Below are 60,948 nucleotides of genomic sequence, written 5' to 3'. Positions count from 1 at the left end.
ACTGCTGTGGCTCACTGCTGGCGCAGAGGTACACAGACGTCTGGTTGGTGCTGGCAGACTCCAGGGTCAGGGGGAAGGCCTTTTTCCTCCGCCTAGAGACACTGTACCCGAAAGGGATGTCTCCTTGCTCAATATTGTCAACATAACTTGACCAGTGGAGCAGCTGCAGCCCCAGACCCGGGTCTTGTCGATACCAGAACATTCTTTCGTGGTCCATATTTTGTGAACATTCTATCACAACTTTCGCTCCCACTTGTTTGATGAGATGTCTCGGGGTTTGGGTTACTTGTGCGTCCACAAGGCCTATGAGAGAAAGACAGATGAGGTGAAGCCAGAGGCCAGGAAGCCTGAGGGGGGAAAATTCTCGTAGCAGGGCCTGGAAATAACAGCACTGGGGTGTGTTGCTAAGTCCCCGGACTCACCTACTCCCAGGAAGCAAAAGGCCACACCGCAGAGGAGCCTGATCCCCATGGCGGGCTGGAGGCAGGAGTGGCTCTTTGCTCAGGCTCAGGCTAGAGGCTGGTTGTCTGTGATGTCACTGTCCCTGCCCACACTCCCCATCCCTTAGTCACCCTCTGGAGTCTAGAGAGTTTAGAGTTGCCAGAGTGAAAGCCAACGCTGTTCCACATGGCAGTGTGTGTGTGCCCACTCATGTGCGTGCATGTGTAGAAAACAGCTAACACAGTAGGCCTGAGGTGGCTATCTTCAGAAGGACCGGCTCCTGCAAGGTAGGCCCTAGGCTGGCATCTGGGAAATTGGATTTTGGGAGTGTTCCCACCACTGAGTAACTGGTAAGTGTAGTTCATTTTGCCTAGACTCCTGGCACAATGCAGTGTCTGCGAAACACCTGCCTTGTTTCTTCGAGTCTGGAATTTGGATACGTGTTAGGCAGAGAGTGCCTGTGTGGTCAGTTATGTTGCTTTCCCGGGGCTGTCATAATGTACTACAGACCGGGTGACTAACCCAACAGAAATTGGTTTTCTCACTATTCTGGAGGCTAGAAGTCCAAAGTGAAGGTGTTGGCAGGGTTGGCTTCCTCAGCGGCCTTGCTCCGTGGCCTGTGGCTGGTCTTCTTCTCCCTCTGTCTCCACACAGCCTTGCCTGTGTGAGCATCTGTGTCCTAATTCCCTCTTCTTATCAGGGACACAGGTCGTATTGGGAAAGGGCCACCCCCATGACATGAATTACCTCTTTAAAGAGCTTGTCTGCAAATAGTCACATCCTGAGGTACTGAGAACTAGGACTTCAACACATGAATTTTGAGGGGGCACAATTCAGCCCATAACACCAGCTGCCAGAAAATGTCTGGGATGCCGAGTCTGTCATGGGCTCCCTGGGCAGAGCTGTGGCATGCAGGCTCTGCATTTTCCTCGCTGGGGAAGGTGTGCATCCTCCAGAGAGGGAGAGAGCATGAGGACGTCTCCATGGATTCATCCAAACTCTGCCTTGTCTCTTTCCCTTATGATCTGCCTGTGTACCCTAACGAGGTCTGTGTAGTAAATCTTAAGCCACGTGGCCTGATAGGCCGGGTCCCCTGGGTCCTCCTAGTGAGTCTCAGGAAGGGAATCTCCACAAGTGGGGATTTTTTTTTTTCCCTGACAAACTCTGATTGAGAAACCATTACTGTTTTCTCGCTCTCCCTTTCTCCCGCCCTCCCTCTCGATATATATTTCCTTCACAGCAATTTTAGTTTTTTGAACAATCTTATTTAATGTTTATTTAATAACCATAATTAGTAGTGTATTGGTTACAAGGGCAGGCTTTGGAGCTACACTGTCTGGGTTTGAAACCTGGCTCCGTCATTAACTGGCTGTGACCATGGGCAAATTCTGGGCCTCAGTGCTCTTATATATAAAATGGGACTAATAAAAGTACTAACTATTAAGAAAAGTACCAACCAATGTAAGAATGTGACAGGTTGGTACATATGAACTGGTTGTAACATTGCAGGGCTCAATGAATGCAGCCATTAAATGCATTGAGTCTTATCACTACTACCATCACTTACTAAATACTAATTTTGTGTCAGGTAGTATGTTCAAATTCTTCATTGATATGATTTCTTGTACTCATCCTTATGTTACCCTTTTGGGGAAAATCTTTATCTTTTTATTTTTATTTCTTCAAAAATTTTAAAAAGATTTATTTATTTGAGAGAGAGAGAGAGAGAGAGAGAGAGAGAAAAGAGAGCATGCACGCGAGTGAGGGGAGGGGCAGAGGGAGAGGGCGAGAGAATCCCCAAGCAGACTCCATGCTGAGCGCAGAGCCTGATGTGGTGCTCGATCTCATGACCCTGAGATCATGACCTGAGCTGAAACCAAGAGTCAGACACTCAACCAACTGAGCCACCCAGACACCCCCAAATCATTGTCTTTTTAGATTTGCCTTCCAAAATATTTCTGCAGGAATTGTTTTTCAGTGAATTCAAATCAACAAAACTGAAAGCACACTGAAAGCTATGCCCTCTTCAGCCACCATGGATAGTAACCTATGGTTCATTACTAAGTGTCTTCCACCTTCCCTACAGTCCCTCCTTTAAGCTTCATGATACTTCTGTAATAGGGACCTCACTCAGACAGTGTCAGATCCTACTCACCCACTAGGAAGGAAAAGCTTCAAAGTCCAGTGTAATTCTGATTCTGACTTAGCCATCAATTTCTTTCCCCTGAATTCCTGGTGAAGCTCATAACCAGAAGTGGTCAGAAGAAATATGCCTGACTTTGTGTTCTGGCACAGATTCTATCTTCCTGTTGTGCTGTTCTCTGCTTTTGATATGATTAGCTTTAGTGGTTAGGGGATTTTATCAGATTCCTGGCAGCCTCTGCCAGCCCAAGCACATCCGTGTATCCAGGTGGCATCTCATATTGGTATTGGTAATACTTTGCAAATGCAAAGTATTGGTAATACTTTGCAATACCAATCCTTCAGTTCTCATGTCTTACCTGCCTGTCCTTAAGTACACATTTAGTGTGCTGGAAGTATTTGGTTGTAGATTGTTACTGATTTGCTTCCAAAGATGTAGGTGCACAGAGAGATATGAGTCTTCCCATGAGCAATAGGTTAATTCTGTTTATAAAACACTTGCCTTTTCTGTCTGCTGTGTTGGTGATGGAGACATAATGGAGACACAGTGGTGCCCACATGTGCATGTCCACCTGGCAATGTAGTGGAAACAGTGGGGGACCAATGGTGGGGTGCAATCACTAGGGATGCAATGTCTGCAGAGACTGAGAAGAAGGAGAAGAAGAAGGCGGAGGAGGAAAAGAGGAAGAAGAATTTAAGAAACGTGACAATCAAATGCAAAAACAAATATTTAAAAGGACATTTTCAAGGTAATAGGAGAAATTTAAATATAATTCTGGCAGTGTATAATATTAAGGAATTACAAATAATTTTGTTCGGTGGGTAATATGATTGTATAACAAAATATTATTTTTTAGAACCTACTAAAATCTGAAATAAAATATTATGATGTCTTGGAAATTGCTTCAAAATATATCCACCAAAAATGCTGGGCGAATGGAAGACGGAAGGATGGCAAGTGTTCATTATGGAGTCTGGGCGATAGGGCTCATTGTATTATTCTCTCTGCTTTCGTGATTGACATTTTTCTTTAAAAAAAAAAAACTTGAAAATGTTATACCGAGAGAAACATGGAAAGTACAACTTATTTTCATCTAAAGCTTCACCTTCAACATGCTTTACCACAATATTAAATTAAGTACCATCTTCTATAAAGTAACTGTTTTATACTCTTCAAAGTATGGAATTACAAAGGACAGACTGAGGAGCTTTCCAGAGTAAATAGAAATAACAAGTAAATGCAAAATGTAATTCTGGATTGGATTATAGACCAGAAACTGTTTCGCTCTTTGTTATGAAGGACATTATTTGGACAATTGCCAAATATGAATAAAGTAACAGAAGCCGATGTAAAAAACAACAACAAAAAACCCCCACAATAATAAAATCCAACTGAAAGTTGTTCTACTTGTGTTATCACCATGTGCCAGAAATTCTAAACAATTTTGGTGATGAAAGGCTCCTGCTGTGTAATATCTGTCCTTTGGTGACTGCCTTAATTCACTTAGAACGGGGTTAAATACCCAGAAGCAGAGAGAAGAATGGCAGTTGCCAGGGGCTGGGGGAGGGGGAATGGGAGTCTCTGTTGAATAGATAGAAAGTTCCAGTCTTGCAAGATGATTACATCTGTCCTACAATATTGTGCCTGGAGTTAAGGAGACTGGATTGTACGTTTAAACACTTGGTAAAAGGGACCTCATTATAAGTGTTCTTACCACACACACACAATTTTAAAAAACAGCTACAACAAAACAAAACAAATCCTCAATGGGTGATTTTGGTGCACACTGTGATTCATAATTACGTACGTGACTGTTAATAAAAATAATATTATTGTATAAAGGAGGGGATGCTAAAATATCATTTGCTCTGGCAGCCAGATTGATGATACGCCATGGGCAGTAGGCAGAGGATTATGGCCCTTTCTGTTATTTGCTCTGAAGAAGAGAAATTCCAAACGGAGAGATACTCAGATGAAGTTTCCTTCTACATCATCCCTTTGTCACAATCTTCTTCCTGTCTTCACAAGAGCAGTTTGGGGGCAGAGGGTCCACATGCTGCCTGCTCTGAGTTCCATGACCCCGGCAGTTCACATAAGGGTCCTCTCCCCAGGAGAACGTGCCTCCCCCACCCGGGGTCACCACAGCTCCTCTCTGGGGCTAGAGCTGCTTGTGGAGTCTGTGACTAGGAAAGTCTGTCCCTGCACCCGTGATGGTGAGGGTGTCGCAGAAATGGGGCATGTCTGGAGCAGAAATTGGCAGCATCTATAATAATACAATAGAATAGGATCATCCAAGCGAAAAGCTTGTCTCTTAGAGAATTTATTCATAAGCTTTGTTATCTAAGCTGCTTATTAAAAGGGCTCTTAGCTGGGAAAGAGAGATAAGGAAGACAAATCCTGGTTAAAATTCTTCAAGTCCTCTTAGAATTCTTGCATTGATATTTCTTGAACACTTGCTATGTGCCAGGCACCGGGAACACAGTCTCGGACCACAGAGGCATGCCCCATGCCTCAAAGAGCTTCCATTTCGTTAGCCATCCTCTGTATCGGGCACAGTGGTGGTTTGGTGATACAAACATGGGAAGATACGTGACCTTAAATCGGAGAACAGACGGCCCCAAAGGGAGACTTATAGCAAACACCACCACTACAGTAAGACTACTGCAGAACTGAGACGTGTAGAAGGTGCGTGTGTTCGGGAAACAGCCAGAGACATTCTGGGGAACGTGCGGAGCAATTGTGAGATCAGAAGAGTAAGAATGAATTTGCCGGGCGGGCCTGGCAGTGCAATGGACAGGTGCAGTTGGAAGTTATCGTGGTACCTAGGTGGCAGTGACAGCTGACATGCAGTGATAAAATTACACCGAATAGGATGTTGAGCTCTGGGGCAATGAAATCTAGAGGCCAAGACCTGAAATTAGAAAGGCAGTTTGTCTAGAGGTGGAGTGGAAGAGTTACACTGAATGTGGGCGATGGGGAGTAGAGCAGTGCACAGGGCTGGATGGCCCGCGGCCCTGGACCCAGTCCCAAAGACCCGCGCATCTGGGCAGAATGACGTTCCCTCCAGTAGGTGGCATGGGAAGGGAAGCCGAATTGGTACCAGGTGAGTTCTCTTAGGTGGTCTGGGCTGCACAAGCCCTGTGCCAACCCCAAAGGGAAGTGCGGGGGAGAGGACTGTGGCAGCTCATTCACAGGTGCTGTCCCCCACCACTGGCTCCTGTGGGCACCGCCTCTCCCCTTGTGACAACCCTTTCTGTGCAGAGAGGAAGTGGCTGTGCAGCGCTGTGGGTTAACTGCTGGCAGAAATGTCTAGAAGGGCTGGACGTCTGAAGGCTGGGAGAAATGCTCAGTCTTATTTAAAAACACACGGTATCTCTTAGGGACTTCCTGTTTGTTGGTATTCTTGGCACCAAGTAAAAGATTAATTGTAGCCTCATCCCTGGCTCTTGTCTGAATCAGCACAGATCGGTCATGGTACATATTTTGGTCACATCACAGAGTCACCTTTTTTTCTGACAGTGAGATTTCAGTGACGCTAGCATCCATGGACACTGTGGGTAAAAAGAGATGGTACCTCAAGGGAGAGAGCTTAGGAGGGACACCAATGTATAACCACGAGAGAAAGGCCCTAATGTAGTGGTCTGGCAAAGCAGGCTCAAGAACATTCTACCTGTGCCCATGGACCACCTATCCCAAGGAGGATGTCACGGCAGGTGAGTTCGTGGTGGGGTGTCTGTGTTAGCTCTGGTGTTAGTGAAATAATACCCAGTGAGCTCACCTTTAAGGGAAGAGCGTAGAAAGAGTAGTCTACCAATGACATTGACAATGAGTGAACCAAAATTTAATATAGTTTTTTAAAAACTGCGACTAGTGTTCCAGATCTGAAAACTCATTAAATCTTGTAGATCTATATATTTTTAAGATTTTATTTATTTGAGAGAGAGCGAGAGAGCGCAAGCAGGGGGAGTGGCAGAGGGAGAGGGAGAAACAGGCTCCCCGCTGAGCAGGGGGCCCAATGCGGGGCTCGATCCCAGGACCGTGGGATCATGACCTGAGCCGAAGGCAGACACTTGACCGACCTAGCCACCAGGTGCCCCTAAATCTTGTAGATATTTCATTAGCATGAGTGAGATTGGTTGAGGTGTGAGGCATCAGAAGCAGATTCCGTGGAGCAGACTGAGGCTGCATGCCTCTAAGGAATGGTGCAGAACCAGAGCTTGTTGGTCCTAGGAAACAAGGGTAACAAGCGGGGTAACCTGGTGCCTGAGGCAGGTCCAAGTGAAGAATCAGGGCATCCTAGCTCCGATCTCCAGGTCCTATGACAGAGGGCTAGATGTGTGGGATTCCACAGAAGTAGGAAGGTGTCTGTCTACATCATTGTCCCATGGGCTCCCATTCAATAGGGGGTCACTTGAGATGACTTCCAGGAAATAAAAATAAGTCATTAGAGGGTAGATCCATTTCACAGGGAACAGTCTTTGGTCTTATAATCTCTACTTCCATCTCCGATTTAATTAGTATAGTTCTATTTATACTGAGGATGTGAGAAAAGGTGTGATGGAAACTCAGCTTAGACCTGAGAAGCACCAATTTTTGTAGTTCAGAAATGTCTGGGCAAGTCTTTCAAAAAGGAGACATTGGTCCACTGGGAGCCCCTGTGTGTAACAGCGTAAAGTGCCTCCTGGAGGGAGCTCATCCTGAAGTAAGGACGAGGGGCTGGCAGGGTGGACTGACCAAGTAATACGGCCATAGCTCTCGGAGGGATGAGTGGATTCTGAGCTTAGCTGGGTTTTTGCTGGATTTTACATCCTGGATGAGGTTCTCTCCATTCCCTCATTCTAGGATATAAGTACTATTTTAGTGGTTGGTGAGGAATGTATGTAATTGGATGAGCCTTTGTGCTAAAGTCTGTGTAAGATATTGGGGCTCAAGATACAGAACTGTAGTTTTGCCCTTCCAACACAAAGAAGGAAAAGGAAAACCTTGAGCATAAGTTTTCCTCTTGTGCTTCATTAATAGAGGTGCCACTCAGCAGCAAACGCTACCTGGGAGGGACGTTGGAGCCCACTGCCAGGAACAATAGGGTCTGCAGTATTATATTGCTTGGTGAATGACATGGTGCAGAGCAGAAGCGTAAGCAGTCGCTGGTGGGTAGTTTAAGGCCCATCAGAAAAAGAAAAGGATCCTGTGGAAACAGTGCTACCCAGAGAGGCAACATCCTCATTAGGCTGACCTAGAGCACAGAGTAGGCAAGAGGCTGGAGTAGAAGAATAAATCTCTATTCGAGCACATGATCTGTCTTGCTTCTATACACATATGGAAAACCCTGGAATCTCCCCAAACTATGTGTAGGAGAGGACTTTGCAGGGGGCCCTTTTACTGGACTAGTCAGAGGGGTGTTGGAAAGAGGGTTTGAGAGAAGACCTATTCATGCATTCATTTAACACTACTGCTTGCAGGCACCCTGGTAAGTATGGAGATAAAGAAGTAAACAATAGAGGCATGATCCTTATTCTCTTTAACTTTAATATTTATTAGCCTAAATGTTAAACAGTGAACAGTTGAGTGTGTTGATGGCCATAAGGATAGGCGTTCAGGCTGTCATAAGATCACATGACAGGAGAACTAACCCAGCCAGGGATTCAAGGAAATATTTCTGGAGGAAATGACTTCTGAGTTAGTATCCAGAGGAATGATCCGTCAGGTGACCGACCAGGTAGGTAGGGAGAGGAAGGGTGCTCTAGGGCGAGTGAACAGTTACCGGTGAGCACTCGGCGGTGAGTCAGCAGGGGACATATGTGGGGACCTGTGAGAGGTGGAATATGTCTGGCAGTTGTGGGAACTGAAGGAATGGGGACGTTCACGTTAAGAAGGTAGATAGGTGCGCAAAGACCACATCATGGAGAGGCTTATAAAGCCTCAAGTTTATACTTGAGACTTTAACAAGGTTCAGGAAAGACACTGATGCTTTTGAGCCTGAAAGAGTGGTTTGTGGATGGAGGCAGGCAGCAAAGTGGGAAAAGGGGGGTGACTGCTTGGAAGGTGGAGAAGGGATCCAGGTGAGAGATGTTTGCTGGGCCACGGCATTGTCGGTGACGTTAGAAACATTAGTAAAATTTGCAAGGGATGTAACATCTAGAAATATGCAGAGTGGGGGGTGATGGATTAGGTGTGGAAGGATAGTGGCTGAGAGATGGTGGGGACGACCCCCCCATTCCTGGCTTGGGCATTTCGCCAGATGGCAGGACTATTTGCTGAGGTGAGGAGAATGAGGGATGTCGGATTTTGTAAAGAGCTCAGAGCGTGCTCCTCCCCTGGGTGCAAACCTCCAGGAACAGGACATGGCATATGGGACAAAATTTTGTTGAGTGATTGGATTGAAAGTGGGGTGTTCCGTTTGGGCAACAATGAAGCCTGGTAAGGAGAAATGATTGCAGGGTGCGTAAAACTCCTTTTCCGGGAAAAGCTTCTCTTACCCCTGGCACTAGACCTAACACAGTCAGCTTGTCCTGCCTCAACTTTGACAAGCACCTTGGTCATGAGAGGTCTTGCGAGAGTAGCACCCTGCAGGGGAGCTGCCTTGCTCAGAGTCCCCGGAGCTGGGGAGTCAGGGAAGGACTTCTATGGGCACTGATGGTGGAGGGAGTTTTCCTGCTGCTTGGGGTGGGCCCTCCAGGAAGGAGCCTCCTCGCTCTTGTGGTGCCCTTTTGGTGCAGAGAGCAAGATGGCTGAGCAGCGCTGTGGATATACTGCTGGCACAGAGGTACAGAGAGGTCTGGTTGGTGCCTGCCGACGTCAGGGTCAGGGGGAAATTCTTCTTCTCTTTCCGCAAGGCAGTGTACCCATGAGGGACATCTCCATCCTCAACAAACTCAACGTTCTGTGAATAGTAGATCAGCTTGAGACCCAGCCCTGGATCTTGTCGATACCAGTACATAGCGTCGTGGTTCATATCCTGAGAACAATGCAGTGTCAACTGCCTTCCGGTCCCTGTGATGAAGTATCTCGGGGCCTGGGTCACCCCAGCTTCCATGGGGCCTGTGAGGGAAGGAAACAGAGCTAGAGACAGCCAAGAAGGGCACAGCCTCTGGAAACGAGCTGAGATCTGTGAGCTACGGCCAAGTTGCCCACGTGTCCTGAAACTCACCAGCTCCCAGGAGACAGAGCGCCACGAAGCCCAGGAGCCCGAAAGCCATGGCAGCGGACATGGGGGTCTGCCGGCCCCGGGGGCTGGGCTCTAGGCGGTTCCGTAATGTCTCCCTCACTGCAGCAACCCGGCTGTCATTTTCAGGGGGGAAGCCACTCCCCTTTCCTCGCGGGGCTGAGGAGAAACAGGGGCAGTCGGTAGTGGCCGCTGTGGGCTGGCAAGCCTGGTGGTCCCGAACATTACCCAGCTCTCCATTGAGGCTGCTCCTTTCTGTGCCCTGGACAAAGTCTCACCAGTACACTCTTGTCAAACTTGGCAGATATTTGTGTATTTTGAATCCTTATGATGAAAACGGGTACAAATAATTTATCACTTAGAAATGTGGGAACATGAAACTTACACTCCATCACAATTGCACTTTTATACTTTAGAAGTCGTCCCGTCTACTCTGCAGAAGAAATTCCAAGTATGTTCCTCTCCTTGTTTATCCACTGACATGTTTTTTAGCCGCTAGCCTTCGCAAGAGGCTCATGTGTACAAATTCAGTCAGCAGGTCCCCAGCATGGATTATTTTATTGGTCTGTAACCAGTTCAAAATACCAGGTGCAGGCTCTTTCCTAGTTAGCCGATTACACGTACGTAGTTGTGGGGCTAGTAGCTGCTTTCCTCCAGGTTGGTGTTTGGCATATCTTTCTTCCTTCTCCTCTTCTCTCTCCTTCTAGAGGAGGGACGACATCTGCTTACTTCAATCACCTCACTTTTTTTTTTTTTTTCTAACCAGCCAACATGGTTTCTTTGTCTGCTGTAGGCATACAGCCTCTTTCTTGCAGTCTCCACATGCTGCACCACACGGCAGCGTGGCTATGTCCCTGGAGGCTGAGTGGCAGCTGGGCTGTGGATCCCAGCCCCGGGGAATTCTGTATGGGGCTCGGGGCATTAGGGTGTCTCTTCTGAGCTCTAGCTGCTCCTGTTGTTCCCTTTTCTGGGTCACTGTGTCCTTCCTGCGTTGAGGTGACTTTCCTGGGGTTGCCCAGATTATTCCCCGTCTTGGATACCTTTGAGTTTGTTTTGTGCTTTGTTGGAGCCAGAGTCTTCTTGGGGGGATGGGAGAGGAGGAGAGAGAAGAGACTGCCCCATCCCCCTTCGTTGCTTCCAACCACAGCTAGGGCTTCACCGAGTCCTTCTTTATTTTGCCAAATCATTGTCATCTCCAGGCAAGAAGTGGGACCTCATCCCAGCCTTGGGGCAGCACTCAAACCTCAGAGATGGCTTTCTTGCTTGCAGTCCCCTTCATGCTGGAGGTGCAGCTCCAACTGTCCCCATTTCAGGCCAGTGAGAGAGGCATGCTTGCTCTCAGGACAGTAACTCTGCTCTGAGGAGGCGTGTTCTCTCTTCATGTGTCGCTATGCGTGTGGTTCCTTTCAGGAAAAGCATGGAGGGTGGGCAGGCTTGGCTCCACTTCAGCCCTTGGTGTTTTTCTGTTGTCCTGGGAGTCCTCCATATTCTAGCTGTGGGACAGGTGTTCTCTGGGGAAAGAGAGCAGTTTTCATTCTCAAGAACCCTCCTCAAGTCAACAATTTCCTTATTACTTGGTAAAGCTTGTCGTCCCGAAATTCGTCTTTAGACATCTTGCACAGTTCACCCACATCCACAAAGCTAAACGCACTATTTACTTATGGTCCTATCCAGTAGATTTTCCCAGGTTCCATGGTGCTTCCAACACACCATAGAGGTGGATAATTACAAGTCAAAGCTTTGTAGTTTATCTCAAACATTCTCCATATTAGATTAACCCAAGATTCAGCAGGCATCTGTTTCTGTATTCCTGTCTCCCAGCAGCTAGTTCACTCTCCTCAGACACAGGCTGCTCCCCTCCTCTGCACCCCATTAACAGGCTGCTCTGGTCTCTCCTTTCTTTCTCTACATCAACCAAGACACTAAAGCAATGTCCCTGACATCCTTAGATCACAAGCCACTGAACCTTCCCACCCTTCCCTTCTAGAACCTTCCTTCTGATCTCTCCTTCCCAAGGCCACCACATTCAAGAGTTTGGGAACGTTTCCCCAGTGTGGGGCAGGCTTCTGTGTCCCTACCAATGGGACTGGAAGGAAAGAGAATCCTGTAGGTGGCCAGGAGCCCCGAAACATCTCCCTCTGTCTTTTGTCCTTTAACGTAATGTGCTTCGTTCTGTGCTGCCCATCTGTCCCTGACTCTCCCAGGCCTTCTTCGGTGTCTGCTCTCAGCCCCCTCCTCAGAGGCGCCACTTAGTAAATCTGCTGTGTCTCCATCCATCCTTCTTGGATAATAGTCTCTGGACAACAATATTCATGCCGGCCTCTACCCCACTGAGGAGCCCTTTCTTAGAAACCCCTGTAGAAGAACATGCTTATCCCTTTGAGTGCACAGCAATATTTTTCCTACGGAGGAATCCTGAGCCCATTTATGGACTATAGAATGTTCACCAAACTTCAAATCCTATTTTACTTATGTGCAGGCCATTTCCGTCCTGAGGAAATAGCTCTACCCTCTATATTTTCCTGCTATATGCTTAACATTTGAAAGACCTCATGAGAGATATTTTATACCGAGTTCTCTTTTAATTGGTGAAACAGTGTTCAATTTTATCAAATTTTCTCGTTTATCATCTGAAATGTAACGTTCATAATAAAGAATGCATTAGTGCCCTCTAGTGGCACTTCGCTGCAATAGGCAGAAAAAGGTCTCAAAGATGTTCTCATTTTAACCCCCACCACCTGTGAATGTTTAGATTTGATTTAAAAGAGAATTAAGGTGGTGGATACAAATTAAGGTTACTAATCAGCTGACCTTGAGCTAGGGAAGCCCAGTCTAATCACATGAATCTTTACTTCTTTAAGATTTTATTTGTCTATATGACAGACAGAGTGCACAAGCAGGGGGAGAGGGAGAGGGAGAAGCAGGCTTCCCACTGAGCAAGGAGCCGATGCAGGACTCGATCCCAGGACCCTGGGATCATGACCTGAGCCGAAGGCAGACGCCTGACTGACTGAGCCACCCAGAGCGCCCTAATCCCATGGGTCTTTAAAAGCAGGGAAACTTTCCCAGCTGTGTTTGGAGGGAGACATGAGTATGGAACAAGGGCCGGGGAGATGCAACATTGCTGGTTGTGAAGATAGAGGAAGGAGGTCATGAGGCAAGGACATTTGATTCTCTCCTAGAGCCTTCAGAAAGAAACGTAGTGCTGCCAATACGCTGGTTTTAGCTGAATGAGATTGGTACTGGACTTCTCACCTGCAGAAGTGTAAGATAATAAATTTGTGTTGTTTTAAGCCACTCGAGGGTGTGGTAACTTGTTATAGCAGCGACAGAAAACATGCAATCACCAAGACTAAAAATCCATGGCAAGATGTGGTAAGAAAGTAATTAAGATGGGAGAAAGCAAAGGAAAGGCTACTAATTGGGTGGGGCAGGGTGTCTGCACCCTCTTGTGGGTGGGGCTCGGGCTCACGGGGGCAGAGGCACTGCCTGCCTTGGGTTTGCTATCTTTATGCAGAAGATGCAGCTGCATTGATAAACTGCTGGTGCAGAGGGGCTCGGGTGTCTGGTTACTGCTGGAACGTTCAAGGGTCAAGGGGAGATCATTCTTCTCCTTCCTCTCTCTCTTCTGTCTCCCTCTCCCACCCTCTCTTTGCCTCTGCGTGCTTGAGTGTGTGTGTGTGGTCACCTTGCAGGGGGATGGAAGCTGCAAAGGGAGTGGGCTTCTGTTGATATTCACAATGACAACAAACTCTAATTCCCTGCTATTTGGGAAGTGACTTCCTGTGTCCTGGGTCACAAGCTCCCTGCCTGCCTCAGCAGCAGCACCCCACTGGCTCTGTGCTACGTAGCAGAGTCCATGCCCACGGTGCTGGCCACTGATGGTCAGACCAAAGGCAGGATTCTTCCCAAGAGAATAGGTCCTCTGAGGCTGGCAGTGACACCCGGCCGTAGCATTCTGAACCTAAGCCTGTGCAGAGGAGGTATTTGCAGAAATGGAGCATGCCAAGAGCAGAAGCTGGCAGCATCTGCCTCTAACAACAGCATCATCTGATTCAAACTCTTCTCCTTCTTACCCCTCTGCCTCTTCTTCGGCTTCTCCCAGAGTGGCTTTCAGCAGCAGCAGCCTTCTTTCGGGGGCTCTGTGTTAGTTTTCTACTGCTGCTATAACACAGTACCACAAACTCAGTGGCTTAAGACAACACAAGTTTATTATCTTACTGTAGGTTAGGGGTTTGACGTGAGTCTCAGTGGTTGAAATCAAGGTGGGGTGGGGCTCTGTGCTCTTCTGGAGGCTCTGGGGACAATCCGTTTCTTTGCCTTTTCCAGCTCCTAGAGGCCGCCTACAGTCCATGCCCCCTTCCTCCATCTTCGAAGAGAGCCACAGCAAGTGGAATCCCTCCCACGTCACTCTGTAAGGACCCATGTGTTTAATTGGGCCCACCTGGATAATCCAGAATAATCTCACCGTCTATCTCAAGGTCAACTGATTCGCAAATTTAACTGCATCTACAAATGTAATTCTCTTTTGCCCTGTTGTAAGGCAATATATTCACAGATTCTGGGGATTAGCAAATGAATACTTTGGGGGTGTTTTACTTGGCCTATCAGGAACCCTTTGCCAGAAAAGAAGGTAAGTCTGGGAACTGATTAAACTTAAGACATAGGATTTTTAGGGGTAGAAGAGCAGGCAAGCCCAGGGCCCAGTCATTTTAGACATTGCTGAGCCATTCTATCCTTTCCTTTAATGGACAGATAATGAATATCAATTATGTGGCAGGTGCTGCTTTAGACTATGGGAACACAGACATGAACAAAAAAGACAAAATCCCCGTCTCCATGCTGATAATATTTAATATCGATTGTTCATTGAACTTGTGTGCCATGCACGGCGGACAATTCTGGGGAAGGAATGATGGAAACACATACCTTCTTAAAGTAGTCCAGTGGGAAGTTAGCCATCCCAGTAATCATTTCAATTTGGCATCTGCAGAAAGGAAGAATTGTGTAAGGTATGGTGGGAGTACTGAGGAAGGAGCCCATGGTCTTGGGAAAACAGAGCACATTTCAGATATTGCTATTTTAAGTAATATTTTGAAGAGCAAAATGAGTTTGTCAGATGGGCCATTCGAGGAAAATATGTGCTGTGTGTTTGGAAATGGCTTGAGTTCAATGTTGCTGGAGTAGAGCATGTGAGAACGTGAGTGCTAGAAGGTGCGGCTGGATTTTCTCGTAGGGTTATCATTGTACCTTATATATGCAGGAAGTTTTGTCCACTGCCACATGCCTCCATCCTGGGTGGTTTACTTATGTCTCTTCCCAAATCCTCCACCATACGCAGGGCTCTGCTGGTCTGTATCAAGCTTGGGAACTAGAAAACGATTTGGTAGACTGAAGGAAAGAGAGAACTTGTCAGCATGGTACACACATGCTTTAAGAGCTGGTAAACATGGAGACAGAGGGGTAATTATCTCGTGTGTCAATCAGGCTGGATCTGGTCAGGTCATTTGCTTTTCTCCTCCCATGGGAAGGCCTGAAGATTCTGAAGCACTGACCCATTCCAACTACTCAGAGCACATGGCTATGTCTTCCCTAGTGCCCAGCTGTGATGGACTTAATGGAGAAAGAGATCCATAACTCAAGAAGGAAAAATTAAGAGCTCTTTATCATTATCCTAGGCTCTAATGAGAACCTGACATTCTAATACAAAGGTATCTTTTTGGTTAAGGGATTTAATTCCTTCCTTTCAAAACATTAAAGGAATCATCATAAGTCTCTTTCCATGACAGTAAGTTTAGATTTTTATGTCTGTTAGACCACAGAGAGCCAACGAAAGATGCAGGGGAAGGGAGTGACATGGCCAGAGTTTTGCAATCAGGGAGATTGCACTTGGTACTGGGATGCTGACGCTGCATTAGATGGGGGAGGCTGGAGCACGAGATGCGGATAAAGAGGCTACTAAATTTACCTGCAGAGCTGATAAGAGCATAAACAGGACAGTGCTTGCATGGAGATAATGGATGAAGAGAAAAGTTATGTAGGCGTTAGCAATCAAAGCTCTTGAATACGGGTTGGCTGTGCAGGGTAAAGGAGGAAAAGAAATGTAGCACAACTTCAGTCTCGTGCAAGTAAATGGCTCATACTGGAATTCGTCAGATCAGGAAACCAGAGGGTAGCTTGCAGGGCAAAGATGACGTGTTGTGTTTCAACTCCAGGGGCAGGTGTCCTGAATGGACTTAAGTTCAAATTAGGAATCAGGGTGGAGAGGACAGATCTAGGACTCATCAATTACGCAGTTGGATTCTTGTGCTCCCAGCCCCCATCTTGGGATAGTGGACAGCAGCCAGCTTGTAGAGAAAGTCAAGACTGATGCCATCTCAGAGAGTACCTTTTGCCTCTAAGAAAGTACCTTTTCTCTCTTCTTCTAGTTATCACTCTCTCCAAGTATGGTAGCAGGTGGCACTTCAGTCCTGTTTTACTCATTAACTTAGCTCATTAACTTGGGCTACCCGGACAAGAGCTCTGTGGTCTAATCTTGGAAGGATATAGGTCAATTCACGAGATAGACAGTTTGCCACCTGAGACACTGATCCATATACAGATGATCCCCAATTTCTCCAGGAAACTTTCCCAAATTGGCTAATAACAAAACTAAAATCATACTAGATATTGTCCTGTTAACTGGATCCTGATATTTGTTGTTTTCCTGAGGCCCTGCCTTGAGGTTGTTAGTTTCCCAATGCATTGGAATTTCGAAGGATTATGCTACCTCCCCAAATAATCAATCAACTGATAAGATATTTCTACAGTAGGTTACCTCAAAATTCATAGGAATGACATTCATTATAGATTGTGTTCCTCTGACAACCAATTTTATTCTCTTCAAAAAAGTTCTCTCAACCTTCACTCCATCCCTTTCCCTGGTCTCATCTCTCACCTTTTTTCTCAACCCAGGGAGTCAAACAATATGGTTCCTTATACTGAGGCTTTGGTGTCCTTTCAGTAAGAGCTAGATCTTTCCTCCTTACCTTTCCTTTGTATAACTTCCCTTTGCTCCCCTTACCAAAGGCCACACCCCTCTACTTTTATACTGTGTCCTTGATAAAACAGTAGGAAGAAAACTTGATCTACCGTGTGGCCAGGACTCAGAAACATCTCTCAAGTACTTTTAAATTCTAATTCAATGTATTTGATTGCATGCCCTCTGAATTCCTTGTCCCGATATTCTTGGCATTTGTTCTCCTTTGGTGTGGTAGACAGAATTCTAAGAACAACCCGCAGTGACCCTTGCCCGTGTATGGTCCCCTCCCCTTTGAGTGTAGGAGGTACCTGTAAATATAATGAAATCTGGCTCCTGTGATTGTGTTACATTATTTGGCAAAAGGGATATTATCCAGATGAGCCTGTCCTAATCCAATCACAAGAGCCCTTCAAGACAGTTTTCTCCAGCTGGTAGCAGAAGGGGAGGTCACAGAGCTTTCTGAAGCGTCAGAAGGATTTGATGTGCATTTTTGTCCTTGAAGATGGAGAGGACCAGAGCGAGACTGCAAGGAACTTCAGGCAGCCCCCCAGTGACCACCAACAAGGAAACAGGGCCCTCACTCCTACCACCACGAGTAACTGAGTTCTGCCGATAATAAGACTGAGTGGGGAGGGGAGCGGGCTCCAGAAGAAACTGCAGCCAGATGACACTGTGATCTCAGCCGACCTTGAGCAGGGAACCCAGGCTAACCATCCTGGTCTTCTGAAACAAAGAACTGTGGGATGATCAATTGGTGTCCTTGTAACCTGCCTCATTTGCACTATTTGTTACACAGCAACGGAAAACAAATACAGTTGGTTATCACCCAACATTTTCCTTTGGGAAACTACACAGTGACCCTGTTGTATCTCTGATCTGTCTACTCGGCACCACAGGTTTTAATTTTAAAAATTACACCTGTATCTACCCAGGTGAGGTTCTGCTCACTACCAATCCCTGTGCACAAACACATTTCATGTCTCTTATTACCAACCCCCCTCCCCTTCACTAACTTTTTCCACCTTCTTGGTAATCCTGAGTCCATGAGTTGTCTGAAAACTGGTCTTGACCCTCTGCATCCTCTGTTACTCATGCTCAGGATTTCACATCTGAGGAAGCCCCGCTTCCTGCTGATTTTCCCGTATGATTCTCTTAGTCATCAAGAGACGCCACTGTAGAATCTTTGAAGGATCTTTGTAAATCTGAGGGGTTTTTTCCTTTACCTGATCGGAATTCAGTTTTATCAAAAATTTCCCCACATCTGTATCTGAGAATTGAAGTTTGCCTTAGGAAATAGTCACTTTGGGTTAATCCCTTCTAGTCTAGTGCAATATCAGCCAGGGGTGAAGACTTGGATTACAACAGGAAAGATGTCTTGGAGGGACAAGAATGGGGAAAAAGCAAGGAATATTACAGTCAAAGCAGGGCTTCAGTGCAATCTTGTGAGAAAACTGCTAATTTGGGTCAGGAATCTTGAGGGCAGGGTCCCCTCACTCCCTGGTTTGTCCCTTTCTTGTGCAGAGAGGATATGGCTGTGTACCACTGTGGCTCACTGCTGGTGCAGAAGTACACAGATGTCTGGTTGGTGCTGGCAGACTCCAGGGTCAGGGAAAAAGATGGCAACTCATTTCAAGAGACACGATACCCCTGAGGGACATCTCCTTTTTCAAAGGTGTTGGTACCAGTTGAGTAGTAAATCAGCCACAGTCCAAACCCTGGGTCTTGGCGATACCAGAACATTGAAACATAGTTCACATCCTGAGAACACTGTAGGGCTAATTCCTTTCCTGTCCCCAAGATCCTGTGTCTTGGGAACTGTGTGACCACAGCATCCTTGAGGCCTATGGCAGAAAAAAAAATGTGGTCAAATAAAGACAGAGCCCGGGGAGGGGAGACTGATGCTACCATCCTGAAGAAATATCCTGTAGTTGGAGCCCAGGAAGTCCGTGACAGGTGCCTGGAACTCACCTACTCTGATGAGACAAATGACAACACAGCAGAGGAACCTGTTGCTCATTGCAGCGTTGGATGAAGAATGCTGGCCAGTGCTGTGATGCATTTGGTCTCTGAGGCCAATGCTTTTCATCTACTCCTGGCCAGAGACCACAACCTCCTCCTTTGCTTCTTCAAAAAAGAATCAAAAGCCTCTGAGATGTAACAGAATGTGACCGGTTTCATTTTTCCAGGTCACATAATTGTTTAGGATGTTCTCTTAAAGAATTCACATGGAAGTTTTTTCCTCTATGAATTCTAATGTCCCTTATACGATATATCCTTTGTGATATGGTGGGTTTGTGTCTTTTGAATTCTTACTAGACTCTTATGGTAAGTTGAGTACTATTGCATGGACCCTTGAAGGTTTTCTCCAAACACTTCTCCGGAAACTCTTTCCCATTTTATCCCTCTACCCAACTTGAAATTTTACTCTAAAAGCACTCTAATCTTTAGCCAGCCGAATCTTATTCATTTCCATGAATTTCCGCTATATATTCTCGGCATGCTTTCTATATAATGCCTGTGCCCCTTCTCTTTCTGTGGGCTGCCTCACAAGGGAGTGAACAGGTGTGGTAGAGGGAATGGAGCAACTAAATATACACAAACCCAGGAAAATCTGGTGGGTACCTAGAACATGCTCTCAGGTGATTTGGATCTGGTGTAGGAACTCATCTTACTGGAGGTTCTACCAGAGAGCACTGGGTGTGGACAAACACTATGCAGGCACTTGTAGCTACTGATCCCTTTGAGTGATCTAGTAACTGCTTTCAGAACCACTTGCTTGGGGGAGAAAAGCATTTTGGGGAATTGTGAGATTCGAATCGCCACAGATGAACTGAAGTTCAAATGTCATAGATGTGGCTTTTTGCTATTTAACGTTATTTCTAGGAAGATTTTTTTTTTTCTCAAATGCTAGGCCACCTGAGGATGTGGCTGCAGATTGCTGTAGATAAGCTGCTAGTACAGAAGTGTGAAGGTGTCTCCAGGGCCTGAAGAAAGCCTCCTCCTTCATCCAGGAGACACCGTGTGCATCAGGGGATTTTTTTTTTTCAGTCCTGCTGGCAGCAAGTGAACAGTGGATCAGCTGTCGCCCCAGTGCTGGGACTTGGTCACACCAGAGCATTCTGTTATGAACAAAGTCCTAAAGACATCCAAACAAAAGCTTTCCCCTACCCCTGTAATATCCAAGTGACCTGTGGGAGAAGGATGCAGAAGTTATAAGCAGTGCCCACCATTTTGGCCCTGAAAAAAAAAAAATAATAAAAGCCTTGTGCTAGAGCCTAGAAGTCCCAGTATATGATTGTTCCTTGTGCTCCATGATCTCACCTGCTGCAAGGAGACAAAAAGTTTAGTCTTCAGAAGGGCCTGATACCTAGGGCAGAATAGGAGGAGCAGGTCTTCTTCCAGCTCTTGTCAGCCTGTAGATAGTTTGCCTGTGACATCACATATAGCAACCACTCATTAAGATTTAGCTCTCAAAATGGTTAACTAGTACTAGTTAGTTAACTAGTTAACTAGTACACAGCTACTAATATTACTGCTACTGACATTATTATTGAGTCTAATTTCTATGCTGGGGATTTTGTTAGGCAATCTGCATACATTTTCTCGACCAAATAAGCCTCTGGGAGCCATATATTACTGATTCCATTTTATAGAATAGGAAATTATCTTTAGAGAGGTTCAGCAACTTGGCAAACTAGAAAGTGACCAGATAAGTCTAATTCCAAAACCCATATTTTCAACAACTAATAATGAATTTCTTGAAGATTCTTTCTCTCTCTCTCCCTCAAGAGTTTGATGGGAGCCTTATTCCTGCAGGAATTATTTTTCGATTTACTCGAACTTCTAAATCTAAAACCACACTTGGCATGCCATCCCCCATCTGCCTGAAATGCAAAATATCCTTTACTCTCAGGTGTCTTAGGCTAGATCTCTCTATTCTTGTTGAAAACCTCGAGCATACTTTTAGCAGGTAGCTGACTCAAGCCCATTTTTTTTTTTCTGAATTCTAAATTCTAAATTCTTGGTGGCTTTCTTTTCTACAGGTCTGTCGCTGTCCATTTCTAGGTTCTGTCCTTTAGTTGTCCTATTTCTTATTTCTGAACAAATTTCCTTTAGCATTTAGCAAGTCTTAAGTGATTCAAAGTACTTTCTTATCACTCGGAATCATCCTTGTAACCAGGTTGGTCTCTTATTTGGAGAATTAGGAGAGAATTCTGAAGAATTTTGTCTTCATGTAAACATTTCTATTTATAGTGAATATTTCATCCAACTGAACATATCTTTGTTTTAGCTCTTTCTATTCCTTTGGCTGCCAGTTTGCTTCTAGTAAAGGAGATAATTTCAGGGAATGTGATTCTGGGAATGTACATACTGTCAAATGCACCATAAACTCTCCTCCCACCTTTCATTTTCATTGCTGCTGGGATGATTGTTGGGATGGTGACAGTGCACGTATTTCTCTTATAGCCATTAGCCATTGTTCTGCTTAGACTTTCTATCTGCATTAGAGTTAGTTTTGTGAAACTGTATTTTCTGAAAATGCGATCCATTTAGACTTGGAAGTTACTTGTAGAAAATTGTACAAAATATTGCTTTAAAAATGTACTATATTTCCCCTTGTCATTCCTTATTTAGTATATTTGTTGTCTCTGTCTTTTAGTTGGCACTCAATTTTCTATTTTTCAAAATTTGCTACCTCATTAACTTCTGTTTTTATGTTTATCTATCATCTATCTATCTATCATCTATATCTATCATTCCTTTTATATTTACTCTTTTCAGATGCTTTTTATTTCTTCCTGTGGATTCAAGGAACTGTCAGTATCATTTTCTTTAGGGCTGATGACTTTAATATTTTTCTGTAAGGCAAGTCTGCTATGAAATCTCTTATTTTTTACTTATCTGGGAATGTCTTTATTTCACCTTTATTTTCAAAGGATAGCTTTGTTGGGCATAGAATTCTTGGTGACTTTTGTTTGTTTCTTGATGCACTTCACACTATCTTCTGAACTCCATCATTTCCGGTGAAAAGTCAGGAGTCAGCCATATTGCCAGTCTCCTGCACATGATAAGTCATTTACTCCCATTTTGCATATATTGGTAAACTTGGTGGCATCCCACAAATCTCTAAATTTAGTTCATTTTTGTGTAGAGAGCATTTGCCTGGGCCGCACCGTGGGGGAATCTCCTGACACAAACCAACAGAGTTCCAAAATACATGAAGTAGAAGCTGACAGAAATGACAAAAGAAATGAACATATCAAAACTAGAGTTGGTGGTTTCAGTACTTCACCTTCAAAAACTAATCATACCAACTAGACAGAGAACAAGTCAGGGTAAAGGGATTTGAAAAACACTATTAACCAAGTTGACCTTAAACTGATGTTTTAGAACACTCTACTCAACAACCACAGAATATGCGTTGTTTTCAAAAACATGTAGAATGTTTTCTAGTATAGATCACATATTATGCCAAAAATAATCTCAGCATATATAAAAGGATTGAGAAAAAGCAAAGTATCTTCTCTGATCAAAGTATTTAGAGATAAACAACAGAAAGAAATTTGAGAAATGCCCCAATACTTGCAAATTTGACAACATACTCTTAAATGAATCATGGATTACAGAAGAAATCTCAAGGAAAATTATATTTTTAAGTGAATGAAGTCAGAAATATATCCAACCACATGGAATGCAGTAGGGACTAAGGGGATATTTATAGCCTTAAATGACTCCATGAGAGAAAAAAAAACAAAGGTCTGCATTATAATCTAAATTTCTACCTTCAGAAACTATAAAGAGAAGCAAAAGTAAACAAAAAAAAAGAATAAGGAAGGAATAATAAAGATCAAATTTGGAATCAATCAAATAGAAATCCATGGTGCTAAAAGTTGGTTACTTGAAACCATCCACAGAATTGATGAACCAAGATGCAGGGGAGAAATCAGTCCCTGACTGTGGACTGGGCCATTCCCCAGCTTGGTAGAGACTGACCCAGGATTAGTTTTCTACCCAGACTGTTGCTCAGACCACACTGCCTCCTCAGGGCTGCGGAGTCTGGGAAGATTTGCAGTGGCTTTTGTAATTTCCGATGAGGTTAGGTGGGGCTTCCTCACTTTGGTGACTACCCTTTTTATGCAGGCTATAGGTACCTATGTAGCACTGTGTATTTACTGGTGGCACAGAGGTAGAGAGATGTCTGTGAGGGGCTGGCAGACTCCAGGGTTAGGGGAAAATGCTCCTTCCTTATTCTAGAGACAGTTGATCCAGAGGAGAACTCTGCTTTCTCTGTGGTATTAACACCATATGAATAATGGATCAGCTGTAGTGCCTTTCCTGGGTCTTGTTGATACCAGTACATGTTCTCATAGCCCATAGTTTGAGAACATTCCAGAACAATCTTCTTTCCTGTCCCTGAAACATAGTGTCTCGGGATCTGGGAGACACTAGCATCCAGGAGGCCTGAGAAAAAGGAGACAAAAATTAGCAACAGGGGCCTTGATGCTGGAACCAGGTACAGAACAAGAACAAGGGAAAATGTTCCTTTCTAATTTTAGAGAAATCTGTGGCTATGACTTACCCGCCTCCAGAAGGTAAATGGCCACATAGCAGAGAAGCCTGACAGCCATGGCACAGTTAGGGCCAGAAGGATGTCTCCCAGTTCTGGGGAAGTGGGATGGGCTCTTGATGAAGTCATCGTGTGACAACACAGTCCCTGCAAACTATCTGGGCCCCACGGCCATCCTGTTGATATAGCAGTGTCTTCTGTATCGCTTTACCCATCAAAGGACTAATATTTTTGTTTACTTCTCTCATCCAAAGTAGGCTAGATGCTTTGCTCATTTGTCTTAACTCAAGTCTTTACTCTTTTTTTTTGCAAAGCATTAAATTGCAACCATTTTACAAGCTATGAAAGTGAGGACTGCAGAGCTTTGAAAGGCTGTAATAGGAAGATTTGACGGAATTGGGAGGGTTGGGAAAGGAAGTGGTGTTTGAGGTGAGTTCTGAAGGATGAATTGGAATGAATTCCTCTGCAAACCTGCAAGAGAAGAGCTCAAGAGAAGGGCTCAGTGGACAGGGCATCTCCATCAGACAGACACTAGATACCACGTTGGGAGGATTACATGAGGGAACCCATTTCGGTAACATGTGTGAAGGGCTTAGGGCAGGGACTGACATTTGCTGAGTTCTCAGAAAACTTGTTGTTCTTATTGTATGATAATTATACCACTTTCTCAGTCTTATTTCTCATCAACTCAGGGTTCAGATTTCACCAACTTTATCAACTTAGGCTCCTTTATATTCAGTTCGTCTTTCTCTTAACTGCACCATCAATCATGACAGAATAGAAAATTCAGACCTGCAGTTCTTTCCAATACATGCTTTGGTAACAGTGACTAAAATATTTTGGGTGCTGCTACAGTAAACAACCTCCAAGCCAAGTACCATCTTCTCTCCTCTCTTTTCCTCATTTCTTTTCAACAGAAAAGTCTTTAGCTGTAGTTGTGAGTCACAAAGATGAATCCCGGGATCCCTTCCCCCTTCGTCCGCTCCCTTTGCCCTAGTTCACTGAGATCCACAGTTGACATTCAGTCAAATTCTTGCTGAGCTGCTGCTGACCTGGGGGGTTTGGATTTGACTATTGTGGCTCTACTATTTGAGGATCACCTTTATGTGTTTTATATATGTCAACTGCAGGCTCCCGCTCACTCTTGCTCTCTCCTATGTCTCAAAAGAATATAACAATTTTGACTTACCAAACCCTGAAATATTCTTGTCTCATTAAAGACTTCTTTAAGACAAGGCTAATCATGAAAATTGAATGACATTTGTTCTTTGCTCTTACTTTGAAAGCTGGTCTTACCTTAATAGGTAGCATCCAGGAAGAAAAAAAAAATAATGAAATTTTACTGCCCCCTGCTGAAAAAAAAAAGTGAAAAGGATGAATAGACTAAACTTAGAGATTTGAGAAGGGTCTTTCTGATAAATTTTAAGGAAATAGGAAGGGGAAAGGCCCCAAATTGGTCTAGGTGTGAGAAGATTTAAGGATGAGTGATAAGCTGATGAAAGTCCCCAGCAATAACTGGGTATAAAATCTGATTCTCACGGTAGAAGGGATTAAAGAAAGAGGGAAGAACCCAAGGGGTGGGTGTTGGCTTGGGAGGAGATATGAGAGGCTCGGGTCCCACTGGGATGAAGGGGTATTTGAGGGCAGGGATAACTCTCCAGCCCTTGTTGCCAGGGCAGGAATGACTCACGCATGGCCCATCTTCCTGATATAGCTGGGGAAGTGTCTGGAGCAGCTGCTGAGACTTTCTCAATGTCAACGATTAGGACACAACAATTATCAAAAATAATCATTACATATGTCTCCACACATTTGGTCCAGTAAAACACCCTTTCTCATTTTCCAATGTTCTTAGTCTTCTTATAGAATTATGCTTAACCAAACATATTTTCTTTCTTTTAAAAGGACTTGTAGGTGGGGGTTGTGGAGGACTTAAATAAACATGTGCCAGAACTCAGAAAACATGTTTCTTGGAAGAAAATCCTGAGGAACTACTTGAAAGACATATTTTTCCTTTCCTCCCTCACTTCCTTTCTTTCTTCCATCTTTCCTTTGCTAAGTCAGACATTTTACTCAGTTCTAGGCATATAAAATTGGAGGGACATTACTCTTAAACTAAAGAATATATAGTCTCGGGAAGAGTTACTAAAGAACACGATAACTATAGTATTTGGAATGGATAAGAACCGAGTCTTTTGTCTGTGGGAGTCACAAAAGCCTTTATTTTTTTTACGTTTTTTAGACTATTTATTTGAAAGAGAGAGAGAGAACATGAGTGAGGGGGAAGGGGCAGAGGCAGAGGGAGAAGGAGGCTCCCCACTGAGCAGGGAGCCTGACATGGGACTTGATCCCAGGACCCCGAGATCATGACCTGAGCCGAAGGCAGATGCTAAACCAGCTGAGCCACCCAGGTGCCCTACAAAAACCTTTATGGTTAAGCTAATCTCTGAGCTTAAGAATTAAAGTATGTGCAAGAGTAAGCCAGGTAGTGAAGAAGTAGTACCCCATTTCTAATGAGAAAGAACATTTGCAAAGTTATAGTTGCGCAACTTGGTTGGCTTGGTCTATTCAGGGAAACACAAAACATTCAGCTGAACTAGAGTCTAAAGGGCTGAAGGGAGCGTGGAAGATTTGGCTATATTTTTAGACACAGATCTGTTCATGAAGGACTTTGCATGCCATGTGAAGAATGCCAAATGCATTCCGGCTGATGGCAACATCTAAGATCGGGTAAAACAGAAGAGGTCAGAGGCTAGTGGACCAATGAAAAAGGCAGTGCATTTTTTTCTAGGGAATGAATGTTAAGGGTCTGCCCTGAAGTGGAAGCAACAAGGAAGGGAAGGAGCAGCTGAATCAGATAAACATGTGTATTGAAAACTGTGACGTGTCCTTCGTATCTCCCTTCAGGCAAGAAGGACAGTTTCCCTATCTGCTAGGAATGTTGTTGACAAACAGCCCCCTTTGTGAATTGCCTTGGCTAAAGAGACACCTCCCTGCCCCCCCACCCTCTAGGGCATGCCCTTGCAACCATGCACACTGGCATGGTTGCAAGGAAAGTGGGTATAAGACCTAGTCTCCTCACCTCAACTTCAGGTGGTTCTAAGGGCCATTGTGGCTTCAGGGCTCCCTGTGGCTCAGCTAGGGCTTTTGTTAAGGCTGTAGGACATCCCAACTTCTTCCTCAACCTATCCTTCTTTCTTTCCCTTCTACCCACATTTGCCGAAAATGATACTTTCTAATAACCCACTGAACGCTAATCTCCCCTGCAAAGTCGGCTACCTAGAAAACCAAACCTATGACAATATGGAATATGGAAGTCATAAATTTGTTTTTTTCTTTTACTTAAATTCAATTAGCCAACATATAGTATATCATTAGTTTCAGATGGAGAGTTCAATAATTCATCGGTTGCATACAACACCAAGTGCTCATCACATCACGTGCCCTCTTTAATGCCCATCACCCTGTTACCCCATCCCCCCACCCACCACCCCTCCAGCAACCCTCAGTTTGTTTCCTAGAGTTAAGAGTCTCTCATGGTTTGTCTCCCTCTCTGATTATTTCCCATTCAGTTTTCCCTCCTTTCCCCTAGGACCCTCTGTGCTGTTTCTTATATTCCATATATGAATGAAACCATATGATAATTGTCTTTCTCTGATTGACTTATTCTGCTCAGCATAATACCCTCTAGTTCCATCCACGTCAACGTAAATGGTAAGTATTCATCTTTTCTGATGGTTGAGTAATATTCCATTGTATATATACACCACATCTCCTTTATCCATTCATATGTCGATGGACAGCTTAGCTCTTTCCATAGTTTGGCCATTGTGGACATTGCTGTTATGAACATTGGGGTTCAAGTGCCCCTTCAGATCACTACCTTTTATCTTAGAAGTAATAGATTTGCAAACAGACTTAACATGAGGGCTTATGGAAAGAAGAATCTAAAATGATGGTTTCAATCACTAAGAAGAAATACAGTGTATGGGCCAGAATGGGTGCATGCAGGGTTAGGGGGATGATAAATTCAGCAATAAATCACTTGAGTTTTAAGTGTGGAGCATCCAGCTGGAAGTGTCCAGAAGACAGGTGAGTCTACTAGTTTGGAACTTGTGAAAGAAATTGTCGTGATCATGGATGGGAAGGTTAAGGAAGAATATTTATACTAAGAAAAAAAGAAGGCAGAAGGAAAGTCCTAGAAAAATCTACCAGAAATGTCCAGCAAATAATTAAAGAGAACAGTTAATAGCTTATGAGAGAAGAATGATCATTACAGATAAGACTTTGGTGAAGTGTGCATAAAAAGTAGGGGGGAAATGTCTAGAAAACTGACTTTTTAAAGGGAAAGATGATACAGAACTCATACAGGAGATTAAAAAAAAGTGACATTCTTTTCAGATCAGAACAGGTAGAAAATGAAACAAGTTACATTCTTTGGGTGAACTGTCACTGCGTCGCGGATTCTTTTGTTGAAATAATTGAGGTTCATGGGGTACAAAGACAAAGCATATAAGAAAAGTCTTCAGTTTGATTCTTAGGCAGGTTTTACATCAGGCTATGGCAGCCCTTGATTGAGTATTTTTGTGCCTGGAGTTCACTGGCTCCCAGGAGGGTCCTCTCTGCAGGGGAACGGGGGGCTTATTCCAATGCCTTGAGAGAAAGACGAATCTCCAAGCTCTGAGCTTTGGCTCCATGCTGGGGAGCAGGCAATGTTTTTTTGGAATGCAGTACATCCAGATAATGACACAGTCTCTCTGCTCCTGCAGGTTAAGATAATTCTCAGAAGAGATCTGAGTGTGGGGCAGTAGATGAAAGATAACTTTTATAGATCACAGTCTCTAGTACTGGACAAACTTCACCTTCTGAGTCAGACTTAAATACTAATTAAATTTACTTAGGATGAAGTTTTAGAAAACAAGGTAGTCAGTTTGTTCCTGGTAGAAAGGCCCCCAAATACAGAGCTGAACCGTGCCTGGTGCTTAGAGGAACCCGGACTGAGACGAGGATAACCGGATAAAGGGACTGTCAGCAGGAACAGAGTGGAGTGGAGCACGTTACAAAGTGGGCGGGGACGGAGGCAAAAGAACTGTGAAAAACCACATTGTGTCAGAGCTACTAAGAAATGCTCTTACTGAAAACCGGGTGGTATTGCCAAATGTCAGGTTCATTCTCCTAGAAGGACACTACTGAGCTAGCCCCACTAGAACAGAGAAAGAGGGTCAGTCGGCAGGAGAGATGGGTTCAGTCCAGCCTGTGGCTTCAGTCACCACATGGCCTGGGGCACATTGACCCTATGTGGCCCTAAGCTCAGACTGAGACTCACACAGTGTAGAACTACTCAGACTACTAAGGATCCCCATGTCCCACATGGAGGAAGCCTTCTGTGCCCGTCTGAGCAAATGTGTCTGTCTTTCCGTATGGAGAGCAGGTGGCCAGCAAGCACTGTGCAAATCACTGCTGGCACAGAAGTAGAGAGCTGTCTGGTTGGGGATGGCTCTCCCTATGGACAGGGAGAATTTTGCCAGCTCCTCTCGAGAGGCCCTGTACCCATTGGAGACCTCTCCTTCATTAATATCACTGATGTAGGAATAGTAGATCAGCCGTAGCCCCAGTCCTGGGTCTTGTCGATACCAGTACATAGAGTTATGACCCTTAGTCTGAGAACACTCCAGTAAAATGCTCTTTCCTGTCTTTATAATCCCGTTCCTTGGGGTCTGGGTAATGTCAGCATCCATGGAGCCTGTGGGGAAACAAGACAGATGCTGGAGACAGAACCTGGGAAGTGTTCTCTTGCCACAGGCTCAAGGGAGAAGCTTCAACCAGGACCTGGAAAATTTAAGGCAGGGCTTCCCCGTATTTCCCAAACTCACCTGTTCTCAAGAGGCAAAAGGCCACACAGCAGAGGAGCAAGAAGCCCATGGTAGGGAGAGGCAGGATAGAGGTGTTTCCAACGCTGAGTTTTGGGGAAACAGGGCATGCAAATAGGAAATGGGAAATATTCGGTCAGTGATGTTGTCCTCCCAGCTTACCAAGCCTCCGAGAAAGATACACCCACCCCCCTCTCCCCCCAGGACCCAACCTTCACTCCCTCTTTACTCAGGCAGGCAGAGCCTTGGTTTACTTACTATGCGTCCTACCAAAGGTGCAGAGACTCTCCAACTCCCTCATCTCCTCTTCCTGGTTCTTCTCTGCCACCCACCGGACAATAGTCTTGTCTTCCTCTTCTCTTGCCTTATCTATTACAGTTGCTCAAGGCCACACCCTTGTCCCAGCTGAATAAGCTGTGGAGTAAATTCAGAATCCTTTCAAATAAAGGGAAACCAGCCCCCATGGAAGGTTGTGACTCTGTAACATTTCTCTTTTTTCTGCATTTATTCATTTTTTTTTCTAACTCAGGTCTAGGTAAGCTATGCAATTTCAATCTATTTACCATCAAGTTTGAGAGTTTTGTTTTGTTTTGTCTTTTCCTAGGGGACCAGCACTACTGACTTTGTTCCAAATTTCCACTGTTCTTTAATGGACACTGCTTTTCTGGGCAATGATTCCTGGGCACAGATCTTTACTGAAAATACCGGCTAAGTGTAGGAAGGTATTCTCTTAATGTGGGTATGTATTTCAATGAAATACTTAATATCTTCCCTCCTATTTTGAAGGAACTGGAACTTGTTCGATAAAGACGTAATTTTAGCATAACACAAATTGTTGCTGATTTTAGGAGGAAAAGTCTTCAACATTTCAATGCAACAAAGGACAAATACAGCACAACTGCAAAGATAGTGTGAAACACTGATGTCATAAGTCTGTCGTCTTTGCCCTCCAGGTCTGTGGTCCTGACTCTTCCTCATCCATGAATATCCCATAGCTTCCTGCACTAATCAATCCAGCCATATATCTCATTGGGAAAGTCTTCTTTTTAATAATTTTTCTCTTGATTAGGAAAATTTCCAGCATATATAAAGTAGATGTAATAATGTAATAATCCTCAGTGTCCCCACATTACCTGGTTTCAATAATTACCAACTCATGGCCTCTCTTGTTCATTCCCCACTATTTCTCTCTCGCTCTCTCTGTCGTGTTATTTTGCTTTATTTTGGCACATTTTACAACGAGTGTACACCTTCTATAAGACTTTCCAGTGTAACTCTCCCTTCTCTCTCTTGCTGGACAGAATTGTTCATTAATCCTACAAGTAGAAACTTGGATTTTTTTTCTCCAGTAAATTGCTTGTCTGGGGCTCGATTAATACAAACAGGATAATTATAAGGAAGATTGTCGTCTGAGTTTGTCCTTAATTTGCAGTTCTTAAGGTAAACATGCTGTTTTGCTGCCCCCTGCTGTAGGCAGTGACTGGAGTGGAAGAGCGATTTGGGAGGTGAAGATAAACTATTATCAGGGGTCGCATCTGTCGAGGTCCTGTGGAGTCCTACAGTAGAAGTCTCTAGATGCAAGGCAAGGACAGGAGAAGCATACATCATCCTGGGAGCAGAATCTATGCCAGAGGAGGAGTCAGCCACCATGATTCGAGGAAGGAACAGAGGAGACACACAACTGGATGGGCATAGAATTGAGTAAGACACTCCAATCTCTGGACAACCCAGAGGGTCCTTGATGGCATGAACCAATATTCTCCCTCCTCTGGGATGGCTCGTGCAACTCTCAGATCTTTTTTTTTCTTTCTTAATTTAATTTTATTTAAATTCAATTGATTAACATATAGTGCATTATTAGTTTCAGAGGGAGAGTTTAGTGATGCATCAGTTGCATATAACTCACTGCTCATTACACCACGTGCCATCCTTAATGCCCATCACCCAGTTACCCCATTCCCCCCACCTGCCTCCCCTCTAGCAACCCTCAGTTTGTTTCCTAGAGTGAAGAGTCTCTTATGGTTTGTCTCCCTCTCTGATTTCGTCTTATTTTATTTTCCCCAAATCTTATTTACAACCTACTTCTCTGACCCATCCCCCACCACAGGCAGAACACAGACTGCCCAGTCTCCCCCCAAACCCTGCTTTTCTTTTTTCTTTTATTAAAATATAATGTATTATTTGTTTCAGGGGTACAGGTCTGTGATTCATCAGTCTTACACAATTCACAGCACTCACCATAGCACATACCGTCCCCAATGTCCATCACCCAGCCACCCCATCCCTCCCACCCCCCTCCCCTCCAGCAACCCTCAGTTTGTTTTCTGAGATTAAGAGTCTCTTATTGTTTGTCTTCCTCTATGGTTTCATTTTGTTTCATTTTTCCTTCCCTTCCTCTATGATCCTCTGTCTTGTTTCTCAAATTCCTCATATCAGTGAGATCATATGATACTTGTCTTTCTCTGATTGACTTATTTCGCTTAGCATAATACCCTCTAGTTCCATCCATGTTGTTGCAAACGGCAAGATTTCATTTTCATTTTTTGATGGCTGCATAATATTCCATTGTGTATATATACCACATCTTTTTTTTTCAAAGATTTTATTTATTTATTTGAGAGAGAGAGAATGAGAGATAGAGAGCACGAGAGGGAAGAGGGTCAGAGGGAGAAGCAGACTCCCTGCTGAGCAGGGAGCCTGATGTGGGACTCTATCCCGGGACTCCAGGATCATGACCTGAGCCAAAGGCAGTCGCTTAACCAACTGAGCCACCCAGGCGCCCCTATACCACATCTTCTTTATCCATTCATCTGTTGATGGACATCTAGGCTCTTTCCATAGTTTGGCTATTGTAGACATTGCTGCTATAAATATTGGGGTGCAGGTGCCCCTTCAGATTGCTACATTTGTATCTTTGGGGTAAATACCCAGTAGTGCAATTGCTGGGTCATATGGTAGCTCTATTTTCAACTGTTTGAGGAACCTCCATACTGTTTTCCAGAGTGGCTGCACCAGCTTGCATTCCCACCAACAGTGTAGGAGGGCTCCCCTTTCTCCACATCCTCGCCAACATCTGTTGTTTCCTGACTTGTTAATTTTAGCCATTCTGACTGGTGTGAGGTGGTATCTCATTGAAGTTTTGATTTGGATTTCCCTGATGTGATGCCGAGCGATGCTGAGCACTTTTTCATGTGTCTGTTGGCCATTTGGATGTCTTCTTTGGAACAATGTCTGTTCATGTCGTCTGCCCATTTCTTGATTGGATTATTTGTTCTTTGGGTGTTGAGTTTGATAAGTTCTTTATAGATTTTGGATACTAGCCCTTTATCTGATATGTCATTTGCAAATATCTTCTCCCATTCTGTCGGTTGTCTTTTGGTTTTGTGGACTGTTTCTTTTGCTGTGCAAAAGCTTTTTATCTTTTTTTTTTAAGATTTTATTTATTTATTTGACAGAGAGAGATAGCGAGAGCAGGAACACAAGCAGGGGGAGTGGGAGAGGGAGAAGCAGGCTTCCCGCGGAGCAGGGAGCCCGATGCGGGGCTCGATCCCAGGACCCTGGGATCATGACCTGAGCTGAAGGCAGACGCTTAACAACTGAGCCACCCAGGTGCCCCCAAAAACTTTTTATCTTGATGAAGTCCCAATAGTTCATTTTTGCCCTTGCTTCCTTCACCTTTGGTGATGTTTCTAGGAAGAAGTTGCTGCGCCTGAGGTCAGAGAGGTTGCTGCCTGCGTTCTCTTCAAGGATTTTGATGGATTCCTATCTCACATTGAGGTCTTTCATCCATTTTGAGTCTATTTTTGTGTGTAGTGTAAGGAAATCCAAACCCTGCTTTTCACTGTGTGCTCTGTGTTCATGGGTGTGATCCTGGTGACACTGAAGGCTCTCCTCTCATTTGTGAATGAATCATTGATCTGTATAATACCTATCCTCAGGCACAAAAGATTTTTTACTACCGGTTAGTGATTTCTGTGTTGTAAGAAAAACTCACAAAGATGTCCTCCTGTTTTCTTCTATAAGATTTGTAATTATAGCTTTTATACTTAGGTCTTGACCCATCTCAAATTGACTTTTTTTTATGGTATGAGATATCAGTAAATTATGTTTCTTTTCACATGATCATCCAGCTGTTCCAACATTATTTGTTGAGAAAACTGCTATCTTAATACATTGAAATTTCCAATCCATAAACATGCTAAATCTTTCCACTTTTAATATTTTCTTTAATTTCCCTTTGTGATGTTTTGTAGTTTTTCATTGAACATCTTTTGCTGAATTTATTCCTGCTATTGCTACTATTGTATATGGTATCGTCTCCTGAAGTTTATTTTTCAGTTGTTTGCAACTAGTATAAAAACACTTGATTTTTTTGTACTGACCATGCATCTTGTCTTTCTAACTTCACTAATTATTTCTAGCTGTTGTTCATTGATTCCATAGTGTTTTTAATAGAAACAACCATGTAATCTGAAAAGTCATAATTTTATGTCTTCCTTTACAATATTTAGGATTTTTCCTTTTTTCTTTTTCTTTTATTTTTTTGGTTAAGACCTCCAATCTCATGTTGAAGAAAAGTGGTGACAGAAAACATTGTGCCTTATTCCCAACCATAGGAGGAAAGGGTTCAATATTAACCATTAAATAGGATTTTTGTTATGCATTTTCTTTGTTGATAGCCTCCAGCAGGTTGAGAAACCTCTCCTTTTACCAGTTTGATAAGAATGCTCATTTTGAACAAGTACTGGATTTTGTCACAAGTTTTCTCAGCATCTATTAATATGGTCAATGATTATTCTTTATTATTCTGCTAGTAATTCTGCAATAAACCCACTTGGTCACGATGTATTACCACTATATATGGATATACACATATGCACACACATGCCTATGTATACACATTAGGATTTGCTTTGTTAAAATGTCAAAAAGGATTTTTTTCATATATGGTCATAAAAATATTGTTCTGTCATATCTTTGTCAGAGTTTGGTGTCAGGTTTTTGCTAGCTTCACATAATGAGTTGTGAGTAGTGCCTCTTATTTTAAAAAAGTGATGTGATGAACACTGGGTATTATATGCAACTGTTAAATTATTGAACACGATATCAGAAACTAATGATGTACTATATGTTGGCTAATTGAATTTAAAGAAAAAAAGTTTCTGTAAAGTTGGCATTATTTTTTTCCTTAAATAGAGTTCACCAGGAAAGGAATCTGGGTCTGGAGTTTTCTTGGAGAGAATGTTTTTGATAAGTAATTTAATTTCTTCACAGTTCTAATTTCACCTTGAAACAGTTTGGTAAACTTGTTTTTCAAATAATTTCATCTACTTGTAAAATTTATTGGCATATACTTATTTATGATATTCTATTATTTTACTGTCTGTTGTATTTATATTCTTTTTCATAATTGAGATGGTAATTTGTGTCTTTCCCCATTTTGTCTTGACTGCAATGGGTTAATCACTTTTGTCAACTGATCAAATTATGAACACATTTTCCTCTAAATCCATGAACATATTTTTAATAATCACTTAAAATTCCTTGTCTGAAATTTCCAGCATCTATGTTATTTCAGAGTTGGTTTCCATTTCCCATTTCCCTGCTACATATGGGTGATATTTATTTGCCCACTCTCTCCATGTACTTCAATACTTTTTCATTGCGTGATTGAAATTGTGGATGTTACATTGTTGAGAGTCTAGGTTTCCTTCCCTCCCTCCCTCCCTCCCTCTCTCTCTCTTCTCTTTCTCTCTCTCTCTCTTTCTCTCTTTCTTTCTTCCTTCCTTCCTCTTTCTTTCTTTCTCTCTCTCTCTCTTTCTTTCTTTCTTTCTCTCTCTCTCTCTCTTTCTTTCTTTCTTTCTTTCTTTCTTCCTTCTTTCCTTCCTTCCTTACTTCCTTCCTTCCTTCCTTCCTTCCTTCCTTTTCTTTCTTTCTGCCTTTATTTATAGAGTGCTGTGAAAATTAACTTATAGATCCCCTGGAGGCTTGTTGAACTTTGTTGGGGCAGTTGTAGAGTGGCTCTTATTCTAGGACTTAGGTGGCCCTCCTCTTGAGGTATGACCCCCACCTTGGGGTGCCAAGTGTATTCCAAAGGGCTTCAGCGAGTTCTCTCCACTCTGGCTGGTCAGGATTCTTATGTACCCCAGGACTGTTTGGCTTCCAGAATCTCCATTCCTGCTCTCTGTTAGGCTTCATGGAGGCTCTGAATGTATCTGCTGTTCAGTGTTTGACCCCCTTTCCATACTGGGAGCAAACCTCCCTGCTGCATTGAGGCCACTTGTTCTGTTGGGGTTCCATGTTCTTGTGCTACAGTTTAGAAGCAGTTCCAAGGCAGAGACCTGAGGCAAATGTGAAGCCCCCTTTCTTCTTCCTTCTTTTCTGTGATGACAACCTCTACTGTCTGCTGTCTAATGTCTGAGAGCCCTTGCCTTAAAAACTTCTATCAAGCTTTACAGTGGCTGATAGATGTGGGCAAGTACACTAACAACTATCCATTTGACTTGAAGCCAAATTCCTAGATTTTTTTTTTAAAGATTTTATTTATTTATTTGAAAGAGAGTCAGAGAGCACAAGCGGGGTGAGGGGCAGATGGAGAAGCAGACTCTCTGCTTAGCAGGGAGCCTGACACAGGGCTCGATCCCAGGACTCCAGGATCATGACCTGAGCCAAAAGCAGATGCTTAACCATCTGAGCCACCCAGGCGCCCCCAAATTCCTTTTATTCATTATATAATTATGATGATGTTTATTGCACTTTAAAGGTTCTGATCCTCGTTGTCAAGCTGACACTATTATAAGTGGTCTATAAGAGTAACCTGATAGGGCTCTTAATCAAACTGGATAACATAATTCATTTTTTAAAAAAAAGATTTTATTTATTTATTTGACAAAGACATAGTGAGAGAGGGAACACAAACAGGGTGAGTGGGAGAGGGAGAAGCAGGCTTCCCACCGAGCAGGGAGCCTGATGTGGGACTTGATCCCAGGACCCTGGGATCGGGACCTGAGCCAAAGGCAGATGCTTAATGACTGAGCCACTCAGGCGCCCACATAATTCATTTTTTAACTGTTCTTCAACACTTTTTCGCAAGTATTATTTCTTTCCAAATTTACGTGAAATTTTTTCTACTCATATTTTCTCATTCCTGTTAATTGTTGGTTTGATTCTTTCCTTAAGTTAGTATCTCCATCTTTATAGTAAATGCTGATAGTTTTCTGGGTATCACTTAAAATTTGTTTCCCTAAATTATTCCTCAGGAATTTGTTTTAATTTGTCTAATGAAAAACCTCTCTCTACAGAACATATAACATTCTCATATGTTTTGTAAAAAAAAAAAATCTATTTGCCATAACTATATACATTCTTTGAAATATATTTTTTCATGGCTCTCTTTTTACTCTTCTCTCTTTCCCCAGAGACTAAAATGCCATGTAATGCAACAAAAAATTTCCAGTCCTTTTATGTTCAGTGAATTAAAATGGTGGAATTAATATGAGTCAGCTGTCATATCAAGCTCAATGAAATCAGTGATTGCACTGGATGCTATTTGGCCCTAAAATAGATAATATGAGGGCAAATGGTAAGTCTTTAAGAAAAATGTGTGAATTTTTACTGCTCCTTGCTGTAAGCAGCCAGCAGAATCCAGTTACAAAAAAAAAAAAAAAAAAAGGTAGAAAAATTAATTTGGCTTACTCCAGGGAGCAAAAAGCACAGTTGAATGGAGTTAAGAATTTTCTCAGCATTTCCGGATACAAGGAGATTGTGATGGGTCGTAAGTAGTTTAGGGGATAGCAGTGGTTGGAAATGCTTCTGTGCTACACAAGGATATGAGTAATAATGGAGAAGGAACATTCTGGATACCCAGGGGCCCAAGACTGGGAGAATAGAGATGTCATTCATGTAATGGACATTACAGGCACCTTCCCAGAAGAAAGACCACCTGTTTCTCTCCACATCTACTGGTTCTTTGAAGTTTGGGATGGGATGCACCATATAGGGAGATGGTATTTCAATTTTATTCTAAAATAAAAAAGGGATGGATATCTAGCAGTATATCTAAGGAACTCCTACAAATCCTTGAGAAAAATACAGAACTCTCACTAGAGAAATGGCATAAGGATACAAATAGACCATTTTGAGAACAGAAATCCAGGACCAACATCTAATTAAGAAGTACTTAAACTCATTAGCAATCAGAAAAAAAAATGCAAGTGGGGGAGGGAGGGAGAGACCACTTTCCAGCTTTCTAGATCATTGCCAGTTGATAGGATAGGAGTATAAAGTAAACTCTCTCGTCCTATTAAATTATTAGTTTTATTTATTTTTCTTAAATTGTCATCTGCATTAGGGTAAACACTGATGGTGATCTAGGAGAAATGGGGTGAAAGAGATTCGGATCTCTTTACACTTCTAGATTGGCAATAATCTAGACAACTGGATAACACTATAAGAGGGTAAGGGGATATGAGAAGCTTTATGCACTTTTAAGTGAGATTTGAGACACATACAGCAATTCTGAGGAGCCCTCTGGTGGTATCTAGATACACAAAATAACATATAGAAATGGTACTTCATGTCTCAACAGTCATGATTCTGGGCATATAATCCTATAAAATGATTATACAGGTCAGGAAGGGATATGTACAAGCATACTCAAAACTGGCATGGAATTGGAGGAAAATTGTGTGTATTCCTGGAGAAGTGGGCATGGAGCACTGTGCATCACTTAGAAATGAGAGACTACAGGCACATTCAGAAAAATGAAGCATTTCACTCACTTGAGCTAAGTGGGAAAATCTAGAAGGTAGAATTGCATGCATAATAAAGTAAGATTTATATGATTTGAAATACATATGTGCAGACATACATGGTAAGGGTTGCATGCTCCAGGAAAAGGTTCATGGCTGGATCATGAACAGGCTACTGTTTCCTCTGGATTTAACCCCAGGTTTAGAAAGAGCTGAGATGCTCCTTATCTCTGGTGAAATGATGACAACTGAATCCGTGACCTTTCGTTACTGTCTCATCATCACCATGAAGACTGGAAGAAAAAAGGAAGAAAGAACACAGGGAGAGAAAAACATGAAGTGGACAAAATAAAAAGAAAAACGAGAACTGGAGAGACAGTCGTTCCAGATTCCGGTCCAAGTGGTGTTTTTTCCAGACTTGTCCATCACTCCATCATGGCTGCTGAACAGCCTTTTAGACTCATGTTAAATCCACCATGGCTTGAGCTAGCTCCAGTTAACTTGTTACTTCCTTCCAACCGAATACACCACCCACTTCCTGAGCTGGGTCCACAATGAGTTCGTGCACTAAGAGGAACCACCACTTCCGGGCCGTGGATTAGCTGCTGACACGGAAGTATAGTGCTGAGTCTTCCGGTTCAGAGGACTGCATTTACAGACTGCAGGGTGAGTTTGGCGGCATTTAGCTGAGAATCGCTCCTTGAGCAAGTTGATTTGATCAAGAACTTGTTCGTTCTGAAAGTAAATGAAAAACTTCAACTCCTTTTTCTGGGTCTGTTGATACCAGTAAACAAAAAGTATGTCCCTTTTCGGGGATACAATGCGTCCTTGCTTTCTGTCCTTTGCCTTTGACCAGATGTCCTGGAGTCTGCATGACTTTGGCCTCAATAGAGCCTATAAGGAGAAGACACAGAAGCTGTTGACAAAGCCCAGGAGGGACCCTGACAAGGGAAGAGCTTGGGGCTGGGGGTCAACAAGCCCAGAACAGGATTTTCCTTTTGTGCTCAGGACTCACCGGCTCGTGGGAGACAAAGGGCTACACAGCAGAGAAGCCCTGCACCATGGCGGCATCAAAGTAGCAAAACGATGAGGCTTCCCCAGGTCCCATCAGCAACCTTCCTGTGACGTGATCGCTTTGCAGACTCATAATGGTCCTGCAACTGCTTCAAGTCACTGAGCAAAAACACCTATGGCATCAGAAGGAAAACTTTTATCCCAGCTCAGTAAATATAGCTAGTTTGTATTTTATTCATTTAGAAACATTCATTTTAAAAACAGTTTATATCTAATTTTACCAACAGAAACAATATATATTTTTTAGAAAGTTGTACAGTAAAAGATAAAATACCACATGACTGCCGAAGATGCTGCCTGTTTTTTTTTATTGAAACCAAGAGTGTTTTATTAAAAAGAAACATATTGAATAGATAATAGAGTTAACAGAAGCCAGACGTGAAGATACATTCCCAAAGTTTGCTATTACAATATTTCATTTGTTTAACAAAAACAGCCCAAACTATGTTTTGCCTCAAGCACCAGGCTTTAAGAGAAGTAAATATTTTTTATATAATTTCTATTAGTGTTTTGTTTTTGTTTAATGTCTAGCGTTGATGATAGAATGGGTATTGCAAAGGAGATTATTCTCTGCATTGAAACATATATAATAGTATTTCATTTACATTTGGGTCATATAGAATTTTGTGGACTAGTTTTTTTATATTTTTTAATTTTTTTATTATGTTCAGTTAGCCAACATATACTCCATCATTAGTTTTTGAAGTAGTGTTCAACGATTTATTAGTTGCATGTAACACCCAGTGCTCATCACCACATGTGCACTCCTTAATACTTAATAGCCTGCCTCTCCCCATCCCCCTGCTTGTGCTCTCTTTCACTATCTGTCTCTAATAAATAAATAAAATATTTTTAAAAAATTAAAAAAGAAAATAAAAAGATCCTTTAACATGGATTCAAATATAGTTTCTAACTCAGGACTGGGCATTGCTTTTGATGATTATCTAATTATCTTTTAAAATAATATAGATTCTTTTTGTTATGGTTGTTTTTATGACTCTGAGAGTAGCCACTGCTTTGCAGAATATATCACCTTGGTATTCCTGGTATGGTTTGACTGGTTCATTTATCATGAGATAACCTCTCATTTTCTTCTCTGATTTTCCTATCAACCTGTATTTTAAGTAGTACACTTCTTTCTTCATGATCTATTTTTGCTTACTTTCTTCTTCCTTCCTCCTATTCCAGGGAAGTCATGTTAACAGCTTAGTGTGTACCTTTCTGTAGGTTTCTCCTTCCTCATTTAATTGTTCAATGAGGTTGTTTTCTCCACATTAAAACACTGATATCAAATATATATGCAATAATTTGATAACACATCAATAAAATGAGCACTTGAACAAATAACCCCACTCAGGAAATAAAATATTGCCAAAGTCTTTGAAATCTCGGGTTTTTTCCTCCAGATATCATGACCCCACCCCCCACCCCTCCTATTCTATTCTAATCTATTCTAATTACTCTCTTACTAGACTGTTAGCTTCCTGGAGAAAAAAATCTGTTTCTATTCAGTTTTGCAAAGGTCTAGATACAGACTCTGAGGGATGCCAAGGGAAGCGAGTGGGATGTAGGGCTCCCCCTGCCTCAGTCTAGATGCTGTCGCTGCTATAAGATGACTGACTGTCACAGCTCATTTTACAGATGGGGATACTAAGGCTCAGAGAGATCAAGTCACCTGTGCCTTCTCTTCTGCCTACACAACTCTTTATATCCCTTCTAAATGGACAGGTTCCCCCATGGTGAGAAGACCAGATTCCTGATTTCCTGGTCAGAGTCACACTCAGTACACCGTGTGCCTGGGCCCTTGCTGTGGTGAGAGCGAGGAAAAGAATTGCCTACAATTTTCAGAGTCTATTGCTTGTCCATCAACTGTTCTGTTCCCACCAATACTGTTTCAAGTACAGGAACATGTTCGAATGTTTTGTTGTTATAAAATAGAGTCATTTCTCTCTGTCCTCTGTATAATAATTGATACAGTAGAGATGGAGCACGGGCTCCTCGAGTGATTGTGGCAAAAGTAAAGGGTGCTAAGCCCAGCCTCCCCTGGTGGCAGTGGATTAGAGCCTGGGCTTGAGTCCTGGTTCTGCCATCCAGCAGCTACATAAACATGGGCAAGTCTCTTAAATTCCCTTTGACTTTATTTTCTCATGGGTAAAATGGGTATAATGAGTATTTCCTTCAAAAGTTGTTGTGAACTTTATATAAATAAGGAATTTAGAACCGTTCTTTATACAGAATAAGTACCATATTTGTGTCTGCTATTATTGTTTTCTGGACCTGGTACTCTAACCCGTGGGATCTATGAAGTTAATACTATGTCAAAAGAAAATCAGACATTTACTGACACAGAATTGTGCTAGCTAACTAACATGTCATTCTCCCATATTGAGCTGAAATTTATCCAATGAGTGTAAATTCATTGCATAACATAGTTTCTTCTTGATAGTCTTAGATAAATAAAAATAAATAATCGTAGATTAGTTATTTACCAAATGCTGTTATTTTGGTAGATAAATGTTTGCTTTATTTTTATGTTCTGAGGTCATCTGTAATAAAAGACACCTTCATGATGAAATTGTTCGTTGGAGTGTGGTAACTTAGAAACTGTTGCTGCCCCCTCCTGGGAGAAAGTTGTGTGTGTGTGTGTGTGTGTGTGTGTGTGTGTGTGTGTGCACACGCAAGCACATGTGTGTGTCAGAAAGAGGGAGGGAGAGAGAGAGAGAGAGAAAGAGGGAGGGGGAAAGGGAGAGAAGGGGAATGGCAATGATATAATGATTTGGAATTAAGACCATCAGAAAGTGCAAGAGTGTGGGTAGAACTCAGAGAAAGAATGCTTGCTGGCAGGTTGCTTCCAATGACCCGGTCTAGGCTTCAGGTTCTCAATCACATCTGCAAAGCAGAGGATCGCATTCCTCACACAAAGGCTCTTAACCTTTTTGGTACACGGACCCCTTCGGCAATCTAGTGAACCCTAAGAACCCTTTCTCAGAACAATGTTTTAAACCCATGAAATGGAATATATTGTATTACAGAGGAAACCAATTATTTTGAAATGCGGTTATCAAAATATTTTAAAAGAAATTTATGATATATTAATATATGACATTTTAAAATTCATTAAATAAAATATATCCTGGTGATTTTGAAAACTACCATGATTTCAAAATAGTGATGACAGTAAAGATAGCTATTCTATGTAATGAGGTATGAAAGTACCTATGACTTTCATATCAACCATTAATGTATGCAAATATCTGTGATTTCTATTCTATTATTGCCCTTGTCACAGGTATTGCTAACACCACTGTGGTTTATTCACTGTATCTCTCCTGAACTCAGTGTTATATTTTAGTTAGAGACTAGTGAAAATAAAGGTATATTTTTCCCATTCAAACTCACAGATTTCCTGAATTCTATCTATGCACCCCTTGGAGGTTCATGGGTCACAAGTTAGAATGACTGTTTTAAAAGAGAATATGCTTCGTCCTGGAGTCCACAGGAAGGCAGCAGGAGGAAGTTTATATATTCCCAGAAGTAGCTGGCCCACATGTGCAATCTCAGATTTGTCAAAAGTGTTCTGATTTGAAAGAAAGAAGGAAAGAAAGAAGAAAGAAAGAAAGAAAGAAAGAAAGAAAGAAAGAAAGAAAGAAAGAAAGAAAGAAAGAAAGAAAGAAAGAAAGAAAAAGGAAGAAAGAAATGCAAACCCCTTCTTTACCCTGATTTGCAGACCTAAATTTGACCGTAACAGTTACTTACTATGATTATATTCTAGTCCGGGAAAAGTGATACAGTTTCTATAATCTATCTTTCTATGTGCCATCTTCAATATCAGTTACCTTCATCCTCCTCCTCATCTTCATTGTCATGATGTATACGGTATTCTTTTATGTCTTCCTCTTTTTTTTTTTTTAATAGGCTCCACAACCAGCATGGAGCCCAATGCGGGTCTTGAACTCATGACCCTGAGATCAAGACCTGAGCTGAGATCATGAGTCTAATGCTTAACCAACTGAGCCGCCCAGGCACCCCAGTGTATATGTGATTCTTGAGGGACATTATTGGAATAGAAAATGACAGGGACACAGCATGATAGAGATCTTTCTTTCATGAAAGAGTGAGGCTTTATGCTCAGGAACCCTGCAATCAGAAATAATATCTGCAAAATGGAATAGCAAAAAGATCTACACAGTATATACTTTAAAATAACCTCTCCTAGAGGAGAACATAGGCAGTAAGCTCTTTGACATCAGCCACAGCAACTTCTTTCAAGATACATCTCCAAAGGCTAGTGAAACAAAAGCAAAAATGAACTTTTAGGACTTCATCAAGATAAAAAGCTTCTGCACAGCAAAGGAAAAAGTCAACAAATCAGAGGCAACCTACAGAATGGGAGAAGATATTTGCAAATGACACTATAGACAAAGTGCTGATTTCCAAGATCTATAAAGAACTTCTCAAACTCAACACCCAAAAAACAAATAATCAAGTCAATAAATGGGCAGAAGATATGAACAGACACTTCTCCAAAGAAGGCATATAAATGGCTAACAGACACATGAAAAAATGTTCATCATCATTAGCCATCAGGGAAATTCAAATCAAAACCACACTGAGATACCACCTTACACCAGATAGAATGGCAAAAATTGACAAGGCAAGAAACAACAAATGTTGGAGAAGTTGTGGAGAAAGGGGAACCCTCTTACACTGTTGGTGGGAATGCAAGTTGGTACAGCCACTTTGGAAAACAGTGTGGAGGTGCCTCAAAAATTTAAAAATAGAGCTACCCTATGACCCAGCAATTGCACTCCTATGTATTTACCCCAAAGACACAGATGTAGTGAAAAGAAGGGCCATATGCACCCCAATGTTCATAGCAACAATGTCCACGATAGCCAAACCGTGGAAAGAGCCGAGATGCCCTTCAACAGATGAATGGATAAAGAAGATGTGGTCCATATATACGATGGTATATTACTCAGCCATCAGAAAGGATGAATACCCAACTTTTGCATAAACACGGATGGGACTGGAGGAGATTATGCTAAGTGAAATAAGTCAAGCAGAGAAAGTCAATTATCACACGGTTTCACTTATTTGTGGAACATGAGGAATAGTATGGAGGACATTAGGAGAAGGAAGGGAAAAATGAAGGGGGGGAATCGGAGGGAGAGACGAACCATGAGAGACTATGGACTCTGAGAAACAGACTGAGGGTTTTGGAGGGGAGGGGGGGTAGGGGGATGGGTTAGCCTGGTGATGGGTATTAAAGAGGGCACGTACTGCATGGAGCACTGGGTGTTATGCACAAACAATGAATCATGGAACACTACATCAAAAACTAATAATGTAATGTATGGTGATTAACATAACATAATGAAATAAAATTGAAAAAATATATAGCTTTTAACTGCTGCTAGTATGTGGAAAAATTGATTTTTTATATTTATTCTGAATTCAGAAAACTTAAAACTTACAATGGATCGTGGATCACCACATCAAAAACTAATGATGTATTGTATGGTGACTAACATAACATAATAAAATTTTAAAAAAATAAAAAATAGAAAAAAATAAATGCTAGGCATGTTCCCTTAAAAAAAAGTAATACATTCTCTCTCTCTGGAGAGAGAGAGTGGGGTAGGGAGAGAGAGAATCTGAAACAGCCTCCACACCAAGTGTGGAGTCTGATGGGGGACTCGATCTCATGACCCTGAGATCATGACCTGAGCCAAAATCAAGAGTCGGACACTTAACTGACTGAGCCACCCAATCACCCCTCGGTCTTCCATTGAACTTGTCATCTGTCAATAACCACATTTTCCTCTTCCTTTTTCGTTCTCACCCTATTTTTCTGGTTCCATTGGCTGGTCAGCACAACATTGAATAGAAATGATGATGGCATTTATTTGCTTACTTACGAATTATGTATGCATTGGACAAACTGTAAGAACAGGATATATGGTAAATATTGTCGGATCCCACGATTTCAAGGACCTATCGGCATCCCAAGATATCTGCAAGTCATTCTTCCAACCAGCAGCTAAATATCTCACCTGAGGAACCTGAAGTATGTAACGACTTCTCAGATCAAGGAAGACCTATGCTTGCTCTTTATGTGCCAGAGGTGTTTTATAGAAAGACCCACATCACCTCCTGGTGGTCAGAGGGGCAAATTCACCAGCCACCCTCTGATACTGCCATCCCCTGCCCTGAAGTGAGTGGGGGTTGCCAGTCCTACCTTGTGAAGGAGCAGCCAGGCACCTCAAGTATCAGAGCAGGACAGGGAAACAAGCAGCTGGCATGCGCCTCCACACCACATAGAATTGTTACTGGTAATTGTTACACATTTGCTCAGTTATTAACCTAATCTTGTTTGATGGTTTATCAGTATAATTTGCCTTCTCAACCTTTTCTAGCCCCCATTCAAGGTAAGTGTGCTCCTTAAATTTCTCTCCTAGATTTTCGCTCTTCTCTTGCTCTATTCCATCATTGAGGGATCATATGCTCTCTCATTCTTCCAGTTATGCTAAATTATCCTGACTTTTCAGCTCTCTCCAGTCTCACCTTGTGCTCACCCCCTTCTTCCCTCTTTGCTCACGCCACCTTACTAACTACACCTTTCATTAAACACACCGGTTTCTTTCCTGCCTGAGGAATGTTGCCCTGGGTCTTCGGGCCATGCTGGTCGGTTCATTATCCCCAGTCCCACATAATTAACTCGAGTTCATCTTTGGGATATCATCTTAAACGTGACTTCCTCTCGGAACCTGCTCTGTGACTCTATTAGGTCTCCCTGTGTCATAGGCAGAGACAGATGGGTCCACACAATACCCTGCCCCTGCCTGATGGATACAAGGGTAGAGACCCCAGGTCACAACAAATATTTTTTCCTGTGACTTTGAAACTTCAACAGAGACCTAGAGACAAAAGGTAGTGGTTGCTGAGGCTTTTTATGCCTGTCTTTCAGAAAGAAGATGTATGAGCTCCTGTTGCTTAGGAACAAAGGGCTAGGGTTTCTGTTCTCATTAAACTGGTCAATTGTCTCTCTTCTCATCCATCCGAACTCATCAGCATCCAAGCAACCAATTCCCTTTAATATGTAAGTTGGTGTTTTAGAGGACTTTTTCTCCTGTAGCAGATTTACTTTCCTTTTATTTTTAAACAGCTTTATTGAGATATAATTGATGCATAAAAAACTGCACATATTTGATGTATAGAGTTTAATGAGTTTGGAGACCGGCACGCACCCATGAAACTGTCACCACAGTCAGACTAATAGACATATCTGTTACTTCCAAAAGTTTCCTTGTGTCCCTTCATTTTGTTTTGTTTGGTTTTGGTTTTGTGGCAAGAACACTTAACATGAGACCTATCTTCTTAACAAAATTTGAGGTGCACAGTGCAGTATTGTTAAGTGTAGGTACCACCTTGTACCACTTTGTTGTATAGCAGATCTCAAGGAAGTCTTCATCCTGCATAACTGAACTTTGTATCAGTCCAAGTCCCCATTTCCTTCTTCTCATAGACCTGAGCAATCACCATTCTACTTTCTACTTCTATGACTTTGACTCCTTTGGCTACTTCATAGAAGTGGGATCATGTTTTATTCATGTCTCTGTGACTGGCTTATTTCACTTAGCGTATTCTCCAGCTTCATCCATGTTGTTGCAAATGGCAAGATTTCCTTCTTTCTTTAGGCTCAATAATGTTTTATTATAAGTATACACCACATTTTCTTTATCCATTTATCTACTGATGGACATTTGAGTTGCTTCCATATTTTGGCTGTTGTGAAGAATACTGCAATGAACATGGGCGTGCAGATATCTTGAAGATCCTGATTTCAATTCTTTTAGAAATATACCGAGAAGCAGGATTGCTGCGTGTTAGTTCTATTTTTTAAATTTTTTTTGTGGAAACTCCATATTGTTTTCCATAGCAGCTACACCGTCAATTGTGTACAAGGGTTCCAATTTCTTCATATCCTCCCCCATATTTATCTTTTGTTTCTTTAATAATAGTCTTGTGAAGTGATAGCTCATTTTGGTTTTGATTTGCATTTCCCTGATAATGAGCAGTCTCAAGCACATTTCCATATAACTGTTGTCCGTTTACATGTCTTCTTTCCATGAAATGTTTATTCAAGTCCTTTGGCCATTTTTAAATCAGGTTATTATTTTTATCTGCTATTGAGTTGTAGGAGTTTCTTATATATTTTTAGATATTAACAGCTTATCAGATATGTGGTTTGCAAATATTTTCTCCAATTCCATACAAAGCTACAATAATTAAAGGGTATGGTACTGGCATAAAGACAGACATATAGACCAGTGGCACAGAATAGAGAGCCCAGAAATTAACCCACTTGTACATGGTCAACGGATCTTCCAGAAGGGTGCCACAAGGGGAAAGGCCAATCTTTTCAATAAATGGTGTTGGGAAAACTGGATATCCACATGCAAATGAATGAAAATGGACCCCTATCTTGTACCAGGCATAAAAATCAATTCAAAATTAATCGAAGACTTAAACTTAAAACCCCAAACTATAAAACTTTAAAGAAGAAAACAAGAAAAACTTGTTGATTATGGTCTTGGCAATGATTATTTTCTTTTATGGGCCTAAAAGAGCTGACAACAAAAAATAAATATAGATACGTGGGATTACATCGGAGTAAAATGTTTGCTTTCCTTTTAAACAGGGAATTGGAAGTTTTATGCCACTAAGAAACTTAAAACTGCCTGAGAGATTTTTCTACTGGCCTTTCAGTTTCTACCCAAGACAAAGTAACATTCACTTGTTGCCTTTCAGGGTTTCAGCCCTCTGCTTGTAAGAGGGAGTATTTCAAAAGTCTGAGCCATCTCTACCCTCGCCCCTTCGAGGATAGTGAACCCAGGTACTTACAATCAAGTACCTGCTTCAAAGGTGGATGTTACTTTGATTGTTTTCATGAACATTTCTGGAGCAGGGAAAAACTGACAAAGATAGCATCTTATCATAATTTCATTAGTTATTTGAAGTGGTTTTATTTTACGACTCTATTCTTTCATGAGACTACAAATAGTTCCCTCAAAAAATAATTTAGATTGAGATCTTTCAAAGGATCTTGTAAAAACAGTTTTTGCCCTATATTTTGTTAGAAGGAGAAAGTTATGTCTCTGGTTAAAAGGACACATGGATCTTGATGTAAGGTATTTAAGAATAATATTTAATTTTTTTCTTATACTTTCTTAAAAGGAGGATAACCATTAAATATATATAATATCAGGGGCTTCAAATTCTCAAGGGAGTATGTGATCAAGAGTCACCTGAACTAAATTAACCAGAGTCCATTTTTGTTAGAAAAAAACAAGAGTCTTAACTGATTTTAAAAAACAGTACCAGAGAGTAGATTACAGATAAAAGGCACTCAGATATTTAGAGGGTGTTTTAAATTGACTATTGGTCAGTCTGAAGTAGTCAGACAGCCTTCCATATTCCCGAATGGAAAAACATCCGTCGGGGGAGGAGGTTGTGACGGCGCCAAGCCAATGCTTGGCATCAACCAACGCCTGAGTTAGGGTAGATACCGTAGCAACTGGGTTGAGACTCTGGTAAACTAGTCCTGGAAATTACTTTTGTGTGACATTGAGTTCCAGGTCCAGTTGATTCACAGCCTCTGCAGATCTTTCATGTGTGAGGTCAGAAATGACATGCAGAATGGGCGTATCCAAGGACACAGGAGACTTAAAGGACCTGACTTCCTAGAAACCTGTGGAATTCTCCCCCTGACGTGTGTGTGTGTGTTTTGGGCAGTCGGGAATAAAACCTAGGTTTTATCATTTTTAGCCCAGGGATATTTCCATGTCAGCTGGCCACTTTATAGGACCCAGATCCGTTCCCATCTTGCTGGTTCTCAAACACTGTACCTCCTCCACACTGTGTACTCAGAGGCTCTCTCTGTCTGTCTCTCTGTCTCTGTCTCTCTGTCTCTCTATCTCTCTTTCTCACACACACTCACACCCCCCCCCCCCCACACACACACACACGTCTCAATCTGTGGTTTTTCTCTCCCCACGCCTCCCTCCACCGGGCCCCGGGGGTTGGGTGAGGTGGGGCCGAGGGGGCTGTTGCCAGTGTTCTTGTCTGGGTTTCCCATCTCTGCCCAGCACTGTGTTACTAGCACTGCAGAAGTAGAGACTGCTGTCCGCAGGACTCGCACTCATCACCTTCAGAGTGAAAAATGTGAGGTTTACATGGCTAATGGAAAACTTGGCCTCAGGGAAGTCTCGTTCATGTGTGGCGCTGGAGGCCATGTTCGAAGTTGCCATCAGCGTGAGGCCCTGTGTCGGGAGCTGGCGATACCAAAACACGGTGGAGGCTTGAAAGTCCACCGCATGGCACTGGATGCTCACAGAGGCGCCGCTCTTGCAGATGACTGCACTTGGATCTTGGGAGACCAGAGCACCCAGCCCAGAGCCTGCCGAAACAGAGGTCAGGGAGGTGAAGGAGGCCAAAGGACCCGTCAGACGCGCCCACAGGAGTCCAACACACAGCCACACTCCCTCGCCTTTCACCCATCTCCCAGAGATTCCTGCTGTTCTGTGAAATCTTCCTGCTAGACGCCCTACAACCATAATCCCCCATCTCCCCTGACTGGTGACGTCTCACCCTACCCTTCAGACCTCCAGAGAGCGTGGATGTCCCCTCTCATTAGGATCAGCATAAAAAAGTCCACATCCCTGGCTACCACTTCGCACATGCCAATGCACACACACACTTGCCCAAACTCCTCAGATATATGGTTCATACTGGGCCCCAGGAGCAGCAGAAGCATCAGCATCTTCAGGTGTTGGCCTCATACCACACCTCGCTCATGATTCAGGGTAGGACCACGCTCTTCCTTCTCCCTTTCTCCACCCCTAGGAGGGTGGACCACCGCTTACGTAATCTGGAAGGCGCTCCAGTTCGCCCCCTGGTGGTGATTTTTTGCCAGTGGCGCAGGATCCATCGCTCTTTCTATCAAAGAGTCACCACACACACGGTTGAAAAGGGCCTCAGATGTTCTAATTCTGCTCCTAACTTTATAGAACATGCACTAAGACCCAGATCATGGAAATGACTTAAGTTTCTTAGCTTTAGTCAAGAAAAAGGCTATATGTTTGTGTAGTAAATGGAATTATAGTCAATTCTTTATTTCTGTAACGATCCTTGGAGTACCCGAGACAATTCATGACTGTTAATCACTAGAACTATGGGTGAGCATAAGAAATCCTAGGCTCTGAGTTTAATGTTTCTTCATACTGATGATAAGGAAAATTTCTCATCTTCTAAATGAATTATTTATTTCACTACTATCTCGTGCCAGTCTCCTTCATATTGATGGACTTAATATTTCAACATAGCTATTTATCATAGTCCATATGTCTCTGTGTAAATCACTGTGGAGGCTAGGAAGATAATTTGTTTGCAGCTCTTTCACCATAATACAGGTCATAAGCTAACTATTGGCCAGTGGCGATAGGTTCTAGGAGATTTGGGGAATTATTTCTGCTTTGAACATGCTGGAATATTTATTTAAATGACTCATGCTAGGAAATGTATAGCAATTTCAAGGAGGCTGAAGATTTTTCTCCAAAGCATTATACTTTCATTTTTATAATAACCTCCCAGTTGTGCTTCATTCATATTTAGTTCTTTATATGTGGCGTGAGTAACTAAACACGGTAGGATTAGGACCTGATCCATCAAATTATGTTTGTACTATAGTGACATAGATTTGTATCATAGCAAATATAATATTGTCTACTAAATATTACTATATGCACAATATGGATATATGTATTCAGGGGCATCTAATATGCTTCTGTGGCTATATTTTTTTCATGGTGGGGGAAGACCACATTATGATGAGGTCACTTCCCACCATAACTATACTTTTTCCCTGCAGAGTAAGTGAATGTGCCTGCAACATATTACTTCTCCACAACATTATGACATATATGGGATGAAGTGTCTGGCAGCCCCTGCATCAGAAGAAAATCTTTCTACTCTTTTTGAGGACCACCAGCCATCGTGTGTGTGTGTGTGTGTGTGTGTGTATACATTCATATATATATATATATACATATATACACACACCCTATGGTGTTTCATATTCATAGTCAACTTAACTAAGGAAGAAATACATTTCCTAGAACTTTCTTTGTGGTAAAGCTCTCAATTAGAATTGACCTCAAGAAAAATATTTGCGCATGAAGCAGGTGTCGTTCTGCTCTGAAGCCATCATTGGTCTAAGGCGGTGAGGAATGAGATCGGTAGTACAATTTATTATATTATGGTAGCCTCTCCTCAGAGATGGCACACAGATGAACCACCATACTTGCCAGCATTCACATTCCTATAAGGATCAGGGCTGACTTGAATGTGATGGAAGGGATACTGTATGATTTTCATACGTAGCCTTGCAGATTCCACCTGGGTCTCTTGAATGCTCACTCTCAGGGAAGGAAACCAGTATTTAATAATTTGAACTACCTGAGGCCACCATGCTGTGAGGAAACCCGCCTAACCACAATGAAGGGCTATGTGGAGAAAGACATGTGGGGCTGGTCTATGGCTGTCCCGGTCATCCCAGGTGAGGTATCAGATATGTGTATGAAGAAGTCACCTTGGATTTCCAGTCCAGCTGAGCCTTCAGATATCTGCAGCTTGGTGACTGTCTGCCACTACATGAGAGACCCCAAGCATGAACTGCCTACCAGAGCCCATTCAACCCACAGAACCATGAGAGAGAATACATTTTTATTTTTAGTCATTATATTTTGGGATGATGGTGGTGGTAGTTGTTTCTCTAAGCTTTTAAAGGGAGATATAAAATACGTATAATAGACCACACAAATCTTAAGTGTACAGCTTAGCAAATTTTCACAAATGAATGCACTTAGGTAGGTAACCACCACCCGGATCAAGATAGAGGACATTTTCAGAACCCCAGAAACCTCTCTGATGCTTCCCTCCAAGTAAATTAAAAATGCCTCCACATGCAGTCACTACTCTAACTTCATACAGTAGGTACCCTTGTGTCTGGCTTCTCTGTTCAACATCATGTCTATGAGATTCAGCCATGATTTTGCAAATAATATTTGATTTTTTTGCTAAATTTTATTATATAACACTATTTGTCTATTGCATTGTTGATGGATATTTGGGCGTTTTCCCATTTGAGATCACCATGAATAATAAAGTTGTTGTGAAATTATTTTTCTCACATACTCTTTTCTCTTTCCTCAGAATCCTGGAATATTCCCTGAGTTTGCATACAATTAGCAAACTGGTTTCCTGCCTTGTCTAATTTACTACTGATTGCTTACAGTGTAATTTTGAATTCAGAAATTATTTTTACTGTAAGCAAGAAATGTTATAGCTCTTTGATTATATTTTTCTGTAAATTGCTCTCCCTTGTTAACAGATACAATGGCTCCTCAAAGCTTGCTAAAGAGAGATTTGGTGATATTTTGATTTTTTGGACTTTCATTTCATATAATTACTCTTTATAACTTGGTCATGGGGATGGAGGTTATTATGAAATTTCACAGCTAAAAAGTTCTTTCTAGTATCAGGACCACTCTGAAAAAGTAAATGGTTCGATGGTTTTAGAATGGATGTTTAAAAAATCATGTAAAGTCCATACTCTTTGTTTTATAAATTCATCAACTGACAGGAGGAAATCTATATCCCTTCAAGTTATGTCCAAGATAATAAAGAAAAATGAAACTGTCTGTCTCCTACTGTGCTCCCCTTAATTTCCTCTCTCTCACTGGACAGATAGCCTCACCCATCCCATCACCTCTGGAATATGGCTTGTACCCAGGGAACAGAGAACGGTAGGGGCTGTGTCTCCCACTGGTCCATGACTGTATCGGATGGCTCAGGAAATGATTGATCTGGAGGTATCGATGAACATGGTCTGGATAAAGTGAAGCATCTTAGATCCATCCCATTCCTGATGGTTTCTTTACTATTGTCAGAGGACATCAGTTCCAATGAGGGCTAGTGCTCATCATACCACATTTCAGGGTTCTAAATCCTATTCGTAGATTAGTGTCTCTTTCCCATTTCTGTTTCTCAGTACTTTGGTCTCTGCATGAGTCAATCTTCCACAGAATACATGGGAGAAGAAATCCAAAGCTAACAGTTCAGAAGGAATACAAATAAAATGCATGAAGCCCAAGATTATATGTAATGGTCAGGGACTCCCCATATTTTCCCAGAAATTGCTTGTCCTGGGAAACGCAGGGCCATACAGGAGAACAGGCTGAGGATCTTAAATGCTTCCAAGAATATTTAAAAACACATAACATAATAAGATAAAATTAAAAAAATTAAAAATATTTACAGATAAAATATATATATATATATTAATCCAGCAATTCTAGTTGTATGCAGTTGGAAGGATAAATAATACAGACAGTCATTCATTTCTGCAAGCAGAATTATGTGATAAAATAAATATTTTTAAACAAATGAAATCTCAAGAATTAACACCGCTTGCCTTAATTTGATAGATAGGTGTCAGACCTCAAAGGGAGAAACCATACAGAAAAATGAGCCTTTGTAAAATAATACTGATCTCCTGTCTGCTAATTAATCATGCAAATGTTTCTCTCAAGCCCAACTCTCCCTCCTAAGCACCAACCAAGCCTACTGGGTATTTCTTTTTTTTTCTCCCAGTTTTAACTTATTTATTTTTAGTACTCTCTATCCCCAGCACAGGGCTTGAACTCACAACCCCAAGATCAAGAGTCCCACACTCTTCTGACTAAGCCAGTCAAGCACTCACCTACTAGGTATTTCAATGCAGGCATCCAAGGAAGGTCCACTAGAACTAGAAACTCAGATGTGTTCAATACCCTTGCTCCACTCATTCTTCCAAATCGTCTCCTGTTGCCATATTCCGGGGGTGGAGGTGACCGTCTTCATTCCTGATTTTATCTCATCACTCCCTCCTGCCAGTTCCTTAAGCTGTATCACTGTGGGTGCTTGTCCACCAGGTGAAATCTGATTCATCATTTGAGTTTCAGCTCATGGTTTTGCCTTCTCTTTGAAGCCCTTCATGATGCCACCAGACAAAACCAGCCATGTTATTTCCTATAGCCCACCAACATCTCTGATTAAGGCACACATTATAGGAAACCTGATCACCGTATTTGTCTTCTACACATTTTTCTTCCTGCTTGGCTTCTATTATTCTGAAGGAAGGGACCATTTTCTGTTCATTTTGGTTTTCCAGTATTTGGTAAAAAGAGCTAGGATGTAAAATTCGTATATTTTTTCTTTGGTCTATTATCGTTCCCCCCCTCCTCCTTCCCCCCCTCCACCCCCCCTCCACCTCCTTCTTCTCTCTCTCTCTCTCTCTCTCTCAGTTTCTCCCTCTATCTCTGTCTCTCTCTGATGTAGATATAGATATAGATGTAATTCTCAGAACCAACATAGTGGATTGCCAAAGTGTTGTGCCATTCCACAAAGCACGTTGATGGCAGCAGCTGTTTGGGGGTCTGGTTGAATGTGGAGGAAAGCATGCAGATAAGGCCACTGAATACAGCAAAACCCTGACACCTGGTGGGAAATCCAGGCTCGAGACACATTTCTGCATGGAGGGCACATGGCTGGGCTTCACTGTGTCTACACTACTGGCACAGAGATATAGAGCTGTCTGGTTCTTTCGAATCGATGTCACAATGAGGGAGAAGAATGCTTTCTTCCCCCGAGAGGCACTGTAGCCTTCAGGTATGTCTCCTTTCTGAATATCATTTTCTATCAGCGAGTAGTAGATCAGTCTTAGCCCTTGCCCTGGGTCCTGTCGGTACCAGTACATAGAGTCATGATTAAAATCCTGTTGACATTCCAGAGTCACCTCTTGTCCTTCCTCTCTGAACAAGTATTTTGGGGTCTGAGTGATTCCACCAGCCGCTGTGCCTATGGAAGAAAGAGAGGCTCTAGAAACACAGCCCGGGAAGGTGCTTACTGCTTAGGTCATGGGGGGCAAGGCTTAGATCTGGAGCTTTACATCCTTGGGACAGGAATTTGCTCCCCTACCCCAGACTCACCTGCTCCGAGGAGACAAAGAGCCACACAGCAGATCACCTGATTACCCATAATGGGAAGGGGCACTCCTTGCAGCTCTAAGCACCTCCTGGAAGACAAATAAGGAAAGAAACTTAGCTCTGGGGATCCCCTGGCTTAATATGCAGAACTTGTCCGAAGGCTGGAATGGATAGTCGGAAAGGATCCCAGAGATATTCCAGACGGGCTCCCTAACTTTGCAGATGAGGAGACGGACAGGGGAGCTGAAGCACTTGCATCCCCTTGGGCCTCCCTTCCCAAACTGCCTCCCCCTGGGCTGAGTGGGTGGGCAGTTTCAGGCCAGAGTCTCTCTCCGATTGGCCGCTCCTTCTACCTTCTCAGTTACTCTATGGTTCCATTACTCTGGGACCGCCTGTAGACGCGGGTCATATAAGAACTTAGAATTCATTTTTAATCCCATCACTGGGGCACATAGTGCCCCACTCTCATCTATCCTGCATGCATGCCAAACTCTGACTGTCATTGGACCCCTTCTCCCTGGCTGGTTTGACTTCTCTCTGTCATTTTCATTCACTTTCATGTCCCCATGCCGTTCTTCAATTCCCTTACTAATTTTCCATTTGAGTTTATTCTAACTTGGGTATCTTTTCACTTATTCTCCATTTCTTAGATAATTTTTTCTTTTTCTTTCCTTTCTTCTCTGAGTTTAATCAACTTTTTCTTTCATTTGTCTCTTAACTTCTGGTTATAGGTGGGTTATCCTCTCTCTACCTGCTTGCTTGAGTGTATTTAATTCCGTTTGGAGCGTAGACTTATATTTTCTTCAGACTCATGGTCATTTTTGGAGGAGGGAGTCCGTGAAAAGTGTGTCTGTGGGATTTGCTCTATTCTATGGATTTTACTTTCCTCTTGTTCATTTTTATGATGTTGTGGTGTTTCACATACTACCCAGCTTAATGGCATCCTTTCCCACTGTTCTGGCAAAGGCCAGGTTGGGTTGGTTGTTTTGGTAGTGTGGTTGGTCAGCGTTCATGGTGGAGGTGGGGCAGGTCCCCTCAGTCTGTGACTGTCTTTCGTTTTGCAGGAAAACTCCAAGTTCTCTTAGAAACTTTTTCTTTTTTCCCTTCATTACCAAATAGCAAATGGACCCTTTTTCCTTTCTTTTGGCCATTTTTTCCTCCCTCAGAAGCTGTACGTTTGGAAGACTACACTTTAAGTTATGTGCCTGGTGCTTCACATGGAGTGTGCTGTTGAAGCTTCCTGTAGTCCTGCTCAGGGGTGTTCTTCTCAGGGTGTCTCCCCGCCTCCCTCTTGGCCCCCAGCCACTATCCTCCTCCATCCTAGCAGGGAGGGGAAGGACTGGAGCATGTGGAATAATTAAAGAAAATCAAAAGGCAGAAACAGGAAATGCAGTGCAGTGACATGGTTTATACTCCATCCTGGTGAGGACAATACTTTTCTGTAGGTTCCCAGTGTTTGTTGAGTGATGATGATTTTAAAAAAAAATTCGCTGACGTAACAAGAAGTTGAAGTGAAATGTTTCTTTTTTTATCTTTCTTTCTTTCTTTTCTTTTTTTTTAAGTAGACTCCACACCCAGCGTGGAGTGCAATGCAGGGCTTGAACTCATGACCCTGAGATCAAGACCTGAGCTGAGATCAAGAGTGGGATGCTTAACTGACTGAGCCAGCCAGGCGCCCCCAGGTGATATGTTTCTAATTAAAAATATTTCGGGGCCACATCTTTCTCCTAAATTCCAGACAAATCTATCCAACTCTATTTCCACCACCTTTGAGGATCCTATAGCAGGAGTTCTTCATCCTGGCATCCAACCTTGCCTGCATAGGCACAAGGCAAGGGACAAAGCCAGGATTATTCCAGAAAGAGTAAGAGGTAGTACAGCTTGGTATAAAAAGCACAAGTATTTGAGCCAGACAAACCTGGGTTTGTATTCTCTCTCTCTCTCTCTCTCTCTCTTTCTGAGTTTGAGAAAGGAAAATGAACTCCTGGAACCATATTTGCTTTTGCTCATGTTGAAAATGAAAAAAAAAAATATTTCCTTTGCTTGATTGTCTTAGATGATTAAATGAAATTCTACATTGAAGGCATGCAATAGAGAACTTGAAATAGAGTATTAAGTGGAGCAGAGAGAACTTTTCCTCAATTAATATTTAACCTGACAAAGGTCCAGTTTTAAAACACTTTACCTTTTTCTGGTGACAGTCTTAGTTCCTGATGGGATGTCCCATGAAACTTCTACAGCCCTCCCCTATTTCCATGCTTACCCTGCAAAATGCTTTCTAGCTAATTTGTGGGCTGGGATGTCCCATGAAACTTCTACAGCCCTCCCCTATTTCCATGCTCACCCTGCAAAATGCTTTCTAGCTAATTTGTTCGCTAATCAAACCACATGTCCCCTCCCCTCCCCCAGCCCACAGTGGTTTCTGAGGTGGGGCCTGGAAGATGTTTGTGCATTGGGAGGATGGGACTCTGCATCTTTAAGATGCTGAGTCCCTCTTTGGAAAATTCAGTAGAAAAGCATTTTTTTTTGGCATTCCTGAGTCGTCTACGGTATTTTCATTCTGAGGCAAACCATGAATTTCAGACCTTCCCCCAGGGGCTGCTGATACCAGTAAAAATAACTATGTCCTTTCTCAGGGCTGCTTTTTGTCCTGTCTTTCTCACCAGGAGTCTCGGGTTCTGGGTGACACCAGCATTCATGGGACCTCAGAGGAGAAGAGATTATGTGAGACAGAGTCATAATGGTGGAGGGAGTGAATGCCTTACAATGCAGCAACCCCAGGTGAGCTCAAATATCTTTCAAGTCTCCTGTGTTCATGTAAAAATTCACATGAATTTTACTTTTCACTCCATGATGCAATTATTCATTCTCATTCAAATGTCAATACCTTTCAGAAAATCCTTGGGCAACATGAAGGTCCAGGGCCTATCTGAGACACAGGTATAAAACAGACAAAGCCCAGTGATGCTGATCTGTTAGTCCAGAACTCACCTGCCCCCAGGAGCCAAATGACCACCCAGCAGAGGATTCTGGTGCCCATGGCAGAGAGAGCATGAAGAAGACACATATGTAGGACCCAGGAGAGGTGCTCATGGCAGTAGCTCAGGGAGCTAGACCTCAAAACTGTCTCCTCTGAGGCAGGTCTTCCTATGAAGTCACCATTTCCAGGGGATCCTGCTGTCTCTAGACCTTATCTTGTACATCTGTTGAAAGGCACATCTTTTTTTCTTTCCTGTAAGCACATTCTGGCCTCATATGTGTTACTGTGGGGACAGTGTTGTGCAGCTATGTGGAACGACAAATACCTTCGTAATAGGTCCTGGCTTCCTGAAACATTGATTTTCCCCACTCCCCTCTCTACTTCTTTTGTTCTTTTATTTTCCTTTCATTGGCTCATGTCATCTTCCCATTTTCTGTTGTTGAGTAGAGGCAGTGACCAGGTATGATATCTAGGTACACACATTGAGAAATAGGCAAGTGGAAACCAGGGTTGCTGGTGAAAAAATTAGAGACAGGAAATGTCTTCCTCCTCCTCAGCTAAACAATGGTTTCAAGCATCTAGAGGGAAGCTTATTTTATGATTTATAATTTACTTTTCTCATCTTTTGTTATTCTACCTGAGTTTTTGATATAAGTAATTCATAGAAAAGATAGTAATAATAATTATTATTCTTTGAATAATAATTCAAAGAAGAGCCATTAGAAAAACTGCAAATTCTCCCTCTCACCTTGCAACCCCAATTTTATTTATCTGTCTGCACTAGTCTATTTATTTTTTCATTTTTTTTTAAAGATAGAGAGCACTCGTGTAGGCGTGCATGCACGAGTGAGTGGGGGAGGGGCAGAGGGAGAGGGAGGAGGAGAGAAAGAATCCCAAGCAGGCTCCATGCTTAGTGCAGAATCTGATGCAGGACTTGATCTCATGACCCTGAGATCATGACCTGAGCTGATATCAAGAGTTGGACGCTTAACGAACTGAGTCACCCATACACCCCCAGACTTTCTCTTTAATCATGGATGGGATACCTGTATTTGAGGGATCTTCCTTCCTTCCATTCTTCTATCTTTCTTTCCTAACCTGTAGCACTGAATAAAAATTGTGTGAAAGTCTCCTTTGTTCTAGGCATAGTGAAAGGAAGATACAAGGATGAATAAGGCACAGTCCCCACCCTATTAGAATTTACAGAGTCCTTGAGAGATGTAATCTGAATACCTAAGAAACTCCAGGCTTTGGGTAATATATAAGATCATGTTAATTTTTAGTGTCCAAATCACAGTAGCTCATGGCCTTTCCTTATTAATAGCAGGACCTAAGGCTTGTCTGAAACGGTCTCTATTATTTTGGACAGTATTTAGCAGTCTCCCAGAATGTACACCCTAAGCTGCCATCACTACTTAAAATCATCTCAGTTAGTTCTCCCGGAGATACTCTAGTTGTTCACCAATGCTACTGATGAAAATGCCTATCACTAAACACCCACGCCCAGCCTGAAGGGACTCTGTCCGGATGCTGTTAGACACACTAATCCTCAGGCCACTAGGCCCTCCTGGAGTTTACACAGATGTGGGGAACGAGTTGTCTCCTCCTTGTTGCTGAGGTGTCCTTGTTACTTATGGCCCAAAGCAAACTGCTTATGTGCAGAATCTCACCAAGGAACTTGTGAAGCGTTCCATCAGCTCAGGTTTCCAGTCTTCCCTCTCTCTGGGCTCAAACCCAACAGAAGGGGTTAGATAAGGAACAGGTGCCTTACTGTTCCTTTTACTCCCTCCTGCTCATTATGCCATGTTCCAAACCAAACCTTTTCCCTCTGGTCTTAACTATCGATCAATCATCGTGATGAACGTCAACAGAGGCAAGCAATGAACTGTGTGTTTGAATGGGAGGAGTTAAGGTGCAGGGGTCCAGAAGACTGACGGTGAGGATTTGGTCTATGCAGGCAGTGCCAACACCCCAACTCAGCAGCTCAAAAGGCTGTGGGATGATTCCCACAATGTACATAATTGCCTTTGCTACTGGAACTTACCTGGTCAAACTTCCATTTTCAGACCTTCAAACTTGGCTCTTCTGACAAAACTATAGGTACCTTCCCTCCACTGTAAGCATGCAAAGGTTAAAGATTCATCCCAGTGGCTAAAGCCTGAGAATATAACCCCACCTTTCCCCTCATTCCCTCTAATTTAAAGCCCTTGTCATGTGTCCCTACCCTTCAACTGCGGGAACACTTAACAGGATAAAAATTGGCTAAGCTACAGACAGATCGATACTAAAAATTAATTTGGGAAATACTGAGTAAATTTAGGAGATAAGCAGAATAGAAAATATTTAGTTTCACTTCTCTGTCTCCAAGCAAGTAAATTATTGGCTTAGACACTTTGTCACACACTTTTGGATTTCTTTTCCACTATTTATTAGCATTATAAACTTCAAAGTGGCTAGACACTAGATCTTAATTGTTTTCACCCCACAGAAAGAAATAATGATTATGGGATAGAAGTGTTAAGTAATGGGCTCCTGGGTGGCTCAGTCGGTTAAGCGACTGCCTTTGGCTCAGGTCGTGATCCTGGAGTCCTGGGATCGAGTCCCACATCGGGCTCCCTGTTGGATGGGGAGCCTGCTTCTCCCTCTGGCCTTCTTCACTCTCATGCTCTCTCTTTCTCTGTCTCTGTCTCTCCAATAAATAAATAAAATCTTTAAAAAAAAAAGAAGTGTTAAGTAATACAATAGTGGTGATCATGTTGTGATATACAAATGTATCAAATCAATACGATGTACATCTTAAGCTTATATGTTACATGTCAGTTATATCCCAATTTAAAAACAGTTTTATTGA

General features: G+C 42.5%; 2 long non-coding RNA genes across 10 annotated transcripts; one reads left to right on the top strand and one right to left on the bottom strand.

Moving 5' to 3' along the window:
- Window positions 1-602: 602 nt before the first annotated feature.
- Window positions 603-41,518, top strand: LOC114211778 (uncharacterized). 9 transcript variants are annotated; one of them, XR_015766747.1, is made up of 8 exons: window positions 5,892-6,297; window positions 14,076-14,379; window positions 26,928-27,049; window positions 29,810-29,944; window positions 30,054-30,158; window positions 30,679-30,906; window positions 36,624-36,787; window positions 38,156-41,518. It is a non-coding gene; the product is annotated as an uncharacterized LOC114211778 (long non-coding RNA). The 9 variants fall into 9 exon arrangements; XR_003609823.2 differs by lacking the exon at window positions 26,928-27,049 and having other exon boundaries at window positions 5,894-6,297; XR_003609825.2 differs by lacking the exon at window positions 26,928-27,049 and having other exon boundaries at window positions 5,897-6,297; window positions 14,076-14,160.
- Window positions 28,787-29,556, bottom strand: LOC114211775 (uncharacterized). The gene is made up of 3 exons (XR_015766753.1): window positions 29,464-29,556; window positions 29,209-29,291; window positions 28,787-29,078 (listed from the first exon to the last, which is right to left on the bottom strand). It is a non-coding gene; the product is annotated as an uncharacterized LOC114211775 (long non-coding RNA).
- Window positions 41,519-60,948: the final 19,430 nt, after the last annotated feature.

Source organism: Eumetopias jubatus, unplaced genomic scaffold, assembly GCF_037043125.1.
Source record: "Eumetopias jubatus isolate StellerSeaLion01/CBP00866 unplaced genomic scaffold, mEumJub1_p1.0 scaffold_14, whole genome shotgun sequence".
NCBI lineage: Eukaryota > Metazoa > Chordata > Mammalia > Carnivora > Otariidae > Eumetopias > Eumetopias jubatus.
The sequence above is the reverse complement of the archived record's forward strand: the minus strand, read 5'-3'. Positions and strand labels throughout refer to the sequence as shown.